We start from the raw sequence: 65,457 nt of genomic DNA on the forward strand, positions 1-65,457 counted from the left end.
GCCAGTGTGTTTGTTTTCAAAAAGCATATCCAAACGCAGAGAACGATCTTAAAACTGTTTAACCATCTTATCTGTAGAATCTTGATATTTGTAATGTTCCTGCTTGATATTGTTTAAGTAACACCTATATGAAATAATAACATTAGGAGGGTACAAATGACATATGTCCCTATCACGAATTTAATTTGATGTGGGACTACTTTGTGAAGCGGAGGGGTGCACTGAGGATTGCCTATTTCTGCTGGTGTTTTTTGTGCACTTCAGGTCTCTTCTTCACAAAGAATCATTGTAGTCTTCAGAGTTATATTAAACATACCTTACGTATTTGTTATTAGTTTTTAGTTTTAGTTTTTTTTTTATTTTTGTTTTCAATTCAGTTTGATTTCAGTTAGTGGGTTTGCCTGTTTTATTTCAGTTTACATTGTTTGAAAATATTGTATAGGATGAACTATCTCCCACTCTCTCTCCATGTTCCTCTCCCCTCTCTTCCTCATCTCTCTATCTGTCTGTCTGTCTTTGTGTTTCTATTGTAATACTTTTCTGAATTTCTTAAATGTAAAGTCCCTGAAATACCTGCCAAAAAACAACAAAAATTAATACTCAATAAAAAACTAACATTTTTATATTCTATAGGCTTTCTGTATTTGTTTGATTAGCCTACCAGCTCTACTTCATAAAAAAAGTGAAGTTTTTTTTCATTATTATTATTTTGCACTGGCCTGCACACCCTAAAAATATTAAAATGTAAAGTACTTTAAGTAATTTATTAACAGCTATATATTCCTAACGACTGTGCATTTTGAATAAAGATCATTTCCAACTGTTCCGGTTGTGATGTGTGCTGCAATTGGGTCCTACCACCGCTCGTTACATATATATATAGCCCATATAGACAGCCCACATGGGCTTCTCATGTGGTACCCATGTTACTAAAACCATATGGGCCCCAAATAGTGTTATCCATTTCCAGCCCATGCCCACTTAGACTGCATAGACCCATTATGGGGTGCATGTAGTCAACCCACATGGGCGTCCCAAGTGTGGCCCATATTACTAAAACCATTTGGGTCTCACATAGTGTTGTCCAATTCCAGCCCATGCCCACTTAGCCCGCATACACCCATTATGGGGCCCATATAGCCCATGTTACTAAAAACTATATGGGTCCCAGATTGTGTTCCCACTTAAAAACCCATGCCCTCTTAGCCCACATATTTCACTTATGGGCCCCACATAGTTAGCCCACATGAGCTTGCCATGTGAGGCCCATGTTACTGACCCCATATGGGACCTACAGAATTTGCCCAGTTGAAGCCTATGCCCACTCGATACCCACATAGCCCACATTTAACCCATATGGGGCCCACATGGACATGTTGGCTGGGAGTGTGACTTGGTGACGGATGGTCTCTGCGAATCACTCATCCTATTCTGGCTCAGAGATTTGGTTGCATATGGTTGTAACCCTGAGTTCATAACCTTAACCCCCATCACCTGTTTAGCTTTTAGCCTTGTCCTGTCAAGAGAGATCAGGCTGTTCTGAAGATTTAAGAGTTCTTATCTTGGTCCATAACAGTGGAGAGCTGAAGCATTTCTCTTCTCTCACAGACACATTGTTCTACCACCATTATGCATCAGGGTTGGTCTTTAATCATACATGCCAACAAGAAGTTAAAGTGTCTGACTAAATGAAAGAAACTATTGCAGTTGTTATTCCTGCTGCAGGGCAGAGATGTGTTGTGTTGTTTAATGTTTGTGTGAACCCTCAAGCCAGTGTCTGACTATTTTAAGACAGCATAATTTTCCAAATATTAGTGGCACTTTTTGATTTGATGCAAAACAAGCCTCTCTTTCTTTATTTGGGCTAAATGGTTGGCCAAAAACTTGTTATTGTAGTTGCTGCAGGAGAAGAAAGTTTTGGCCTCCTACCCCCATTTCACCTACAATGCTCCTCCAAGTGTGCATTAGTTATTTATAGCAGCAGTGAGGAAGCCTTTGAAGGATAGCTCTCACCGATCTATGATGGTATGTGTTTTAGAAATGCGTCCATCCACATGGCACTCGCAGTCTGTGTGTGTGTGTGTGCAGCAGCTGGTGAAAACCAAGCAGTTAACTTGGCAGCTTCAGGCAAAAAATAACAGAGTTGCATTGATACACTGCACATCGTATCATAGCAGTGACTAAATAACATCTCAACACATTACAGCTCCAAAAATCATCACAGTGTATGTATACCATAGTAATAATGTTTGTATTATGTTTTTTGGATAAAAGCTACACGTGAACAGACCACCAGAGTATATCAGTGACATTTTTATGACAGGTGAAGAAGAAATTGAAGTTATTAGCCTGTCAATGATCACAGTAGATTTGATAACTGAATTAAAAAGAGGCATTTTGACAAGACGCTCCTTTGCTGCACATTAGTTTAATCAAATTACAGTCACAAAAAACAAATTGAATGCTTATACATTTCATGGTATCTGCTTTTGTAGAAACTCTTATTAAACATGTTAATATTTATTGCCAGTATTTGATTGTTAAAAGCAAATGTTCAGTGGGAAAACTTACTAAGTCTCTTGAAAATATAACAGCATTTGAGAAGTCTGTCACGGTAAACTATATGGCTCTTAAATGTGTATATGTGTAAATGTATATACAAACTGGAGTCTCACATATTCTCACATATTCAAATGGCCGTAAGACAAACAAGTGTAATATGTTTTTGCTTTTCTTTTTACATCTTTTCCATTCACCTCACAGTCTTAGTTTAAATAAATTACTTGTAAACAACAAATTCTCAATTAATCTGCATCTTCATCACTCATAAATACAGAAATTAACTCATGTCAAAACTACTGAGCATGTGCAAAAAATTAAAAGTCAACATTTGACAAAATGCAAAGGCAGATTTGTGAACTTTTTAAAGTTGCATCCATCACAAGCAAAGGGCAAAACCTAGTATATGTCTGGATCGCCTATGATCAAATCCTGATTTTATAACCACATCGTCTGACTAAATCACTAAACAAATAAATTGAAGGCAAATACTGAGCTGTGATTTCAGTTGAATGTACTGTAAAATGATCACTTACATGGGAAAGTTGGAAGAGACAGACAATATTTTCTTATCTTATTTTTTCAGGCTTTTGCCTTTATTACAGTCAAATCAAGAGAGAGATGGGAAAATGGGGATAACATGCAGCAAAGGCCATAGGCTGGACTCAAACCCACTGGCGCATCGCGTGGTGGCTGACGTCACTGAGCTGCTACAGAGAAGCACGTGAGTGTGTTCACACCATTTATGCAGTGGTCTGCTACTGCAGCTCTATCTCTCTACATAGTATGCAGAGTATGCAGATTACTTGAATGTTGGATGTCATTTCATTATAAATTAATTTCTGATTTAATTTTGACAGAAAACCATTAAAATGCCACTGTATCCACATAAAACTGCTAAAATGGTTAAAAAAATGTTTTCATGTCTGTCATATTCAGATGCAGACTGGACATTGAAACTATAGTGGAAGGTGTCAGTTTTAAGAAATGTTGCTGTTATGATGTCAGTATGACATCAATAGGTCTTTTCTCTGTCTATTTTTGCTAGGAGATGCATTATAGAGCTTCTCTCTCTGCTTGGTGTGTCTTATGTTTAGTTATTCCTCTGCCTCCTTTGGTAATAATGATACATGTAATGAAAGTAGTTTGAGTGTTGTAATGGAGGCAAGGCTCAGTTTATTGGAAGCGCTCCTCCGCTTACCTGCAGTTCCCAAGCAGCAAACCAGAGCAGCTCGGTAGACTGCCCATAGCAGAAGGTGTAGCCCTAAGCCCCTGGTTGGTATCCATAAACAATCCAGGTATGAACCAGGTTTATACCCAGTCTCTAAATCTAGAGACTATGAGCCAAGTTGGCATTACTGCAGCTGTTCACACCCCCCTAATAGAACATGTTTGCACCAGAAACTACAACTCAGTGATGAGGCACTCAGCTGACCAGTGGTGGAAAAATGATCAGTCAATCAGTGATTAGTCAGTCAGTTAATCAGTGACATTCCAGACTAAGGGGTTGACCCTGCTGTTGCCATCCAGCCAAAAACATACCATGAGCATTCCAAGCTTACGGAAAAGTCCCTCTGTGCGCCCAAATCTTGCATTGCAAATTGATCACAGCTGTAATCTTTTTTGTTTGAACTCGGTAATTTTGTCCCAACTCAGTAGTTTTGTCCCTAACAGTTTTCCATACTCATGCAAATAATTTTACAGGCTAAAGCATGTTGTTCCTGAGTCTTGGATAGAAACACAGAAGGTTCCTTAGATCTTCAAGTCATCCAGTCTACTCTTGTTGTTGCTGTGCTTGCTTGACTGACTGTTTCTGCGCTGATTTTCAATGGGCATCTCAAAGACAGGACTGGAGGTTAACCTCTCCTTCACAACATCTCCCTCTGATTTACCTTTCCTCTCCACAGCCATATTGTCTCTGTTTTGCTTATAAACCACTTTGCTGTTGTAGGGGCTGTAAGCAGAGTTTGGCTCTGTCATACCATACTTTGAGTCTGTAAGGAAAGGCTCAGGAACTGCAGGATGACCAGCAAAGTAGTTGTAGCTCGGCACAAAGGGCATAACTGCCTCAGTTAAGTGCTTGGGGGCCTGACTTGCAGCCTGTGATCGTCTGTAGCGGAGCCCCTGGTGGCACTTTGTGAAACCTAAATGGTACATTTCCACCAGGTTGAGCAGCAATGAGATGCAGGCTACCACCAGCATGAAGAGGATGAAGACTGTCTTCTCAGTGGGTCGGGAGATGTAGCAGTTAACCATGTTTGGGCAAGGCCAGCGGTCACAGGTGTACATTGGCTTGAGCTCAAAGCCATATAGGAAGTACTGAGCTACAATAAAGGCGACTTCAAACAGGGTCTTGAAAATAATGTTTAAGACATAGGTTCGCAGCAGTGCGCCCTGCAAACGTACGTGGCCCTGGTTGTCTTTAACTGGAGCCCTCTTGGTCTTGTTGCCAAGTAACTGCTGCTGCTTTTCATTCTGGATGGTGAGGTCCTTCTCTTTTTGCTTCTCCTTTTCCTCCATGCGGACCAGATGAAGAATGTGGCCCAAATAAATAAGAGTTGGTGTAGAGACAAAGATAATTTGCATCACCCAGAAGCGGATGTGAGAAATGGGGAAGGTTTTGTCATAGCAGACGTTCTGACAACCAGGCTGCTTAGTATCACAGGTGAACCCGGACTGCTCGTCACCCCACACCTTCTCAGCTGCAGTTCCCAGCACCAGGATGCGAAAGATGAAGAGCACTGTCAGCCAGACTTTGCCCACAACAGTAGAGTGCTCCTGGGCACTCTCCAGCAGCTTCCCCAACAAGTTCCAGTCCCCCATACTGGCTCACAGATGCAGACTCAGTTTTATAAACAAAACCAGGAGATACGTCTGTAAGGACAAGGAAATATGTACAGGATTATTGAAAGTTTCATCACTCTCAATATGTTCCAAAACTGTACAACAGTGGAAAATAAAGTTTTTTTTTGCTGAAATCAGCTGCCTGCTGCTAACAAAGCAGAAAATGGTGGGAAAGAATCAAAACAATAAAGCTGTTGGCTGTAAAACCAAAACAGTGAGCTGAAAGAAGCTAAAAAAAAGCTCCATAGTGCCGAGGGGAACTGTAGAGCTGGATCGTAATTTTATGTTGGTTTGTTTCCTTGCACATTATCATTTGACCTATTGTTATTTTAAAAAAAAAATTGATTACAATGGCTCTAAACAACAAGTTTAGAAGCAAGGGGTCACAGCAGGATCTAAATAAGCCTGATACCCAATATGGTATCTTGTGCATTTTTATACAACAGTTAGTTCTGACCAAGTAATTTGATTGGACGAGAGGCATTCCATGAGTGCTGATATACAGTGTAACAGCACTGGGACTTTTAACAGCATGTATCTCTTCACTTTACAGGTGTTCTATTAACCGTTAATTAGCGTTACATTAACAGTATCTATCTTAGATTGTAACAAACTTTGCAAAGATGAATATATTTCCTGAATTAACATTTGAATTAAATGATGTATGGTTGTCAGAAGAAGATAAAGGGAAGGAGCCAGGATACTTCAGCGCACATCTAAGGTAATGTGTAGACAATGTAGCAAGCAAGTGTGCACTGTGTAGATCAAGAAAATGTTTTGTGTTGCTTAGCAACATCAGGAAGACTGTGATTTGGTATAGGGGACGAGGCCTCGTACCCTAGACCAAATCACAGTCTTCCTGATATTCAGTACAACATCACTCCCTCTCGTGTGATATTGCTTAAATGTAGTATATATAACATAGGTCTAGTTATTTTTAGACATTTCAATGTGGAAAAGTTACATATTATAACTTTAAATGTGGGAAACATGACGTAAATTTGACCTAATTCATAAACTTTAAACTGACAGTCTATGCATTTACATTGCAATCACATTCAATCCATATAATCAAAGTAAGTCAAAACAGTACAGATGTAGTGCAATTTACTTTCAAGTCAATTTTATTTATACAACGCCAAATCAAAACAGAAGTTATCTCAGGACACCTTCCATTTGCAGCAGGTCTAGACCTAACTCTTTATAATATTATTTACACAGCCTCAACCATTTCCACTGTATTTCTTTTTGCACTCACATTCACTGTTTGTATTCTTAGATCTTGTATTCTATTCAGTGTGCAGTAATAAAACAGGCCAGGACACAGCTGACTGTGTGTGAGAGAAAGCCCTGGAGCAGGCTGGGGAAAGGCTTAACCTCAGCTTAAATCTTGTGACACTGTACCCAACAGTGCTCCCCAACTCTAGAATTAGGTTGCTAGTTTAAATTTCAGGGAACTATTCGTTATAAGGTAGCAAAAATTTACTTTTAAAATAACTGTACTTGTCCCTTAGAAATGGTCCCAATAATTCCAATATGTGATCAGAAGTAGAAAGATCTGGGCCTGTATTTCATTCATAAATTTACTATTAGGTAAAGCCTACTATATTACCTATTTTGCATATAACCAAGTATCTTCATTAAGAAAGACATACCTGATAATGTTCATCTCCTACAGCAGTGCAGATCCAGAGTCACTTGGTGATTGAGCCACTTCAGCTCACCCAGAGACCATGTTCTCCTGAACCACAGAGGAAAATGCAGTGCTAAGTTAAACTTCCCTAAGACAGTTTTCACTGGAGGCTGTGATCCCGCCTGCTGCCCTCCCACTCTGACCTGATCAATGCCCAGTGTTCAACAAGCTGTCACACCTTAATCCCTGCCCGGTCTTAGTAAGAGCACAGTTCGAAAACATTCTTGCCTGAAGAAAAGTATAAAACCCTTTGTTTAACAACTGTTTCTATTGGACTGAGTAGCCAGGGAGAGCGCAGGTTGGTCTTCCATGTTAGTGTGCGCTAAATATAATTCACAGCAAAGGGAGTGGCTTTGTTACCACTCACATGGTGATCTGATCCTTGACAGCATTAGACACTGTAGAGTCTTCCCTCAGTGCTGCAGTCAGGGTAACTGCTTGATAAATGAGTGACATCCATTATATGTGGTGATAATACAGAGAAAGATGTACAGACCTAAACCTGTTATTTAGACTCTGTGTCATTTAGTTAAAATCTTCATTTACATGTTGCCCTGGTGCAGACTACATAGCAATAGTGGAGAGGAATTAAATATATTTACTCAGCTGTGTGTCCATACAATTTGGAGGTATTTGTTTTGTATTTCCAATTTCTGCTGCTTTATACGTAAACTCCACTACATATCAGATAGATCATATTATATATGTTACACCACTATATATATTTTTTTTTCATTAAAATTTTCATACAAAACATATGATAAACAAAAACAATGTGTTGCATAGCTAGAGATTGCCAATATCGTCAGTATGTATAAATAGGATAAAACTTGGTCCACCCTGATCAGTGACAACATTTAAATGCTGTTTACACATAAATGCATCAAATAACAATAATCCCAATGCATAATACATATGATAATCCATAACTATCCCAACTGTATTAAAAGTTTATAATTAGTTCTACCTTGACAACATTAAAATGTTGCTTCAATGTACACACAGTATTAATGTATTCTATAAACTTGAGAAATGTTAACACTGATTGAGACCATTTTTCATAATTGGTACTTTTACATTATTTCAAGTAAATTTTTCTTACTTACGTGCTTTTAATTAAATACGATTTTGAATGCAGGACTTTATTTGAGTATTACACATTGTTGTTGCCAACAAACAACTCAATAAGTAATAAATAATTTACAAAACAGTATCTATGACGACCTTCAACAAAGAAACTTTTCAAACCTTTAAAAAAAATGTGTAGGAAGGACTAACATGCTCCAAAATAAAATTGAACTTTGGACAAACACAGCCACCACCAACACTAATTACAGACAGAAATAACAGATTGGAGAAATTTAGTTTGGTACAGTACAATATGGTACTGGTACAATATGCCTGTCGTCAAACTGAGCTCTATAGATGGTGTGTGTTGACGTGTTCCATAAAAAGAGAAATGCCCTCTTGCTTGACCACGGCAGGTCCAGCTGTCCCCTGGGTCAACCATTGTCACCCATACACTGACCCCTTACATGGTGAGGCTATTGATAACCTCAAAACTTTGCACTGAGGCCTTCAGAGGTAGAACTTAATCAGCCAGAGATGTTTCTTCACAGGTGGCAACACAGCTCGGAGGATCTCATGCCTAAAGATGGTGATGGTGCCGCTGAATGAATTTTCATTCACATTTTTTGTTTTTCTCCCAGTCACATTGCTGAGAGAATGTGGCATCGCTGTGACTGCAGCTTAATTTGTTCTTATAGATAACTACTGCTCTCTGGTGATTTATGGTGTCAGGAAATCCTATAAAAATACATTACACCAGAACTATTTTTATTTTATTGCATGTTGGAGTCATATTTTAGAAGGCACAGACATTTCACAAATGTGTAATCCTCTCCTTTTCAATTTTGATTTGGTGAGAAAATCTAGTAAAAAATTAACAATTACACAAACTCTGGTTGACTTGATTCTTTGTATTGACAATATACAAACATCCAGCTTCAAAATGCATGAATTTAAATATCATGTTTAGAAATCAGTAGTAAACTTAAGAAAAAAAGTTTGTAGTTCAAGTTTTTTTTTTGGCTTGAATTATTGCCCTGTTTCTGAGGGATCCATTTAACCACCAAAATGAATAATCTGTATTAAACAAACACTGTATCATTTAACATTTATGAAATGCAACATGTTTTCCATGTATTAGTATAACATCTCACTAATAACAGCTGAAGAAACACCATAAATCCTCCAGTCCATTAGATTCAGTTCATGGTCATTTCTGATCATATTTGATTTAAATAATAGATCATTATGAATTAAAATGCCACAATTATTGCTGCCCATTATGTTTTCAAACCTAGCCTGATGATTTTAAATTTTCTTAATGTAATGTTTTCCTTTCAAGACGAAAAATGTTCATCATAATCAAAAAGTCAAAAAGTCCATGACAATGAAAGCCTATGATGTGGTCAGCTTTATAAATGTTACTTAATTGGCCTTTATTTGGCCAAACATCAAGCTATTATCTTATGTTATATTATATTATCATTGCTGTATAAGTGCAGCTGTTTAAAGTCTTTTGGTTCATGGCAAAAGTTGTGACTTATCAATAGATAATTCATGTCTGGTGAGAATACTTTGACACATCACTCAATATCTGGTGCAAACTGAATGTTTTGTTCAGATTTGAGATTATAACCACTGGATAAATCATCATCATGTCAAACTATGGTGTATAGTGTTTTATAGGTTGTATAGGTTTTATGAACCTTTCGCACAAGTTAAATTAAATGTTTTTGCCTGGGTCACTTAAATATTCCTTTGTGCAGGTATGACATCTATGTGTTTTGTTAGTATGAGCAAAGTTTTTGGATCCAAGCCGCCATAGTTGAGTCTCCAGCATTGTGCAAATGCTTACTGCAGGCTTTCCCAACCAAGAAGACCACCTCTGCAATGTTGAGCAGAATACAAACCCCTGACACAGCCAGCATGAACACAGTGAAGACAGTCTTCTCTGTGGGCCTCGACACGAAGCAGTCCACTGTGTTGGGACAGGGGTACGAGTCACACTTCACCAGCCGGATCATCTTGTAACCAGGGTAGATCATGTAAAACACGTACATAAAGGTGACCTCAAAGACAATACGGAACAACAGGCTAATGACATACGTCCACCAGAGAGCCCCTGTGATTTTCATCTTCTGGGTCTTTATCTGCTCCAGGTCTTTGGGGTTGGTCCGCCCTGACAGTTTGTAGAGCCTCTTGTCAACGTGGCGGCGGTGGGCCACATGCATCGCTACAAGTAGGGCAGGAGTGGAGACCAGGATGAGCTGAAGCGCCCACAGGCGGATGTGAGAGATGGGGAAGAAGTGGTCATAGCAGACGCTGTTGCAGCCAGGCTGCTGGGTATTGCAGGTGAAGCCGGACTTCTCGTCGCCCCACACACTTTCTGCTGCCACCACCAGAACCAGGATGCGGAAAATGAACAGGACAGAGAGCCAGATGCGACCGATGCCTGTGGAGTGTCTGTTCACACCGCTGATTACAGCATAAAATGACGCCCAGTTCATCTTTGGTTCCGGGTCTGATGCACAAAGAAAAAAAAATGTATCATCAAATGCAAAACCTAACGCAACAGAAGACAAAGTAAATCTACAGTAAATGAAGAACAGGTAACAACAAATCTGGGCACATAAGAATAAGTAATAGATGAAATAACATAAACGAATAAATAGAAACACAAATAAAATACAATATAAATACAACAATTTGTGTCTGTGTTTGTATGAAATACAAAAATTAAACCAAACTTCATAGAACATCCCTTGATTATTAAATCTGCCATTAATTTGGACCTTTCAGCAAAATCAGGCTTTGTCTGAATCTCCCACTCTCGTAGAACAGTCCTCAAAGTGCCATTAAAGCTGCCATTGAAAGGCCTAATAAACACAGCTGATTCTGGCAGTGGTTTATGAAATCACTCTCCAATACTTAGTATTACTCATTTTCAAAAAGGAGAAACAAAAGAACACATGAAGAAAAGTACCCGCTTCATTTTGACACTTCATGGTAATTGTCACTCATGAGTCTCATGTTTTGAAGTTTAACTGGTGTAAAATATAACTGGTTTTCTTCTGTGATATAAATTTGAATATATCTAGATTTTGAACTGTTGGTCAGACAAAACAGTCAGGATATCTAGTCAGGATATGACCAGAGAGAGAATAGACCATAGAATAAACTGGAAATATGTTCAAATACTCAGAAGCAAAATGCAACTTCAAACTAAGTGCAAAGCTACATAATACTGTACCTTTATAAGGGGGAATACTTAGTCCCAGCAGCTAAGAAATTAGTACTTAAAAATGCACTTAGGTTAGAGCACTTCCAGTTTTCTACTTCTTTTTCTTTCCACCAAATTAGTAAATTATAACTTTTCCAAGTCAAAAATTGATTTCATGTTTAAAAAGTATCCAAAGTGTTTTATCTCCTCTGCACCGTTGTTGGTTGTCCTGTGTCTTCAACATGTTTGCATTTCCAGTCTAATATAAATGTCAGAGTTGTTACCCGGCTCAGCAGGAGGTGTAAGAGGCATAGGAAGCAACGTAGAGGACAATGCTGACCCGCTGGTTTGGCATGGATATGAATCCAGAGAAGAAGGAAGCCTCTCTGCTCCCCTCTGCAGTTGGCAGGCCACTTAAGAGTGCAACACTGAAGTCTGGCACCATGCATCATGTGATATGCTTTCACCAGTCGCCATGGTGTAGCATGCAAAGTGGGCATCTGCACCCAACATAACTCTCTACTACTGTCAGATTCTTGGCAGGAAAATGTTTGTTCACCAAAAGTGTGTTGATGTTTAAGAGAGAAAGACTCTGGTTCAGACAAAATGAACAATCAAACTCTATTTTGTGACCGGGTATGTGGCTAAATACTGTTTTGATTATCAACATAAAAACAGCAGCATTTTTTGTAGGAAATTTCCAGAAAAACATATTTGTTGGAGGGTCACAGTAAATGTCAAGTTAAAACATGCCAGCGAAGCATAAACTTCCCACAAGTAAGCACAGAATAAACCAGCTGAACACATTGAAAACAAACTATACAACATTTCTTCAGCCACATGATCTGGTAACACAGTGAGGAATACAATCAACTTACCTTCAGCTGCAGTTTGGAATAAAGTACATCCAGAAACATTTACGTTGACATTAGCAGATTTTTTTTTTCAATCAGTGCCTGTGAACAAGAGTATCAGAGCACCATGACTTTGCATTGCTAATGATTTCTCTCACACTAGCCACTGCCCTGCACTGGAGAGGTCATATGCTTCTGTGCGCAATATTTGCATACAATAGCCCCATTTAGCCAGACCAAACAAACAGCTTCAGAATTCAGATCAAACGTTTTAATTTCTGCCCAGCTGAGGAATCTGTGTGGGGACTGCAGTCTGTCCTCTCGTCTTTATTGTGCTGTGTTCTGCAGAGGAAGTGGAGGATGTTTTGACGCAATATGAAGTAAAACATAAAGGTCTAAAACAAAGAATTGACCCATAACATCTGAAGATAAGAGGACAAGGGTTTATTATCATAATAATATGTCTCTGATTTAGTTTTTCTCCTCAGCCTTTACATCCACATTGTTGCTGCCCACCTAGTATTTAACCACTGATTCAACCTGCTCACTCTGCGGATGTAGTCACAAACCAAAACCAACTGGTTTTCTGGGTCTGACTTATCAAACTGATGAAATAACTATCGAGAGATAACAAAATAAATCCAGTCCTTTTTCATTTTCTTCTTTGATTCTTTAGAAAATGATTTGGTTGAGCTTTATTTCATCAGAAAGTCCCATTGAGATCAAGATCCATGTTACAAGAGAGACAATCACGATAAGGGTATAACAGTAGCATGAGAGCCCAGGATATCTCCACAATCCACTGTAGATTGTATAGTGGATTATACAATGTTAGTTTTCTGTTTCTAAGTGAATCCAAATAGAATTTTTATTTTTAAGCTATAGCCAAATTCCTAAATATTCATAATACTCTACTGCATCTATTAGATAGCTAACATGAGTATGGCTCCTAATAGGAATATCATTTTTTTAATTTTTTTTATTTTTGTGAGTCTAGAACACGCTTGAGGTTAATAAAAAATGTCTGGAGCTTGTCAAAGAGTGTTACCTGCTTAAGATCGGGTTTGCAATAGAGTCGATGGCATATAAGGTGATGTCACATCAACATAAAAAAGGACATTGCAGTGTTAAGTTGAAAAATAAATATGTAAAGTAAATAGCAGGGGACCTAATATTGATCCTTGTGGGACATCTTCATTAACTATCAGTGAAGTTGATTTGTACAACATATTATGATTGGCAGCATCAAATGGCTTGAACAAATCTAAGAGTGAAGCACAATGTTGCATTTTTCACCTGAGCAAGGATTTCTGATGAAATGATCAGATAACAGTCCCTGGTTGCAAATACCTGTGAACCTTTCATATACGCACAAACTGACACTTGTAATGGTGGATTCAAATAAAGCACTCACAACCGAGTGTGTGCTTGCAGGGTAACTGTCACCCCCTATTTCAATTCAGTCTGAAGGATGACATCTGGAGGCCAGTAACAGTCATTACACGATATTAATGATTGACTGCAGAAGTGACAGATCAGCAATGTATAACATTTCAAATAGGCCTCTCATGAGAGAAACAGTTCTGTAGATAGATCAAGATGGTAATAGTCATAATGTTTATCATCAGACAAGTATCATAATGTCATCAAGTCATTTTTCATACAAACATATTTTGGTATTTATTTTTTATTCCTAACGTGACAAACTACTATGAGTCATATCATGTATGTAAATACAATTTTTCCCACCACAGTTGTGTGCTGTAATTAGGATACTTCAGTACTAGTGTACGCTGTTTGTACAGCACAGTCAAGTCACGTCATGGTGCTTGAATGCAGGACCACACCCAGTCACAAACAGGTGTGTCCTGTCTCACATACAGTTCTCACGACACATTCAGGAGTCCACATATAATGTGATCATGCAGGTATGTGTGTGTGTGTGTGTGTGTGTGTGTGTGTGTGTGTAAGTGTGTAAGTGTGTGTGTGTGTGTGTCATGAGCTGCTTTGATTATAAAGCAATAAAAATATAATGCTAGCTGAACCTATTCTCTAGAAGCTCTAGGGAAGCTATAAGCTGCCTAGTGCAACAGAGCCTGATCCGTTGGCCACTCAAGCAGTTGAGCCTTGCTCAAAAGATCCTCAATGGTGATAATGTCATGACAATTCTTAAATTTATCGAGTCTTCTGGTCATAAATTAAATGTATTAAATCTTAGGCCTGTTGTTCCCAGTCTCTCACATGTGTCATCCCTTAAAAGAAAAAATACCCACACATTAACAAAAAGTAAAAGAAACTTCAAGGATGCAAACTGAGTAAATTTATTTCATGTGTAAAAAGTGACAGTGAAAATAAAAATGTGAAATAAAAGTGAATGTTTTGGTCAAAAAACCACTGTCAGCACATCTTACCATCAACAGACCATATAATTCTAAAGAAATAAATAGACTATCAGACTATTAAAAAGTCCAAAACAGGACCAAAGAGGTGAGGAACACAAGGTGCTCCACATGAACCTGTGGTACAAAATGACAATGCTGAGACTGAATGACCAAAGTTGTTGACTGAATTTTTTTCATTGTGTCAGTTTTCACATATGAAATTAATTTACTGTCTTTGCATCTTTAAAGCCTCATTTGCTTTTTTTTTTTTTTAAATCAGCGTGTAGTTGTTCTATTACCGATTATTACCGATTTGTTTTGTCTCAAGTGACCAGAGACCTGTACTACGAAGCAGGATTTGATCTTATCAAGGTAACTTCAGGTTGAACTCTGGGTTTTCAGTACTACAACGGTGGTTCACTTGTTACTAGTGTAAATCACCATGGTAACTGAACTCCTAACCTGCTCCAGCGCAGGTTAACTTCAGACGATCAGATCAAAACCTGTCAACAGCCAAACTACTGACCAATCAAATCACTGGAAAAACAGAGCCATCGTTCCTTCAGGGTCCTGACAGGGACAAAAGAGTTTACAATAAAGTGATCAATAATAACGAGCAGTAGATCAGTGGAATAGTTTTCCTGTTTTCCATTTGTCCACTCTGGTTTTAAAACACAGCTTCTAAAAAATGCACGGGAGAGTTTATTATAAATAAAAAATAAATAGCCTATGTAATAACTATTTTTAGCTTAATTTTAATTGAACAAATATTCTTTACTCCGACAGGATTCCTCACAGTGATGAATGTTTTACTCTTTTCTTCATCACTGCAGCTCAGAATAACACGAGGAGAGTCCATGACCACAACTGGAAATAAAAACTAAACCTCTGATTTCTTTGATTAGAACAATTAGCCACACACTGTTAATTATTTCCATGATTGTAAATGAACATTTCAGTCAGACTGACTCATCAGACATCAACTACTTCTCTTTCCTTCTGCTCCTCTTTTGTTTCTCTCCTCTCTGCAGCAGAAACAGTCTGACATTAACTTTAACTGTCTTCTCTGCATCACATGTTCATAACAGTTTGTTCATCATCAAACAAAAGAGCCAAAATACTCAATCTTAATGTTAATTAATGCACTTATATACAATATATTTTAGTCTGACTTTGATAGCAATTATATTTAGACATGGAAATATTTCATATATACTGTATATTTTATATAACTCCGCCTCTTTCACATGAACGCGCTCGTAAACGGATAGGTAAACCCAGGATTAACTGAGCCCGTTGATAACCTGCTTCGTAGTACAGGTTATCAGGACGGTGAATGTTAGGTTCAGTCAAGCCAGATAACTAAACGTTATCCTGGGTATATTGAACTAGCTTCGTAGTGCAGGCCTCAGATTTCCAACAGCACTTGAAAGCATTATGTTACAACAAACTGTGCTGCAGCCCCTTTAAGAACCTCCTGGGTGTGGAAAGGGGGGAGTTTTTTTGTGAGACTGTAGTCAGTTGGGTACGTCCATTTCAGCTTTGTGTTACGCTCTTGGCAAAAATGTGTAGCTAGAAGATGTGTATAATATCTCTATTAGAAAAAAAAAGATTTTCAAATATGTATTCAGCGCTTTAATAACGTGCTGTTAACGTTAGAAAACTAACAATTGACCCTAAAACCGAGGTAAAGGACAGAAGGAGGTTCTTTGAAAGTGTGACACGTTTCGGAATGGAACGTGTCCAAAGGGATTCTGGCCGCTCTTCTAATCACGACACCGCAACAAGGAAAAAGTGGAAAAGAGAGCAGGACCTGGTCTAATTCGAGTTTAAACGGCACATCAGACGAGTTCAAGGGAAGTGAGGTCCAAACTGTGCTTCTCCACTGCTTACTTCACTTCATATTTGACCAGCGGCTGCCGCAGGCTCCCACGGACCCCATGGTTTCTGCTCCTCTGAACAGATGTGTGTGTGGAAGCGCCTCAACTGAGCAGCAATGACTAGACGAGCGTAGGCTGCGTGGCTCGCTAAAACAGTCTCAGAGTTTCTATTGTCTACAACCCACCAGTCCACAAGATGGGGCATCCTCCTCTGGAGTTTAGTGACTGCTATCTGGACAGTCCGGAGTTCAGAGAGACTCTCAAGTGTTATGAAATAGAGCTGGAGAGGACAAGCAAATTTCTCAAAGAGTTGATAAAAGATGGCAACAGTGTCATCAATGCAATCAACGGTAAGCATTCACACATCTTCTTTGTGTAGTTTTGTCAGGAGTTACTGCTTGTTTTACACACTGAATGTAAATACAGTGGGGTGATGAGGGGAGAGCATCAGTGGGGCCTTTTTAGAGGGCCTACAGGATCATTGTGGGTGGGTGGGTGGTAGAGGCTCAATCAGGGAGGTGCTAGTGCTCCCCTGGGATAAGACCATAAGAGCCTCCTTTGAAAGGTTGTGGATCTGATGCAGACGTGCAGGATGACTGGTTTGTTTCCAAACAACACAACAGCTGTCTCCTTTTGCAGGTGTTGCTTGTCCACTTTTCCTGTGTGTGCGATGTTGCCTGTCATCTCTCTGCTGCTGGTTGTAGTGTGGGACCAGCCCCACTGATAGTATGGACCAGAGCCAGTGACAGCATACAGTACTGTAGATGTGTGTATTTGGGTCAGTGTGGCACCAATGAGGGGAACACTGTTTGTTTTGTATGGCCAAGATACTGTCCATTCTGCTGTCCAAATCCCCAAAGACGAGCTTTTCACCTCGAAAACAGGAACTCTCATTGTAGGTGCTGTAGTCATGCTGCAGTGGTCCTATATTCATTCCAGAAAAATAGCCAGAGGTCACGAGTGCTTTTTGTTGGGGTAAACTGCACTAACACATATTCACGAATGTCACATCTTTATCTAGTGCATGATCATCAGGACACGCTGCTCATTTACTTATGAGTTTGCAAAAAAAAACCAGAGAAAACAGAAAAAATAAAATAAAATGAAAAAAAACACATTTAAATGTGTAAATGTAAAAATGTAAAATATGAGACAAAATTTCCAAGTGAAGATCCTGAGGCAAAATGTCTACAGTATTTATCTAACATAGTGTGTATTGTAAAGCCAGACCTAGCAGAGATAATATATTGCCCTGGCCACACACTCGCTGCTGCTGTGTTGCTGAATCCTGCTGTGGATGTTGTTCATGCTGCAGACTTTCCTGCCAGAAAAAAAAGCACAGTAATAATAATCCTGGACAGCTGTTTGGTACATGAGAACTGAGTTGGATGTAAAGAACGATAAAGATTTGTATATTGTATATAGTTAAATGTAGTTGTGACTAAGGCCTTTGGAGCTCCTTTCAGATATTTTCTCTCTTTTAAATCTCTCTTTTTTTAACATTTAGGCTATTCTGTGGCAGTGCAGAAGTTTTCTCAGACCCTCAGCATGTTCCAGTTTGACTTCATCGGTGACTCCCTGACAGATGATGAGATTAACATTGGTAAGATAATGCAGACATGCTGCTAAACACACACTTCATATTCACAGACTATTAAGTTATGGTGATGAACTGACTTATAGAACTTATTCCAGTAGGCTTGTCTGTTTATGATTACTATATGGAAAATGGCCGCCTGAGAACAGTGTGGAGTTGTCAGAAATACCTTGAATTTGTTATTATAAAGTTAGACGTGTTTTACATCAGAATTAGCTGTTACAAACAGACTTCCCCACTTGACCTCAGGGAGAGCAACATTTTTGGCAGCCAAGTGGTAATTCCTCACGACTTACAAGGAATTGGGGGGGTGGAGGGGCGGTTTGGTAAAAACAGAAACTTCTGCCTTAAAGCTTATTGACAAATGTCTATAAAAAATAGTTGGAAATATTACCATCATTAACTGACTCAAGTCTACGTTAATGCATATTTGTCAGTGCTGAAACAAGTGCGTTGTGGTGCTTTTTTAATTGTTTGAAATACATTTCCTGTGTCAGACACTTAAGATAAGAATGTGCTAAGTCTTAATTCCAGTCCTCAACATCTTTATTGTATTCACCCCCAGCTGAGTCCTTCCAGGAGTTTGCTGGTCTCTTACAGGAAGTGGAGCACGACAGGATGATGCTGGTGGGTTATCAGTTTCCTCCATGCCACTCTGCATCCTATTTGAACCCTTATTACATATTTAAGCCATATGAACATCTCCTTCACTACACATTAGACCAAATGGAAGGAAATTTTTGACATGTCCTGTTACAACAGCTAAATTAACTTTGTGTTTGTTACAATACAGAAGCAACACCCTTCCTTGAATAGTAGATATTCCTTTTGTATATGTTAATTGAAATATATTATCACAAAACACATCCATGCACCTAGATACTGTGCTGTAAATGTGTATACTTGTTAAGAGGATTACTGGTAATTATTTTGCTATCAGTTCCCGTCTTGGTTTTCATGTTCCTTTTTGTTAATGGTTCCGTGTTTCCTTTGTATTTTCAAGCTGTTTTACCACTTCTGCTACTAGTATTTTGCATGCACTGTTATACTGTAATTATGCTGAATAACTCATTCTCTAGTTTACTAGTGTTGTAATTGCATTATTTTTGTTATTATATTGTTATTACATGCAAGGTTTCCTAAATGTTTCCTCTTTTTTTAAGCCTCATGTACTCGAGCTACAATCTCATCTTCTTTGTTCATCCACTACTCTTACATGTCATCAATCATGGTATCACATTAGTAGCAGTACTTCCTGTTCAGATTTTCTGGCTACAAATCTAGTTTTACAACTGGAGGTCATTTGGTATTATAATTGTGCTTGTGGGAGTGGTTATGAAAAATGCATTTTTATGCTTTAAGATGTTTATTTCCAAATCCTTTTCAACACGTTTGTGCCCCTAATATAACAAAATGTATCCATAAACAGACTGGGTTCAAGAGTATGTTCTATGCATGGCAATTGAAGTTTGTGTTTCATGTTTACCTGTCCAGGTTCAGAACGCCTCCGACCTTCTTATCAAGCCGTTGGAGAAGTTCAGAAAAGAGCAAATAGGAGTAACAAAAGTGAGTGTTTTCACTGAATCCTCTGCTTAATACTACTTAACAAGAATAGAAGTTGTTCTGTTCACCTTCAGTGGAGCACAACACTGTTATACTGTTATATGACATGCAACATACTGTTATCTTGCATGCAACATTTTCCTGAGCTATTTGCACAGACTGAACAGGATGTTATAAGCTACTTCCCTAAATCTATTTATGAATATATGTGTAAAACAGCCACCTGTTTAAGCAGAATAATATGCAAGTATCTTCATCCTCTTTTAGCACTGAATGTGTAAAGACAAGCAGTTTTGTAGTTAAGAACAGCTCATATTTAAAGTCATCAGGAAAGTTGGTGTGGTCCCACCTTGATTATTCAGCATTACACCTGGGCATCTTTCTGACTATGCTCTGGTGATCAGAATTTTTTCCCCTTCAGTGTATGAAGTAACTAGCTGCTTGTCGCAAACACAGTGCTTGTGTGAAACACAGTGTACATGAATCATGCAGGTCCTAGATGTCTTGTAAAACACATTGCTCTATAGTAAACTCATGTAAAATGTCTTTTGATTGTTCCAGGAACTACGTGTAACAAAACACTTTGTACCTTAATCACACGTTGTCAGTCATTCAGTGTTTTGGCCAATTTAACATATAATATATATATATATATATATATCTATATATATATTAATTTCAACAGAATAATGTACTGGTTAAGAAAGACAAGGTTTTCAACAGGAAAAAGGTATTATGTTGTTATTATGTTATGTTAAGTACATGTGAGTGAAAAATATCCCAAAAAGAAAAGTGTTTAAATGAAGTGAACAGCAGTGAAAGAGTAATACAAGAGCCAGACCAGTGGTTCCCAGTCTCTTTTGTCTGATGTCACCCCACAGTCCTGTCACATCAAACACCACCCATCACCTTCCTAAGGTGCTCATTTGAATTTTAAACTGGACATTATTTAACTATTTACAATTATTTTTTATTATTATTTAATTATTGTTTAAGTTTGCATTTGTAATAGTATCACATAGAGTGGTAAAAGCTAAAGGCTTCAACCATTTATCCATTACTTCATCCATTACAAAGCTGTTTTATAATTTTTCAACACTTTTAGTTGTTAATTTAAACCATTTACCCAATACTTTATGATAAATGCCTCAACTGATTCAATATTTTTTATCTAATTGTTTAGACTCAATTGCTAACCCATTTCCAGTTTCTCATGTGTTACAGCTGACTCAATAAATGCATATATATTGTTTAAACTAAATCACAGTTTCTTTTTTTCAAATTATTTGACATACTCTACATTTCCTCCAAATAACCCTGTCAACTACAAAGGTACCCCATGGGTACAAGTACCAGTGGTTTGGAAATACCAAGCTAGATCATTAACCCTGCCACACCGATATATCAGCTGATAGCCCAGATACAGTTGTGTAAAGTGAAAAGAAGTAAATACCTCCCATGCTACAAACATGCAGCAGAGTCTTTCTGTCCTTGATTTAGGAATTTTCACCAACTATTTCTGTAGCTCACTTCAAGTTGAAGGAATTCTGGTCGAAAATGTTTTGTTATACAAAAAAAAATTGTACTATAACTAAAAGTCTTGATAGCAACAGTTCTCAAGAGGAACTCTCCTATAAGCTGTATGTTTTTCAGTCTATGATATATTTAAAAAATGTTCATTTTTATTCTATGAGAATCTATTCTATTTTCCCAGTTAACATATCTGTCTTGCAGGAAAAGAGAAAGAAGTTCGAGAAAGAGAGTGAAAAATATTACTCCCAGTTAGACAAACACCTGAATCTTTCTGCCAAGAAGAAAGAGAGTCATCTCCAAGAGGTTGGGTGAAGTACAGCCAGTATTTTGCATCAATCGTGTAGTGAAATGTAGAACTGAGAACCACGGTTTGAAATTTTTTTTTTCCCACTACAGGCTGATGAACTCTTAGACAAAGAGCAAGTGAACTTCTATGAGTCATCAGTGGAGTATGTGTACCAGATCCATCAGGTGCAGGACAGGAAGAAGTTTGATGTAGTGGAGCCTGTAAGTACCGCCTGTGGTCTCCTACTCTGTCTTTGCTACGACACGCACCTGACAAGAGGACAAGGAAATAGACAGTACATAAAAAAATGCAGATAGAAAACAGAATCCCATTCAACCATTCTTTATGATAATGGTTCCTGTGTCCTGACAGCTCTTAACAGCAATCTTAAGTATGTATTTCATTCTTTGATTGGACAGGTGCTGGCATTTCTTCACAGTATTTTAACGCTCAACAACCTGACAGTGGAGATGACTCAGGACTTCATGCCTTATAAGCAGGAACTGCAGCTCAGCTTGCAGAATGTAAGTGGTGTTACTGGCAACAAATTATGCCAGTAGTAAGGTTTAATATCCTGTAATAGGAAGTCTGCAAGCTTCTAAAGTGCTGTCTTTTTTGTCTGGTTTTGCCTGCAGACAAGAAACCACTATGAGAGCACTCGTGAGGAGATGGAGGAACTGATGAAAAGAATGAAACACCCATCCCAGATCAGTAAAATGCACAATATTCTGCCAACAGAGGGTTATTTGTACTGTCAGGAGAAGTGTGAGTGTTCTACAAGTTTTACACTGAAGGTTTTTGCTTGAATTCCCTATGACCAGACACATCCTGTTTTTTTTTATTTCTCCCCACAGGGGCTTTGGGTGTGTCATGGGTCAAATATTATTGCAAGTATCACAAGGAGGGGAGACTGCTGGTCATGGTACCTTGTGAACAGAGGCCTACAACTAAACAGGTGCTGATTGAATAGAAATTTTATTATTACTACATATCCACTACATAGCCACAGACAAACATCTGTGTACCTTTAATATACAGAGCCTATTTATATCCTGGGATGCTGACTCTATAATTGTCATCTCCGTCACACATACCGACCAACTTTCTCTCTTTCCCTGCAGGGCCCAACGCAGCTGACGCTGAAGTCCTGCATCCGCCGGAAGACGGACTCCATAGACAAGCGCTTTTGCTTTGACGTGGAAACTAACGAGAGGTTAGTGCAAACAAATCTGAGGAACTGTGAGGTGAGGCAACACTAAAGCCCTGTGGGATAAACAGGTTCAGGCAGAGAGGTGAACAGGTGGTTTACAAGGACAGAGTGTGAGGGCTAAATGGACTGTAGCCCAAACAATCCCCAAGCAGCATGCACACACTGGAAACAGATGGCAGATGCCGTGATTTCAGGGGAAGGAACACAACAAGCTCATATTTATATAGGCAAGCCGTTCAGTACCAAATTAATTTTAATAGACACTTTCTGTCGTAATCAAGCAGATACTTGGAGTGTCAGCAGGGTGTTTTTAAAGGTTTAAAAGCTGCTTGAATTATGCATTAAGCACTTGAATGTGTCTGAATGTTGAGTGACTAATTTGTGCCAATGTGACCTGAACAACAAAATAATGATGATGACGGCTGTTTGATAAACTCAGGGTGGCAGTGCTGTCTAGAACATAGTGCAGAAGATAATGTTGTTGGTTCAAGATGTTTTTAGATAAGCGTTCACCCACCTGATTGTCCCTGATATGCTCCCTGTGCTAGGGCTTGACCCTGACCTATGACCTTAGAAGAAGTAAATGAACAGTCATTTCTCTTACTTACATATTATTCCCTGATCATTTGTTTGCTAAAGTCTGCACACTCTAACAGAGATCTGTGGCTCTGATTGATATCAGGGTTATGTATTTTACTGTCAAAGATGACAGAAAAGTTTTTTTATCGTGTGTTGATCATTACAGTTGGAAGAGAGAGCTTTAAACTGGTAGCACAGTTTTTTTAGTTAACAATTAATTCAGTAGCCTACAAGCTGAAAGGTTTGGCACCAGATTTTGTTGCTTCTCCAGCAGACAGATTGCAACAATAGATTTTCATCATCTCTTCATGCTTGTCTTATTTATCTCCATTTCCTACTTCCATCATCACCACATAGGATTGAGTCAGTTTCTTCAAAGACACTTGAGTCCTTCTTCTTGTGGTGTTCTTGTTATGTTATATTGAAAAATATGTGTGTGATCCATTACTTGCACAAGATTAAAAAAGTATTCACAGCAGATGTAAAATGTAGTAGTGCATCCTGTGACTGAAAAAAGAATTATTGTAATGTTTGCCTCTTTAATGACATTTTGTTTGTGTTTCCACAGAAACACACCTGTTACTTTCCAGGCTCTTTCAGAGGGGGACAGGAAGTTGTGGATGGAGGCCATGGATGGAAAAGAGCCTGTGAGTTTATTTCTCATTTCATGTAGAATTATTCTTCTATTCAGGATCATTTTTGTGAAAATGGCTTTTCCGTGAAAATACATGAGGGACTGTGTGACACACAGAACTCCCAACACGAGTTCACATGTCAGAGTCCATCTAAACCTGTTTTTTTTTTTTTTTTTTTAACTAAAATCTCCCTAAATTTTGGCAAATAGCTCAGCTAGTTATCTTTTAGGTGAGAAGCTACAATTGTTGTCAAGATCCATGTCATTTGCAGCTTCCTAATTGGGTTGCACCTAATTAAATGTGTTTTATCTTCACAAAACAAATCCGTTGAACCCTAGAGAAAGAAAATTGGAACAAATGAGAGAAAAAAATGTATTTGCTAAGTTGTGTGTTGTTTTTTAATGGTATTTTTTTTTATCATTTACAAAATCCACCATGTAAGATAAGTGACAGCTCACATTTGATAAGTGACAGCTCACATTTGACATCTGTTAGGCGCTGCAGGATTATTCCTCATCCATTACAGATGTGTGAGCGATGGTTGGAAGCTTGCTTGGTACATTAATCTATCAGTGTTTGGCTAAATGCTGGCACGTTGTTAGTCTTAACACCATTTTAAAGCAGTGCTGAATTCACAGTTGGTGTTTGAGTTTTGGCTCTTAAAATCATTTTAGCTCTTAATGGAAACCTCCTTGTAAAAAACCAAAAACCTAAAATTTTCTGTTACCATGATCTGTGTCTGCACTGAGTGGTTTTTGAGGCAATGGAATACTGAAGTGCTTTAGTAGCAAAATTTTAGACCTTGTTAATTCTGCTTTTGGTTGTAGCTCTAAACACTATTTCGCTTTCAGTTGTTCTGTCTGTGCAGTTGTTGTCAGATCTCCTTAATATCAGACAATTTGATGGTGGATGTCGCATGAATTGAGGACAAAACACATAAACCATCACTGTCAGAGGATGTGAAAACAACAGAAGGCACACTTTTCAGTGCCCTCTTCTTGTGCAACTTCCTCAGTGACTTCTGTATATTGTGAAAATTTCATAATAGCTTTTCCATCAACTTCACCCAAATATTCTCAAAGATCCTCTGCGCTGTACTACGTCCTCCTGCAAACGATCAACTCTGTGTGGTGTTCTTTTATAATAAGATAGATGTCGACTTTATTGCACCTTGAATGCCCTTTAGCCTTTGGAATAGCTGAAATATAAGGTGCTGAACTCTGTCTACCCTTCAGTGTCTCCATATGGACACTTCATATTGCCCTGTATTTAGGTCTTATAGTGCTGTATGATATCTGTAACTTTTGGATCTTTCTGAACATACTGCCTATGGTTTCATACTTCCTCACACTCTAAGATCTTATTGTCGGTCACTAGAGCGCACAACCTTGCTCTGGAAGTATGATGGTTTTAGTATTTTAGACAAAACAATGTTCCTATTATCATGCATGCTTAGAGTAGACAATAGAGCAGAAATGATTCATTGATTAGTCCATCAAGAAAAGTAATCGACAACTGTTTTGATAGATTGTTTATTATAGATAGATCAAATCATTTTCCAAGCAGAAATATTAAATATTCACTTGTTCAAGCTTCATTTCATTCCATTTGCTGCAGATGACATAACCTTAGGCTGAAGCCAATTGTAATAGTCAATTTAAGTGTTTTCTAGCAATTTATTGACAAAACAACTTATCAATTAATCAAGAAATTTATCTGCACCTTATTCAATTATGAAAATAACTGTTACTTGCAGCCCTTGCACATAGCCCTTGAGATTTTGTACAAATACAAACATCCCCAGGAGCTCTAGAAGCAAAACCATCCTGAAACCAGGCAGCCAGCTGATCCATTACAGTCCATAAGTCTGTTTTGGCAAATTTGTTGCATCTCTAAAACAACAAGTGTTAGAAGTGCATGAGCCCATGAGCCAAAATGATGACAAATGTAATCCTACACTTTCAGGTCACTTCATTTTCCACTAAAATGTTTTGACATTGTTTTCATAAAAAAAAAAAAAAATCATTCAAGACTGGACAAAAACTCTGTTTTTGACTGTGAGTATTCCTTTCTCTAAAGGTACTTTCATTATTATTGCATCCATAGATCAGATTTATCCGTCCTCAGCTACCACGTGTTTCTGACATGACAGTTCATTTGGTAGTTGTAATTTTCTTCTCAGCTCTAAATCAGTGACAGGATGTGACAGTGATACTTCACATTTCAACTGTCTGTTACAATAAACACTCATCCTGCTGAAGCTGCTCTGTAGCTGGCCCTGACCTCTGATGTTCATTAGCGCGGAGGCCAATAAGCTATTTTGGGGAAGATCCACTACATCTGACAGTGACTGACTGGTCTCTGAGTGAGTGGGATGCTCTGCGTGTGTTACTGGTGACTATGCTTGCGGTCATGTACAGATTTTAAAAGGGCTTTGCTAAATTGATCCCAAGAGTAAACCAAATTCTTTTCAATGTTTTTTGTTGTTGTTGATGCAGGAATCTTTCCTGTTTTCAACCACTTTTTTCCCTATTTTCATTATTTTTTATTTTTCTGTAAATTAAATCTGCTCAAACTGTAACTGTAAAATGGTGCTTATATTCCCTTCAGCTATCATGGAAGTTTTTTCTGTGTCCTGGAAGTTGGTTTCAGTGGAACAGTTTTGTGCTCTTGACTCGTCATCAAGTTTTTTTTTTTTTTCTTTTTTGTCTGTCATTTTCAGATCTAAGAAAGTCATGTTCATCAATTGGGCTGTGGTAGACTTTTCCACATGCTCCTCACTTTCCTTTTATATTCTTTTCATTTCAGATCTATCATTCCCCAATTCACAAGCAAGCTGAAAGTAAGTCAATCATCATTATTCTGTAGGTCTGAAGATGTGATGTTTACAAAGACAGACACAATGATGTCTTACTTTACATCCTCTGTCGCTGAAAACATCAGTTATCATGTTTTACCAATCATAAGTATTGTCTTAAAATGACTGTTTATGGTTAAATCTGCTCATTTTTTGTCTTGATTTACTCCACAGTGGAACTGAATGAAATTGGATTCAAGTTTGTGCGAAAGTGCATCAACTTTGTTGAAACAAAAGGTAAAGGGTCCTATTAAAGGTTTATCCCAGCTGCCTAGAGTTCAGTTAGTTTGCCTGCATGCCCTTAAGGGGGCGTAGTTGAGTCACAGGTTAGTCATTTTGGTGCCACTCCTGCAGACTGACGTCAGAGAAAAAATATACTTTACAGTTGTAGTTGTATGAAACAATAGTCTATTTCAGATTGTACAGAATTTTAATCATCACATATTTATCTCTTGCTTTTTCTGTTAAGGTCTTTTAAGGTTTTTTTCAAGATTGATATTTGACTATAATTTCTTCTCTCGATGTCTGCTATCACTGCTTGCTAAAACTCAATATCTCAACCCTATCTTGAACGCAGATGTAACGTTATAATTCTACAGTCACAGTATATTTCTCCACTAGCGTGATTCGTCCTACAAGAATGGAATTAATTACTCAAGACATGAGCATGTAATTTGTCTGATGATCCAAGCATGGGGCATTGTTCAGTCTCAAACTAAATAGTTAAATGAAGCGTTCATAATCCAGAAAGAACATCTGTATTTTAATTCTGGCTCACGCAGACTCTGAAGAAGCATGTGGTACATTTCCACTGCTCGGTGTCCAGATTACACTCCCCTTTCTCTTACCTCCCCCTCTCCTCTTTCCAGGAGTGACACAAGAAGGAGTGTATAGAACAGTTGGCAGCAACATCCAAGTGCAAAAGCTTTTAAATGCCTTCTTTGGTAAGGAAATAAGCCTGTGATTATGTGCTACATCCATCCATTCACTTTGTTTTCCTCAGTGGGATTCATCTACCTGAATCTACAACATAACAGGTTCTGCAGCTTTAGTTAAGCTCGGCTGTTAAGACAGACAGGGAAATATCAGCAGGTGGCTGCAGGTTAGGTTCTGCTTTAAAGTGTTTATTAACAATATTTCTATAATAAGAATGCATGAAATGACTATGCTTAGTGTGAAAGAGAATTACCACCTGACTCTGCTGCTGTGTAACTCATTTTGATTTTCAGGCCCACAACTTTAATGTTGTGATTCACTCTCATTGCATCAATTTTGACTGCAGGCAGCTGCTTGTAGAGAAAAAGTTCTGTACACCAACCAGCACCAATATAGTGAACATAGTGGAGCAATTACCAGCTATAGAGCAGCTAAAGAGTCAATGAAGACCAAAAACAGAGCTAAAAAGAGAGTGAGCATTGGCCTTAAATTCATCCCTTGGACACAAACACTACTCCAAACGAATCCTAATTCTGCTCCATATCTGCTGGATGTGTGAACAGGCAACAGGTTGTTAATAATTTTGCAATATTGACCCAAGTGGCAAAACATCACAGCCTGTGATGTTTTGCCATTTTTAAACAGGTTTAATTTAAACCAGGTTTAAATTATATTTTTTAAATATGTTAAGATCTATAGGAATTTTCCTCTATAGGAATTCACAGCAGACAAATTGACCTTTCACTGTACTAAAGCACAGATTTTAATAATAACATCAGTGACGCCTTTGTTCTGTTTAAGTGCCCCAGTAAGTCATGACAGTGTGACAATGACCTGGAATATTTTCTGCTTGTTTCTTCTGATTTGCTCTTCATAGACCCCTCACACCCAGGAGACGTCGACCTCCACAGCAGTGACTGGGACATTAAAACCATCACAAGTGCATTGAAGTTTTACTTAAGGTGTGTGTGTGTGTGTGTGTGTGTGTGTGTGTGTGTGTGTGTGAGAATAGGCACGCGTATGTACAGCTTTTCCTTTTCACAATAGTTGTAATCATCAAAGCCAAATGTCTATTCTTTACTCTATCTTTGAGATACAGTTAAATTGAATTACAATATAATATAATTATGATGAAAAAATAATTACATACATTTCGGTTGATCGTAAGTCTGAAGTAACAGATTCAGCCTTGACAGTCTAGGTGCTTTCTAGTGTAATTGTGTAACAAGTGAGTGCAGCTTTTTGTTTTTTTCATGCATGATGGGGTGAGTCATATTGCCCTGTGGTCTTGCACTTGTGTTTACGAGCATCTTTATTTATCTGCAGGAGTCTGTCTGAACCTCTGATGACCTACAATCTGCACAGGGACCTCATGTGTGCTGCAAGTAAGACATGTTTTGGAAACGATCCTGCGCTCAGACAGAGGGAAGTTGTGTCATTATGTTATATTATTTGTTAAATTAGATCCACCATTGAAATATATTACTTATGATCTGTGCTTCAAACTTGTCTTCATCTGTTACTTTGTGTGAATGAAGGTTGGGCTGTAGTTTATGAATGTGCTATGCATCTTGGGTAAATTTACTTTAACATCAATAAGTACTGCCTTGAAAAGACTTGGATACAAGGAATAGAAGAGGCATTCGTACATCAATGCTGTGCAGGTTGAGCAGGTCCTCAGGCCACTACATCACTCTGGACACTAAAGGAAATCTAAGCCTGCTGTTTGTTTTTGTCTGTTACACTACATCATTGTAAAAGAAGTCAGTGAGTTTAATAGCGTCAGGATGTTAAAGGATGCTTTAGACAACCAGTGACTTCAGTTTCCTGGAAATGCCATTCATTAACTGAATGGAGCCTGAGTTTGTTATGGAGACTTTCTTTTATTAGCCTCATGCTATTGTAGTGGATAGCTGTGCCCCGCTCCATACTGTTTTTTTAATAATAATTATTTAAAAAAACTTTTTAAATAATTATAATAATTGTATCTTTATAATTGTATTTTTTCTTTGTATCACAGAGTCAGATAATCTGGACTTTCGACTAAGTGAAATTCATTCACTTACCTACAAGCTACCAGAGAAAAATCGTGAGATGCTGGAGATGCTAATTAAACACTTGGTTAGGTGAGTGCCAGTGGACTTTGTAGTGATTCACTGTTTTTACTGATCCAGGAGGCCCAGTTGATGTGTCACTGACTGTGCCAGCAGTTTAGTTACATTTTAACCAAACTCATCCTCATCCTTGTTGACAGTGTGTGCAGTCGCAGTGACGAAAACCTCATGACTCCTTCAAACATGGCCGTTATCTTTGGACCCACGCTGATGAGAGCAAAGGAGGAGACTGTGGCGGCCATGTTGGATATCAAGTTCCAAAACATTGTTGTTGAGATTCTGATTGAGGACTACAAAAAGGTACAATTACAGAGTGGAATCATTTTGTCCCACTTAAAGGAATAGTTGATGTTTAGGAAATCATTTTTGGCATTTCAGTTTATTTCATGCTCTTTGTTTTGCATATCATTTATGTAACAAAGTTATAGGATGTATGTAACTGAAATACTAGCTACTTAACCGAAGTGCCATTACACTTTTTTTGTGATTTCAGATCTTCAGTAATATGCCAGAGGACAGCACCGCCCCGCCTATCCCTCCTCCACGGATCACCCCGAGAAAGCGGCAGCCCATCACCATTTCCAAACGGCCACCTCGTGTTTATCAAGCGCTCAGTCACGACCACTTCCAGAAAGCAGAGAGTAATTATTAGTCTTTGCTGGGCCTGATTGTCCTCATGCTCCTCATTAACCCGTCCTGTCTGTGCTGAATGTACAGAAGTTCTTCTAGACAGATCTGTAACACAACACACCTGCAGGGTCATTTCGTAGCACTGTCTGAACTACTAATAAAACAAGTGTTACATATTCCTAAACATGGAATTATGTATTTCCCTTCCAAATCAAGATCTATTAATTTTATTCTTTATTGCCTTAGCCTTAATCATTGATAGGAAGTAATGGCTCAGTGGTTTTATTACCAGATTACACTGTATTGTTATATGTGAACTTTAGTAAATTTTTCCAGCACTTTGAATATGTTTTAATCTTGCACATTGACTGAGGTTTTAAGTTACTTGTACTAAGATAGGAAGAACACATCATATTCTTTGTCTGTTCTCATTTAGTCCGTTCTAAGTAGTCACAACCTTGCATTAATTGTTCTGTCGTTTCTTTGTAACAGATGGACCGGACAACAGCTCAATAATGGACGTGGATGTCTCATTGAACCCTGTTCCCCTGCAGCGGATGAAATCTGTAAGCTGTGCTCCACTGGTTGCAAAAGAACCTCCTCCAAGACAAGCACTGATGCCCAAACCAGCAACCCGTCAGGACAGACCCTCAGACTCTAATGTTGGGAAGATGGACGACACAAGGCAAAAGGCTGATTCCTCTTCAGTGGCAAACGGGGAATCTGGAGTCTATGTGAGCAGAGTACCATCCTTTCAGAGCAGAAGACCGCCTCCGAAGGGCACATCAGCCAACAAAGAAGGTACGAGCAACCCTCTGTGTCTATGTAAATGAATATTTCTTAAATCATACTTGTTTATCTGTAAATGACTTTGCCCATGTCTACAGAAAAGAACTCTTCAAGCTTTACAGGGTTTAGACAAGTTAAGACAAAGGGGTGTATTGTTATATGAAAAGCAAAGTTGTGATGTATTGGTCAATACATCTTCATCTGCTCATTCTGCCTTTGTCAAGACATCTTGCCACCCAAAATCTTGTCCACTGATTTGTATTTGATCATCTAATTTGATTACTGAAGTAATCAGTTGTGTTGCTCTTTATGACATGGATTAAAACATGTCCAGCTGATGCATCTTTGCTTTACAAATTTTCCTCTCCAGATTATGAGTCATTATTATTTCATTTTTAAAGAAATAAAAGTTTGTTTTTATTTCTGTTTTGTTTTTAGCTTCATTTCATTTCACATAAACAGTGTTCCTAAGATTTTGGTCATCAATGGAAAATGAAAAAGAGAGATGGTATAGAGATGAGTGCTATTTGTCTTTGCTGAATTGTAAGGTTTCTTGATAAATTCCCAGACAGTATTTTATTGATGTAGACTGTATCAGTCCAATATATCACTCTATGGATTTTCAGTTATTATAACTTAATGTGCAGCATTTTCAGCTTGTTGTTTTGGTGCCACAGCTCACAAAGTGGCTGCTGTGGTTGACTCTCACTACTCTCATTAACCTTGCAGCAGCCTTCAAGCATACGGCAGATGGAGAGAGTTAGGGACTAGCTGTTGAACAGAGTAGTGAGGTTTTAGTTTAGTTCCTATACAACTCTTAGCCCCCCCATAACCTCAGATGTTGGATTTACGTAATTACACCTGCACATTCCCTAATTCCTGCACAGTCCCATGCACTGTTACATGAAGCTTCAGCATTGTTTTTATTTTTCAGGAGATTCTGATGGTCTGACCAGAACGAGGTCCACAGAGAAACCTGCCATTTGCAGACCCCCAGTCAGGCCTCCTGAGCCCCCCTCCAGATACCCCACTCCACAAAAGCCCCAAAATGCAGCCAGCAGTGAGTGCACGCCCACATCCTAGTAAGTGTTTTTCAGTGATACAAAAGTCTGAAGCCTTTTTTTTTTAAAGATACTTTTGGGTATGCAAATGCTGAAGGGGTCAAGAGGTCCAATAAATGTTCCACTGTTGAAAAGTAGAGTACCACACAAGTGTAACACCCAAAAATCAGCAGGTAACAAATAAATGTAGAAAGTGGATATAAAAAATGCAGTCGCCAAATGAATAGGTGCTGACTCCTGGATCACAAAGGATTTAAAGAAGAATCACAAATTCATGATGAATCAGATGTTTATGTTAGTTTTCCTCTTATTCTGCAGTGTTGCCTCTAAAACAAAGTTTTTTGAGAATGCCTCGAGGCAAGTTGGCAGGTACGTAATTTTCTTTGTCTTTGCTCCAGTTTGTCCTTCTCGTTAGTTCAGGAAACTTATCAGATACATTAAGTTTGTATACAATAGATGAAAGTTAGTAAAATCACAACAGAGCATATGATTAGAAAGGTGTTATAAGTTATAGCTGTGAACAAAGGAACATTTTTAATTGGTCAATAATTGTTATGATAAAAAGTGAACTACTCAACATTATATGTCTCTGTGAGCTGGAAACAAACACATCTGCTCTTTAATGATTCACTCTCATGATCCACTTTCAAGGCCTTGCTGCCCTCCCTGCACAGGCAGTGAGGCAGGCATATTAGGAATGTCTGAGTGGGAAGAGTTTGTGGGAGTTTTATGAGAGAAAGTGTAACTCTCTTTATTATAATCTCTTTTGTCTGTACAATTTACAGTAATGTGTCCAAAAAGGGGAAGGTGTGACCTCTGCTGACGTATAAAGCTCACGTGTGTCCTTCGGAAAGAAGAAGCACAGTTTGACTGTAGTGATCGTTGTCCCACAGTTGGACCTTCTATTAGCAGCACAGTTTTCTAACACTGTACAATACAGACATTATGCAAATACAGTATTCAATAGATAAATCTAGATCTGACATGTATTTGGTAGATTATTACAGGTGGTTGTGAATTCAATTTTTTAAATTTACATCATAGCTCAGTCTGACATTCCTTCAAACTCATATGCTACAGATGGATTTTATTAGACCCATCTGACACTGTGAGATGCAATGAACTTGCAAGATTGCTGTTATAACTCAGGGACGCTTTAAGACAGATCATGGGGGGGTCTGTTGGTTAAGCTGAAGCTGGACTGTAAATCGTAAATGGATTTGGCATTTTTTATTTTTATTTTCTTTTCTCTTCTAATTTAGTCCACCGACTTCTCCAGTACCATCATCAGGGACAAACGTAAAAAAAGAGGTGAGAGTTACTGTGATTTTAAATTTATTCAGTATTTTCAGGCTCTTGAGTGTGTCTTAATGAACTGTTTAATGAACTGGAATAAAATTTGCATTTTGTATTTAAACTCGTATACTTGAGACAGATTGTCTTTGGCTTGTTTCCTCAGAATTGAAGTTAAGGAGACCTAGACCACATCATGTGACCTCTACGTGTGCTGTTTGCAGCACACTAAGAGTGGGGAGTCACCACTAATGAACTCAGTTGATGCTGATGTTAAGTGAAAGACTAAAGAAATGGTTCTCAATAGAACTGAATTTAATGATAAGAATCATGTCGTCAACACAGGAGCATGAGCTTGTGAGATAACTGGCTCGGTGTTTATTATTCCAAAGTTGGGATGGAGTAAAATCTTTTTTTTCTTTCCACACCAATCAACACTTTTGTCAAATGATATTATAATATTTAGTCATTTTAAAGTTCAATGGTTTGAATGACTCTGGGCAATGGACATGTGCGAACTAACTTGGTTATGACTTATCTACATTTTAACACTTGTTTTCAGGAGTGTGAAATAGATGTCCCAAAGATCAATCAGTTTCATCATTATTAGTCTGAAAATGTGACATATTAGTCTAAATATTAACTTTTAAATGTTGTAGCCATGTAAAGCCATTGAGACAAAAACTATTGTCTGCTATTTTAGTGGATCTGCTGAAAGAAAAGCAACTGCTAAAGATTGTATTTCAGTATTTAAACAAACCAGCATAAAAAAAAAGTTTCAATAAAAAAATTTCAATTTGTTTCAAGGAACTGGATAAAATAAATTCATGTTAAGCTACATCTTACAGTGCACTAATTATGTCTGTGAAAGCTATTTCAGTTGGTCTTGAATAATTCAGTTGAGACATAACTCACCACCACAACATAAGACACTTTTTAAAAGGCATTAAAAAGTATTTGCTATAAAATGTGACTCTATTAAAGTCAGTGTAGTTTGAATTTACACTGAATTTAAAGCTTGTTAGTTCAATAGGGAATTTTAAAAAACAGATTCCCTCACTTCTTACCTCTTTTGTAGGTCAGGTTGTATAGGAGAGTCCTTGAAGTTTACCTAAATTTATTGCACCTCAAATTAAATGTTGGGTTTAAAAAAGAGGTCAAAACTGTTTGTTACAATATGTGAATATAACACTCCAGATTCTCCTGATTTTTATTATTATTTTTTATTTTGTTCTTCTTGAAATGGTAATTATGTTGGTTTTACACGTATTTTTGCATAACCCAACTTGAAGATTCTGGTTTCTTTCTGGTTTTCAAAAAGGAAAAATAAACACAATGCGTTTTTAACTTGACTCAAAAATGAGGTGTGTTTGATCTGTCAATTCTGTGTTACTCTATGGTGTTTCTGTCTTATCTCTCTTCAGTCAGTGTGCTGATGTTTGAAGTCAGTCTTATGACTTCTGTCTCACATTTATACTAAGTGAATGTTTTTGTTCTGTCTGTTTCTCTAAAACATTAATCACTCGTTAATGTGGTGTTAACAGGTCTCTAATTAAAAGTGTCACTTCACTTGTCAAAGTGTAAAGTTGCTAAAATTCAAACTTATATTTTGTACAAAGTGCAAGAGGAGTTGCAACATGTAAGAGACTTTTTGCAGGGTGTATCATCTTACTACTGCTTAATCTGAGGAACATTTAATATAATACAATAAGGTTGAAAGACTGAGGACTCCAGATAAAATGCTGTCATGTTTCTGGCTGATGACTTTACATGATATCCATGGTGAATCAGTGGAGGTAGGTCAATTAAAAGGAAAATAAAAAGCATAGAAATTTAATTAGGTTTCAGTAGCACTCTCTGTGACAGCTAGCACTGTTGTGATAAAGTAATTGGCTTCATTGTTATTCATTTGCCACATGTTTTGTATGCAGATATAAGCTGTTGTTGGCAAGGTGACGTATGTGCAGAACTGGATGCCAAGTAAGCATTATGCAAAATTAAAAAGTAATTTTCTAGATTGATGGGTGCTGCTGACTTTTTGTATATTTGTTGTATTAGTTAAAAACATGCCACCGGAGGCCTGACAGTCAACCCTGTGGAATAAAAGGTCTGCTCAGAATGAAGGGTTAACCACAATATGTTGGCTGAAAATTTTGATTGGAAACAGTGTAAAAATTTTTATGCCAGTAGCATGGTTGAAAATAATATTTAAAGATTGTTCACCTTCCCCCATGCAGTGAATTTGTTGTGGTGTTCAATACTTGAACAACTCTAATAGAGCCCTCTGACTATGACTGTGATCTTGTCCTGCCTTTGAGGAGCATAATTGGTCATGTAGCTCAATGTGGTTTGACCTTCATTCACTCTCATCCAAATATACTGTTTCAATAGGAAACACAATTTAAGAAGCAAAAGTATTCTCAAAAGTTACCTCATGAATACTGGGTGGTGTAATGGCTCCATTCAGTATACAGAGCTTCATATATTGAGCTCCATATCTTGTGAAATTACATCTCTTTGTACCTGTCCTATGACATTGTCCTTTCAATACTCAAGTAATATTTCATGAATGTCTTCCATTTTTGTATGTGTGTGTAGGTGCAGTTTTGCATGAGCTTCTTATGGACTAGTGAGGAAAAAAGAATTTGCCATCGAGTTGGGTGTCTTATTTTCTCAACAAAATACAATTAACGCAACTTTATAATCACAAGTTCTACAAATCCATCTTTCTATGTTCTCCCAAGTCTTTCTAATTATCTTACAATACCAAATACCTGTGTAGGATGTAGATTTTCATTAATTGTTGGGAATGAGAGGAAAACGTGCCAGGCCTTCACCATTACTTTTTGAGTTTATGCAGTTGTAATTCATCTGCACTAATATAGCAACCAATGTATGTCATATTCCTTGTTTGCACTTTCAATTGTAATAGATTTTCCTAATTATTTATAATTTTGTCTATTACCATTAATTCTGTTTTTTCTACATTCATTTTATAACCTAATAGCCTCAACAATTCAGAATAATAATATTTGTATAAGGAAATATACAATACTACACTGTTGCCCATAAAGTTGGAATAATTTAGTTTTCAGTTTAATTGTTGTTTCATTGTGGTTTCATTTTCATTGTGATATGTGTGGAAGAGATTGACTACTAAAGTTTTGAGAAGATATACGCTTTATCTGTCAAGAATAAATCACATTGTCACAATCATTTAATGGAAAGAGGTAAAAAAATATTTTATTCCAACTTTATGAGCAACAGTGTATATACAATAATATCCTGCTACCTTTGATGAAGTCATGAACCTTCAGCACTTTACACAGATAAGATCATTCAAGTTGGTCAGGGTTTTTCCTGCATCAACTGTCAACAGTTTTGAATACTTATACTTCTTTGCATACTGTATTAATGATAGACATGTTCTATTATTCATTTTTAAATCTATTTTGTATAAATTGTAGTGTATTTATGGCTTTAGTTATGATTTATTTTAACCACAGTTGATTCAACTAATATGTCTAAAATAAGAAGGTCTATCACTCTCTCTAACTTGCTTCAGTGTTTGTGAGAGAGTGCGATTTCTTTGGGCAGAACAGTTTCTATAAGAAGGGGGTTTATGTTTGACCAAAATGTTGCATAAAATTCTAGTGGAAGGTCACCTATTCCTGGAGTTTTTTTTTTTTGAAGGAAAATCATTAATAGCAACTTTAATTTCTGTACATGTAAGGTCCATTTTGCATTTTTGTTGCTCCCCTGATAAGTATTTCAAATAAAGTACCACTACATTCCAATGTCCACTGCCAGCCTGAGCCATTCCTCCTCTCCTCTGCCTTTCTCATTCCACCAACTTGTATCTCAATTTCCTCAGCAGTGGTGGATAGTTGGCCCACATCACAGGACCTGTGAAAATTCCCTCACCGATTTCATACCGATTCATAATGACCTTGAGCCTCAGTAAATTAATATGCGGCCGAATGCAAGACTTTCACATAGGGGAGCACACACAAGAACAAAAGAATGTGTGTTCTTACTGAAGCATGCACCATGTTTACTGGATGTCCAAGCTGTATTTAGTGCTAATGTATTCCCCACGGCTTTGGGAATGCAGCACCTGATACTTGGTACCTGGTACTTGTAGTTTTTCTCCTTTCCATTAATGTACATTTGTTGTACATTTCTCAATGTATTACTCCAGCATGACAAAGACAGCTTGTTGACAAACTAGGAAAGTGTAAGTGGACTTAAGGCTTAAGGCTTAAATGTTATTACGTATTCCCAAGTTTAATTTGCCCTCATGCCTTGCTATCATGTGTGCTTCTTCATTTAGTGTTCAGTTACTTGATCTGTCAAACAAACATCCCCATCTTCAGAGTCAGAATTATTTTAATTGTTTTCAAAAGATGATGCAGCTTTACACCTTTGAAAAACACACAGCAGGTCACAAAAGGTATAAATCATACAAGAGATGCCTTTAAAAGACAAGTGTCCGGACACTAAAACAGACATTAAACAAATCAATACAGTTACTGTTTCATGTACAAAGAACCACGTTAATCTGCAGTACACTGGGCACATACCGGCCATTGTCCATTGAAATCATACAAACACTGTAATCTACTGTGATTAAATCGCTTTAGTTTTAAGAATTTACAGGGGCATCGACAGTATATGGCTCATTGAGATGTGTGTCCAGTGGCACTGATAACGCCTTCAAATTTCCCCCTGTGTAATATATGATAAAGCTAAACAGCATTAAAAAAAACTAATTACAACATCATTTCAAACCAACATTAATTTCAGGGCTAAAGAGTAGCAAAATGTTAACTGTGACAGTCTTAAAATATAGTGCATTCAGGAAACGTAAGAAGTCTTGATAGATATCTGAATTTTAGAATTTAATCAAAACTCACACAAAACTTAAAATATTGATATTCTCAATAATTTCACATTTTTTTCACATGAAGAATCTGGGTTCCAGTCATGTTTTTATCAGACTTCTGTGTAGTTTCAATTTTATACTGAACTGCTGCTTCTCAAATGACAGACAACACATTTATTCAAGTCTCAGGGCTATAATTGGTTGTGGTAGTGGAGTCAGGTCTCATGGACCAAAGTGTATGTATCCATAGCTACTGGATTTCCTTTTCTCCCCCATTCCTTTTCACACAGCAGATATTGTAGGAAAAGACAAAAGGAGGACATGAAGACATCAACTTGTTCAGATGAAGTAAAGTACTCTACACGCTTAACTTTATGAATGAATCTGTTACAAAAAACTGTGAAACTGTCAGTCAACTTATCACTGTACAATATATAGTTATCATGCCCTCTGATAGATGTACCGTGCATTGAACAATGATGACACTATCAGTATATAACAAACAGGAAACATGGATGTCCATGCATTGCTTTCTGTAAAGCTAAAAGTTACACACACATTTATACAAATACATGATGCATGCATCTACAAGCTTGTAAAAGAAATTGCTTGTAGTATTAAATTTACAGAGTTAGAAAACATTGTTGAAAATGTTTGAACAATGTAGAATAAGCCACAGAAGTTAGTTGTTTTGGATTGTAATAAAGATAGAACAGCTGGTTTGAGAGAAGTTATAATCTGCTACTATTCTAGTTCTTTTACTGAAAGAAACAATTTCAGTCTAAATTACACTCTGTCAAGTGTAGTTGTATGTCTGTGTATGGTTTATGCAAAAACTGATAATTGTATTCAACTCAATAAATTACTGTAAAGTAATAATTTTCATCAGTTTCGCTCAAGCGATCAATTTGTCAATAATGTCAAAGCATTCCACTGATTTTCTTTCTTGGTTTTATCTCTGAGGTTTGGCAGGGCCTTCCTGGACTCCCAGGTTTAAATTGGCTGTGAGTTTATTGAGTTTATTATTTCTTGTCCTGTTGGCACGTTACTGCCCTAATCTTTTAATCAAGCTCTCATTCAATATTTGTCTGTATTTGGTGCCATCCTTTCTTCCTAGTGTGCCTATAAGTCTCCCAGTCCCTGCTGCTGTCAACACCATGATGTCTGGCAAGGTTGGAGGGCGGCAGACCAGTTTAGAGCTGTAGACTAAGTGCATTGTGTTATAGCTGGTGACTTTATTTTACTTTTATCAATAAATCTCTTGGTAAAAATAAAATAAAGGCTTGTAATTTGCCATGTGTCTTTGCTTCACTTTTACATGCTTTATGGTAAATAAATAATTTGATGGGAGGTTCAATACTCTCTACAGCCACTATATCTAAACAGATACAAGGATACAAGAATATAGTTTATTGTCAATAACTAATTCATGTTGCCTTTGGCTTGGATTGTAAAGTCATCTTACTATTTAATTATCATAGATAAATTGATTCTGAAGCTGTGCTGTGGAGGAATACAGTATCAAAACAACATAATTTTCTCCAACTTCACTTATGCCAACCACCTGCGTTAACAAGTTTCCCAACTACTTATTTATGAGTTAATGCTTTAAAATTAGTAACATTGAGAAAACATCTCGAACACATTTGCTGGCAACTTGACGGGACAATATTTGAAGTGCAGAGTGACAATAAGCACAAAGTGTCTTCTGGAGATATTTGCATTGTGCTGCATTGGCTCAGTCAAGCAAAAGCAATGCCCTGTGTGAAGACAACACGTGTGAGTGATGAAGGACTTCAAAGCAATGTGTGTACGTTTAACAGTAACTCAGCCTGTTTCTTTTACGACCGTGACTTAGCTGAATTTTTACACTATGCAGTGAAGAATTGTACTACTCATCATTTGTGATTTCAGAAGTAGACAAGAGCAAATAGTGAAAAACTCTTTATGCTTAAAATACACAATGTGAGGTTTTGGTTGTGTGGCTACTACCAAACACAACACCTGACCTGAGCTGTCATCTTGTCCACTGTCTTTCAAAAAGACATGGTTTTAACATCGAGGGTTTGAATCATCAAGAATTTAGATTTAAGGAGAATACTGAATGAACAAAGTCTAGTGTATACAGATTTTTTATTGCCAAATAGTTGAATATGGAAAAACAAATACATTTCTGCTAACTGTGACTGCAGAAACGCTAAATAATGACTAACCAAAGAAGCGGTAAATACAACTGGGAGAGAATTTTCTACAACTCCAGCTGTTGAGAAGCATGGTGTGATTAATTATTATATATATAAGTTGGATTTTCATATCAAAAACTAGTACTCTATTCAATTTGTAATCTTTGTTTATAACTGAGACCTCACATGTCCACAAAGCTTTATTCTTAACTACACATTAACTGCAAGAATATCCCTTTTTCTTAGCAAATCTAATGTTTTATGTTTATTCCTCACAAAGTATCAAGACAACATCAATGTTTTACATTTGCCTTAGCTGACTATCATATCTATACTGTTTGCTATAGTAATGACCATGGTCTTTTCTCCATAGTTTTATCCCACATTTAATGTCACACCAGTATTTCAGGATTTTTTTTGTATCTGTTACAAAGTTTAATAAAAAAACAAAAGAAAACAAATCTAAAACCTACACATCTTATTTAAGCACTTAAATGCCTTCCAAGTTGAATTTACCACTCTCGTTTTCACAAGCAGGAACTTGCTCTTGAAGGCAGTCATTATAAAAACAGATTTCAGTAAGTGTCTGTTTATTTCTGTGATCCAATTCTCATTTACTCTTTGGGCCATCACATGTTCTCTTGTTATTTCATATGTATGTGTACCTCATCAAGTGTATGTATAATGAAGGTCACATGCAAACTTGATGTTTTTAACCCTGCTACTTTCAGATGTCTGCAATCTTTATTTACAGAATGCAAAGTAGCATCTCCGCTCAATCTGAAAACACTCGCAGCTCTTCAGATAAAAGCTTTAACAGTTCTGAGCAAATATCTCAATTATGTCTAAAAGGAAAAAAAACTTGAAAATAAATAATGAATACATGACAGGGCTATTTGATTGAACATGTACGGAAACAGTGCAAAGCCTTTGTTACAGTTTATGGAGGCAGCAAAGCTGAGTCAGTTTTTGATATAAAAAACCCCTTCTACTTGTGAAACAAGATAGGTTTTGCCAAACCTGCCAGGATCTTTGGTACATGTACTGAGATTATTTCCCCAATCATCTCCGGAAAGCTGACCTTTGTGGGAAGCGACTGAGCCTGAACAAAAAGGTCAAATGTAAACTGATGGAGCTTCTTCACCATCTAAAACAGAAGAGACAACATCATTTGAATTAAGTTTACTACAAGCAAAGAGTTTTGACAATAACTCAGGAAACATGAGTCATGAAAACATAAGATATACTCATGGCACTGTTAGGATTAGGACCTTGTGGTCCTTTTCTTTCCCTGTTTTCCTTGTGTTCTCTGCTGTGTTCCCTTCCCTCTTGTGTTTGTTCGTCCCGAGTTTGCGTCTGTATGTGTGTGTGCGTGCGTGCGCGCGTGCGTGCGTGCGTGTGTGTGAGTGTTCAGCTGAGTATTGCTTCCTGGATCATGCTCCCATCTCCCATTCAACTCTTCACTCGTTGCCAGATCGTTCCAACTCATCGTGCAGACACTACGGCCTCTTTTTGCCTCTTTTGAAACAATTTTGCTCTGTCTTGTTGAACTTTTCGGTAACCCTGAGATTCCTGTGCCTTAGGTCTATTCCTCTGCCACCTGCCACACTCAGCCCCCATCTCGTCTTGTCTGTTTGAATTTCTGTTAACCTGCTCAACCTGTCGGTTTGTCACACCTGCCTGACCTGCTCCACTACTCCCAACAAGATTTTAAATAAAAGAGCTTTTTTTCATCACTCCACTCTTTTCTGCTTTGTTGGTCCAGATCCTTACTATAAACCTTACAGGCATGGCCTAAAATGTTTGGATTGTAGCGCTCTGAATCACAGTAAACTCATCGATTAGACTTCTTTCTACCCTGAAGAACAGTTGTTAGATTTTTAAGGCAATGCTTCAGATTCTGCTTGTACTAGCATGGGTTTTTCCATGGGCTATTAAAAACACAGCATCCACTTAGATTTAAGTGCATGTGTGGCACAAAGGATAGTTATTTAATATTATTTATTTATTTAATTGCCCACTCATTAATGTGTGTTGTTTATATGTATTTATGTTTTATATTTTTACAGACACCCCCCGTTAAAATTTTAAACATTCGTATTCCAGGCACGAGACTACTTGTGAGGCTATATAAGCTGTGGGCGTTGGGTTGTACATGTTATAAATATTGTGTGCTTTCTGTTTTGTGTATTGTTATGTGTTTTCGATAATCTTGCTTATATGTTAATTGTGTAACTGTTGGTGTTAGCTTAATGTTTCTAACAGAAGCGAGTGCGGAGTTGAAGTTTGCCCTCCTCCGCTGGTAGATGTGTGTGTGTGTGTGAAAGTAAATGTTACAGTGTTTTGTGGTTTACATTTTGTTTATTTTGTCAGTAGATCCAATAGTTTTTGTTAATTTGTTATTTTCTAACTGGGCAGTTAGTTAACGGCGTACAACAGCTACAACGCGAGCCGCAGCTGATCAACAGGACAGTGCAGTTTACCTTTGCTAGGCAACCAGAAAGCGCTCAGGCTGCGGTGCTGCAGAAATAGGAAGAGGGAGATTTTCTTATAGATACATTAAATATGCTTGTTTTGTGATTTAATATATAAAGAGAAACAAGATAATTGTTTACATAGGGAAAGATTATAATTATAAATAGTAAAATGATATAGAATTAACATTGTAAATATCTGGTGAATAGTTTTATTGCATTTTTGAAATGGAGTAATTTTGATATTGTGATTATTGTGATGATTGTATTGATGTAGTTGGCAGTTAACGTTTTTAAGTAAAGCAACTGAAGACCAGCTCACCTACAGTGCCTTTGTTATTTGTCCTCACAGACACTCATTTTTTTTAAAGTGTGTCACCCCTGGAGTATGCAACTTCATGGGCGTAACACATGCATCACCAAGAAATGCTTTAGGCAAATTGGTAGAATAACAACTGTTGATTTATAGTTTTCACTGAAATGCAGCCACGTGTTGTGACATGGAGAAGGAATACACATGTGACATTATTCAGCTGAAATCATGGGAAGCTGTGTGTCTCACCATCTGGAGCGAGTCCAGGAGTCGGGTGAGTTGGTTGAACCTCTGAGAACAATTGGTCGTCATTCGATAGTTAATGAGTCGATCAAGTTCGTTGATGTAGGTGAGACGCAACTCATCAAAGTACTTCTGACTCTTCAGACCCTCAACTGGAACTGGTGAAAAGAGAAAAACAGTTTTGACTACATGTTTGGTGGTTCAGTTTTTTTTTTTTGACAGCTCCACTTTTGATGTCATGATGCTCAGTACACAGGACAGTACTCACTAATGCTAAAGAGGAGCAAGGCCTTCATGCAGAGAAACTCTTCCTGAGTGATCTGCAGCAGCACAAATTCCTGTGAAAGATGTCTCATCCGTATGCAGTGCTCATACATGGTGGAAATGTGCATCCGATGTCTGCAGACGTAAAAAGGTCAGGAGATGTGAATGAATGAGTTCAATCACAAGAAGCAAGGATAAATTGCTTTAAACATTGGACATTTATTCTGTAATGAATGACTGCAAAAGAGGAAAGAATTTCAGAGGTTACATCCATTTCTATAAATGCTGTAATGGAGACAGTATATGAATCTGAAATATCAGATTTCTGCTGTGGGATCTTTGACATCTGGTGCAAGATGTGGAAAACATGCAGCTCTGATCCATTACTAGAATCCCCGTCATTTATTACTGGTTTAAAGTTCAGGTGATTGGATAGTTCATGTTCAACTTGCCTGAATGATTATATCAACATGCATGGGAGAACAACAGTGGGAGATCAAACTTTGGCATCTCTTCCAACACCTCTGCCTTTTTTATGCTACACTTTGTAACATAATTTCATGCTGTGAACATGAAGGTGAAATAAGGCATATTTAAGAATCAGATAGTTACTGTTACTGTAGCTTAGTACAGAAAGACTGAAAGCAGACCACAGGAAAGAGCCTAAAATTGAAAGACAAAGAGCTGTGAAACAGAGCTAATGTTCAGAGCTGAATGTTCTCCATCTCTCTGGGAATGGATGCAGGTATGTAGATTTCAGGTATGTGATTGTATAAATATATAAAATCCACAGGCCAGCATATAATCGAATTATTAAATTATAGAGTGACTGTGTAAACTAAATGACGATGATGATGATGGTGATGATGAAGATGATGACAGAGTAATGTCATCAGGATAATCTCGGCATCCACTTGGAAATTTTGCCGAAATGGAAGGACCCTTAAATTAGAATATAATATTGAGTTTATCCTAAACTAACTAAAATGTTCGCCATTGTCTTCTCTTCTTTCTACTCTTAATGTATAATGTGTGTTTCAGCCACTTTGTCTGTTAAACTTAACTAAGCATTAACTAATGGATAAAAGAATCTCACTGACTTGCAACTCTATCTAAGTACGTAGGAAACACTGTCTGACTGTTTAGAAGGATTTAACCTTCCGTAAACAGCAAGTAAATGTGGCCATTGTGCTTGGTCCATGATGCTGTATAAAATATTGATGCACCTGCTTGGCTGTACACATTCATACACTGTTTCCACTGTGTATTGTTTTTTTTGTGTTTTTTTGTCAAAAACTTTGCTGTTATTTTGCATAATGATTGTGGAGTCACATGCAGGGACACTAAAACAGCAAAAAGACAAAGAAAACAACCCACTAATGGTCCTCTCTCATTTATTAAGTGACACAGTTTGGGTTTAGTCGATCAAACAGCAGCTATAGAGCTGTCTAACAGTTCTACATGAAATTAAATAGAAATAGCTTAATGTAGGCTACTTTTGCTATCTTGTATGTTGGGCTTCTACAATTAAGTATCCACTTATGTCATCAATATGAGATGCTTTTTACTTTTCAAGCCCTTACTAAATTCTCATGTTCCCTGACACTTGGATAGTTTGAACATCTACTTTTTTAAGCTTTATTTATTCAGTGTGGGTAATCTATGCACATTCCACCTGCCTCACACTGACACAGTTACACAATCATTTCTGGGACCTGCCTAGGTCGACCACAGTCATATCTGTTGATCACGGAGCAGCTTCAGTGCAGCAGTTTGGGTTTTGTTGCTCATTCACTTCCTGCAAAAATCAAGATCGAGTCAGCTATCTCCCAGTTATAAGATTGTTTCATTAACCTGTAGGCAGCTATATTCATAAATATCAATTCTTACTGGGGACTTCTGCAAATTCAACAGGGATACTTCTCTCTACAAGTTATTAACAAAAGCTGAATAACACACGGTAGTATAGGGCAGCTGTGACTGTGATACTGTAATTATGGTATATGTTTAAATTTCTTTTGATCACTTTTCTCTGACTGTGACACCTGTTCTTGCTTTGAAGACTTGTGTCTGGATTATTAGGTCAAACTATTTTTCTGCATTAAAACCAAATGTGGTATGCAACATGAGCAGATGTTGCCCGAATCCTAATACAAGATTTCCGGCCTTTTAAAACTGGTCATGATCACAATACATTCATTTTGTCAGTTATTATAAAAATGAAACACAATTTATTCTAAAATTTATAAAATCAGGGTTACGGTTTTTTCCTTATCTATAAATTATAATATACTGACTTAGGAAAGATTCATTTGTATTTATGTATACAAATGTTTGGTTGCAGTAGATGAACACAAGCATCGCATACATACTGTAAACATTTGATGATACTAAGTAAGTTGGTGTAACCATTAATATACCTTAGACCTCATATGAATAGGCTTCAAATACCAGGTCCATGTGAATTTGAATGCTGAAAACTAATGTTCCTTACTTTAATCCTACAGTAACAAAAGAACACCTAAGGAGGAAATCGGATGAACACTGTCCTAAAAATCCTGCAACCATCTGTACTTTACTTTTATGAAATTCTAGAGATGTCTTTGTGCATAAGCAGGAAAGCAAATCACAGAAAGATGGCGAGAGAAGGGGATGAAGACAGAGAGAGAATACTGTCTTTATTATGTATGATAGCACCAGCTTACTCACTGGGGTGATCTTTAAACATAATGAGAAGCACAGCATGTTGGGTCACCCCCTGATAAAAGCCTTTTAGAGAACATTGCATGTAATTGAATTCAAGAATTCATAGCTGTACATACTCATTGAACACAAGATCCGGGGCGAAGTAAAGCATCCTGCCATTGACGTTCTTATATGACCTCCATCCCAGGGCAAACACCATCACCCCCATCCATGAATGTTGAATGACAGTCATTTGGTCGTCCACATGAAGGTTTCTAAAACCTAAGGAGAAAGATTTTATATATATATATATAAATATATATATATATATATCCAGGTCTGTGAGCACAATCTTACCCAATATCTTTCTCATATCTGAGAAAAGTGATGAAAGACCACAAATTATATTGTTTGTCCTCCCTCTGTAACTCTACCATTTGTCTGTCCTGCTTTTGACCATCATTACTTTTGATTCATTTGTCAAAGCACTTTGTAAACTTTGTTTTTAAAAGGTGCTATATAAATAAAGTTCTTCTTATTATTATTATTATTATTATCATTATTATTATTATTATTATTATTATTATTATTATTATTATTATTATTATTATTAAATACAAAAGAGTAGTCACAGGTTTGGTAGTTCAAATGAGATGGAATACAATTCATTATTTCCTGACTTCATACTTTATTTAAAACTGCTGTGATCAGTGTCTTTTACATAATTATCACCTTAATGCAGTTCCCCTCAGCTCATATTTCAGCTAATTAATTTAGTTTTATGGATGCAACTTTACTGTTTTGATTTACTCTTCCAGCTCTCATCAATGCTGATTTACAGCAGGCAGCTGTTTTCAGGCAGTAATAGCTAGTGAACAAAGCAAAACATTTTGCTGCCAAAAAAGAGAAAAGACATTGCCCTCAGGAACTTACATTTATCAGGTGGATTTATCAGGAAATTGCTGATCATATTAAAATCTCAACCAGTGTCCTACCTGGCAATCCTTTCGCCCATTTGACCACTTTGACCAATTGTCTTTCTCCTAGCTCATTGAGGCTGGTGAGCAGGGTGGCCGCTGAGTCTGGTTGGCCATAGTCATGTCCCGCATTCACCACCTCTGGCTCAATGGCCTCCAGGATGTCGAGAAAGACCAGCTGGGAGTTCAAGTTCAGGCCTGATTTAGGAGAGATACTCTGGATGACCTCTGCAGCGTCCTGCACAGGATGATCCTCTTCAGGGTTTTTCTGTTGACCAATCTTCTTTAGTTTACGTGCTACAAACAAAAGAGACTCAAACCTGAGAATCAGTTCAGTTGTTAAAAGGTTACAACTTCAGCTGTGACAATGAATAAATATGCTATTTCGTAGCAAAGAAAGTTACAAATCAAACTGATCTTCAATTTCCAATCCACCTGACTGGAATTACAAGGCAAGAAAGGGATAAAAGTTGTAGTCAGACCATATTTTTTGCACATTGTTTAATCCCCTCAGTTCAGGTTTGACACATCTGATTGAATCTGATTGTAGAATCCAGCTGCTCTTGCTCTAAAGACTTGATGGATGATGGATTTTCTGTCTTTGATTTTGAGGTCTTTACTGCACACTTTACCTGTTACAGCTAAATGTGGGACCCAGAATGAATTGATGGAGGTTCATTCCTCAGGGTTTCCCTTTCAAAAATGGTCACAGTTATTCAGCTGATTTGATTCAAAATCAATCACTTAAATCCTCAGGTCATCATTGTTAAACAAGACAATGTGTCTGTATACACACTGTGGGTTATTGTTTTGTCCTCTGAGCATTAGAGGAAAATTGTCCAACCAAAACTTCTCTGTTGAAAATTAGTTCTACATTCTAAATCATCATTTAGAAATGTCTCCTACTGCAACTGTGGGTTTTAAATAAGCCTTTTAAGGGAAATACCAATTTTATCCAACAATACTCAATACTGATCTGCTAATAGCTTTGAAGATACTGAATGAAATCCTATTTGGAAGAACATCTCGGACCAGATGAGCCTCATCTTGTGGAGAGGCCTGTGGTCATCATGTGTGAGTCCTTGCAATACAGATGTAGAGTAGAGTCCTAAATAGATATCGTGTAACTACATAACTCAGTAAATCCTGCAGATTTTCATTATGTATATGATTCACAAAACATACAGAGATTAAAGACATTGAAATCTCAAAATAATACTGAATCTATATATAAAAACCTTACTCCCTCTTTTTAAGCAATGACAAAGCTACAATTACTTTCCTCAAAAATGCTGAAAACCCTGAGGCAGCTGCTCCATATGGCAACCTGCACCTATAAACTACAGTAAATTGGAGCTGGGTCTTTGATTTGGTGGCATGGACCGTGTACACTGAGCATAGGAATAATTATGTTCTGCCAAATACAATAGTTCTTTAACAGTCAGGTTTAGGATGGCTAACCATTTACTACACTCACTGACTGTTTTCTGTCCACATGTAACAGAACAGTGTCACTTCAACTCAGCCTGTTATTTCAGAATGACAGCTGTGCTGGAGTGTGAGTGACAGACACATACAAATGGTGAGTATGTGCTGAGTGCATTCAAGAACAGTTGTTGTCAAAGTGGGATGCTCAACAAAATCATAAAAAAAACATAATTTCATTATCCAATTCTTTGAAAATTAATGTATTTATCTTTAGGCAGTGAAAAAAACTATTAATTAAAATATGAGGCAACATATTTTTGAATCCCTTTTATCGGTGATGACTGACAGTAAAAAATCACTGTTAATTGCCATGCTATTGCCTTTTGTGTGGAGAACGTCTCATTAAAACTGTGGCCTGGCTTTTCAGTTCAGTCTGATAAATATTGAATTGCCAGTTATAGATACGACTTAAGTCTTTCTCAGAAGTAGCAAATTGCAGATTATATAAGAAGGATCATTTGCAAGTCTCACATTTCCATTCATGATCCAATAACAAACATTTGGAAGAAAAATGGTTAATTAAAAATTCCTCCCTGGGATTCTTGACTGTGACACAGACAGGCATCTGATCTTTGCAGAGTACAGTGTAAATATGTTGGGTTGAGCTAACCTTAAGATCCCCATGCTTGAGCTGGGGCCAATATACACAAGAGGAGATATCCAAATGATGGATTCAAGCACAGTCTTTGTTACACTCACATTAAGTCCAGAGGAACAATTAATTAGACGAGACACTCTCAACTTTGTGTATACAAACTCAGTGTATAGGTCAACCCGCACACTGGGCTGTATCTTACTTTGTTTCCAGTTAAAACTGACCTCCAGTGAATAAACTGTAGATTAATCCATTACAAGCCAATTTTCCCTCAAATCAAACTGCACATGTGAAATTTATTGGCCATTTTTTTCTCACTGTAGTCACATTTTTTGGTCCACCTTCCACCTTCCGTGCCAAGATCATAACTGCACAAAAAACACAACGTGGATGTGGATGTCATTATGACAGAAGCTCACTGATGTAAATTGTATTTCTGGGCAGGTGTGTGTGTGTGTGTGTGTGAGTGTGTGTGTGTGTGTGTGTGTGTGTGTGTGTGTGTGTGTGTGTGTTTGTGTGTGTGTTAGTGAGCACTGCATTTGACAGTCTGACAAAAGGAGGAAGAAGTGAGAGGAAATGGATAAACCTTCCAGTCCCTAATAGCTCAACACTCAAATGTGACATTTTCCAATAAGAATAACATAATTTTGAAATAAACTTATATGAGCTGTAAACAATAACATAATAACTACAGTGGGTAACATTTTACATTAGAGCTCCATATAGTAATGTAATAATGGGGTAATACCTTCATAATAATAGATAATCATGGGACGATACTGTTGTAATGAAAGACTGACATATGAAAGATTTCTTTTTACTATTGAGGTTAAGTTTGTGTTAGAATAATAATAATAATAATAATAATAATAAGGGTATTAATATGACACACATAATAATGGCAATCATGATGATAAACACCTGGAATTGTAACTGTAATATCCTGATTAATAATGGAGATGTCAAAATCTTATATATGATCATTTCAGTGAAATATCCATAATTCTTCATTTTTGGTGCATAAGCATAGCCAAAATCAAAACTATGACAAGATAAAATCTGAAAACAACTCATATTTGCTAAAACATTAGGGAGATTAATTGACTTAATTTAACTCCTAACACTGTCGACTTAGAGAAAAAGATGAGGAGTTTTTCACAGCTATAAGGGGAATGGTACTGAAGAGCAGGTTTGGAGGAAGCAATGAGATGGTCAATAGTTGAACAGGGTTCCAGGGTTACAGGAATTCTGAATTATAGCATAGCATCAGCTCCTCCAGTTGTTGATGAATTGTACGCTCAGCTTGACGGCGTTGTCTTTTCATGTTACGGGTGTGCTCATTTACCAAAGAGCATACCTGATTAAGCCAGACATGACAGATTAAAAGTCTCCTACGAGAGGATTAGGGAATTAAAACAGGTTCATTTGAGCTCAGCTGACACATTTACTGGAAGTTACTGAATTTATAAAACATGATTGATGAAAATTGAGCTGAATCAAAGTTGAGGTGTCAAAAGCAAGGCCCATACAGTCTGAAAAGAACAGACTGTTATTATTATTACTCATAGTAATTATGAGAGCTAACGTATGGCCTTTGTTTATGTATATGGCCAAAGACGTAAAATTAAAAGCACTAATCAGTCACTTCCGCTGACTAAAGGTACATTTCTTGCTACTACCTCTGTAATCTCATAGTATTACCCCAGTATTATTCTGGAGGACCTCTGTACTGAGTCATTACTGCTACACAAGCATTTAAGCATTTAAGACAGTGATGCCCCTCAATCTTGAACAGATGCAAGATTCAGAGATTTCAATGCATTTCTTCAGACTGTCCAAACTATTAGGAGTGAAACAAATAACAGTGATCTAATGATTTAATTGATGTAACTGCCAATATACTGTATTTGTCATTTTATAATAAATTAAGCATAGACCTCTCTTTTTCTCTCAGTATTTCATGACTTTACCTTGAAGTACTTTGAGTAAAAATCTTCTGGGATGATAAAACCAAATGTATAAATTTTTTGCCTCCACTGCTACAAATTATTGTCATAAATTTTCCTGTGAAATGCCGCGAGTGAATTACATGTCCATGATGAGAACATAAGTGAAAGGATCTTTTTAGCCACAACTAGAAAAGGTGTGCCTTTTTACTGACAATCACAGCATTAGATCACATTTTCTCTCCATGGGTTTGTCAGTGACTGGTGGTGAAATTACCAGCATGTCTGCTACTTTAATTCACATGTCTCATGTCAGCTTTGTGCTTCCCATACAATTTTCACCGTTAACAGAATGAGAAAATGGAAGAGAGTGAAAATTGAACACAAGACTAAAATTAGTCCACTACATGTCAATCTTTACAGCCTAATATGACGAACAGGTCTGGGTGACAGTAAGAAGAAGTGAATGGAAGAGGTCTAAATTGCATGGTAGCTCAGTCAGGGGCTTGATTATCAGTAACATCCCCTATTGTGATGATGCTGCAATTGGAGAGAGTCAGCTAAGATGTGCAGTGAAGAGAGAATAAAGTACTTGGTCTTGGAAAACCATTAATACTTTCACTTTCAGGACTACACTTTCTCTGTTGTATGCTTTGTCCATACAGTATGTAATATACTGTGTTTATTATAGTCTACATTGCACAAATGTATATATCTTAATGTATATTCATAGTGTAGTGCATATGTCTGAAGGGAAATACAACTGATGATAGAAAAAAATAGCTTGTGATTAGTAATGCTATAATAAACTGCAGGAATAAAATAAATGATAATTGTTTCTTTAAACGATTTTAGTACATGAATCCACCCTACCTCCGAGAGTCATTCCAGCTTCAAAGCACTTTTTCAGCCGACAAGACGGACAATTCTTTCTTCTTAGCTTATCAATAGTACAGTCATTTTTGCTTGCACACAGGTATTTCTGTTTGCCTGCATGGACAGAGAAACCACAGATACCACAGTGACTGAAATGTAAAACACTGTATATATCATTCCGAATTAAAGAAAAGAAAACAGATTTAGTTTCTGAATATTTGTATCAAATTGTAAAAGAAATAATAATAATATGTTAAACAAACAGTGAGGATACATGGGGAGGGGGCAAACTCCCAGTCCAAGTTAGACCGTTTAGCTTTTTACCTTCCGCAGCTCTTTTGAAGAAAACCTTGCAGCTGCCACAGGTGAGTGCACCATAATGGCAGCCGGATGCCTCGTCTGAACAGATCAGGCACATCCTCTGTGGTGGGAAGAAGAACTCCATGGGGAACAGGTGCTCTCTGCCAGCCTCAAGCCTGCAGTCAAACACATGAAACCGGACATTTACAGACCATGAACAGCTATTGAACATGCGGTGTGATCAAACAAATTGCTTCTACTGATTACTGACATTTGATTGTTTGTCATAATAGTACTGCATATTCATATATTTTTACTACTAATACTGTTTTAATAATTCACTGGTTTTGTTTTAGTGTCTTGTTTTTTGTAACTTTAATATCTTGTGAAACTAATAGTCATTTGGGATAAAAATTAACCTTGAACTTAACAAGTCCATAATTACTTTTTACTCATTACATTCTGTCCAAAATGGAACCACAAAGCAGTTAATATTCACTCCCCAGAACCATGCTGCAGCCTCTCACTGTGTGAGTTAAGGAGGGCAGAGGCTGTGATGACTTAGGATGGTGTGGGAAAGATTTGAACGCCAACACCACAGCCAAGCAGGGGGTGGGGGGAGCCATGAAGGGCGTCCAGCCTCAGCCTTGAACACTGAGAGAATGGAATAGGCAGAGACATAACGTTGCCTCTGTGACGTGCAACTCAGATAGCAAGGTTTGGTGTAAAAGTGATGAAAATGAAGCTTAAATGAAGACCCTCTGCTGTGTCCTGATTGATTTTAAGTGACAGAGGAAAAAATGATTTATATAAACTGGGAAATTGAAATTACAAGACAAAATCTAAATGAATCACAATATAGATCTAGTCCTTAAGTTGTTCAGTATGTATGAAAGGTCTCTCTTTTTCAATTTTAATTCCTGCATGACAGTAAACTATGAAACCTGTAATTATCATTCTTTAGAATGACGCCTAGTCAATGCTGTGATTGAAATAATGTGGTAGGTTAAACAGGGAGAGTTGAGGTGATGAATGGTGACACTGAATTCTTATGTGGTCTGGATCCATCAGCAATAAATGTGAAAAAAACCCTCTGAGGGCACAGATCAACAAAGGCAACTGCTAACAATACACAGTGCAACTACTACAGGTTAAAACAGATTGATTATATTTAACTGTAGGGTGATACTGTATGTCACAATTCTATAACCCACCTGACTAAAACATTACTTCCATAATAGTGTATAACCTCTAATATGTTTTTAATAACTTACTGCTCCAGCTTCTTAGTAGTTTTAAATACAGTGTAGCTCACAGAACTGTTTCTACTTTGAAAAAATTTACTTGTAGAACAAGGTGATAAAATGTGTTTTTTAAATACAGTGTGGCAGGTTGTGACCTTTAAAACCAAAAGATTATAGTGTCCTCTTCCACTTTTAGAAAAAAGCAAAAGATCAATCAGTATTATTCATATTTTGTAAAGACCTAAGCAGTTGTCCCATTAAACAATTGCAAGATTCAAAATTGTGCAGTGTATACATCATTTGAACAATATCAATATTTAATCAGGTGGACTCATCAAAATCAACATAACTTTTTCAAAAGATCAGAGAAGAACAAAAAAACAAACTATAAACATGGTCTAATTAACCCAGACATAATGACTAGAAAATCTGACTTTAAACATCAGTTGTTGTTTGTTCCATTGTACAACAATTTGTCAACTGCATCATTTTGTGTGGAGTAACAACACACACACAACAGTCCTGTGAGTATGTATGTCTATGTATGAATGTCTGGGAGTATGTACGGATGAAAGATACTGGTGTAGTTGTAAGAGTAGAGCTTCACAGATGGATCATATCTGATATAGTTTTTATGTTATTACTCTTTTTAAATGCCATGTTTTTTATTATCTGTTATATTATTATATTATTATATGATATTATTATTATATTTCCTGTCCGGGTTTGAGAATATGAATATTAATTCTTACTTTACTTGTATGGTTGAAAGACCTCTTAACATATGGCCTTAAATCCTACCTATTTTTTCATCTTTGATGAGATGCACTTTGGTGTAGTACCTGATTTGTTTACACTGTGATCATTGTAATGTTAACCCACACATTTGGAGTGCAAGAGACACTCGATATATTGTATACTTGTACATATTCTATTTTATTTATTTTAATTATTATTATTATTTATTATTATTATTATTTATTATTATTGTATCACAAATATATACATCATAAAATCAAATGAAATACTTTGCAGAAACACAGATATTCACTGACCATATACAGGTAAATGCCTCCCATTACAATTACATCAGACTGTTACTGGAACAGTTTGGTCAAAACATAAGCGCAATTTTCTAATTTACAAAAACAGAATGATCTTTTGTATGAGTCTAATGTTTTCTAACTATAAAGATAAGTAAAAGCTATTATCCGTGCGCAATACTGTTTGATTGATGCAGCAAAAGATTAGGATTAATGTTACTATATATACTATTCTTCTGTTATGATGAATGGGCCAATCCCATGATTTGCTTCAGATTGTTATTTACTTGCCTCATTTCACTCTGTCATTTGCTAAACTAATGCACATTCATAAAAAAATTGAAGTTGAAGTAAAAATGTGAACTTGGAAACTGTGCTTACTCTAGCCATGTAGTTCAACTAACATCTGTTTTCACTCTTTTGTGAGGTAACAGTATGCAGTTCCTCATTGGTCAGGGGAATACAGGTCGGGTGAGCAGGACGTATTTTGGCCCATGTAAGGAATTGTGGACAGGTCCAATGTATTGTAAGCATAAATATCATCACTGTACTTATTAGCCACTACTGTAGATTTCTCGCTGCAGTTTTCACTGTTTATTATATGTAAGTGCTTTGCTCACCGCCCATTGTGGATCTTCACTTCATTCCAAGTCCAAATCTGAGCTATACAAAATCCTGCTCTTTGACCTTTTAACATCTGTTGTCTCTTTGTGTGACAATTCTAATAAAATGCTTAAGTAAAGCCAGAATTATTTGGTCAAACAATTCCAGACCCTCTAAGTTTGAAATCATGATTATTACATTTGCAGAGTGCCGGAAACTGTACACAAAAAAACAGGTGATTAAAAAACAGAACTCATAATAAACCATCACATCATTAAAAACTATTTTTAACATTAAAATGTTTAATGATGGTCCTCATGACCAGAATTACAATTTTAACTACCATTTGTTGCAAAAACATGTAAAACATATTCATGTTTTCTCAGATGGCACCGTACGCTATACTCTTGATATTCCGCACATTCAGAGCAGGTGAAACTGCAGCAGACATTTCTGTCCACAGCACTATTTTTTTTTTTTCAAATAATTATGAGGAACAAAGTCTTATGAGGGCAAACCCAGCAGCAGAAACAAGAAGTGCTCATTCAGGCCAGAAGAGATATTTTAACTATTTGGTGACAGATAAAGTTCAGCAGACAGACCGTTGAAGCAATACCCCTCCTAATCATCATCATCATCATCAAAAAAAAAAGAGAGAAACTCATAGTAGCTACAGTCTTAAGTTGATATTCCCTGTTTCAACTGATTTTTCTGATTAGGCCTCCAACAATGGCACTTCAGTACAGAACTGCCTTGATGCATGTTCCTCTTCTGCATTTCCCCCAAAAGTGTTAGTGTTCCATTTATTCCCATCAAAGTCTCTGTCCTTGTAGCAGCGTAATTCTATAACAATCATGCACCACGGAGGGTACAGTAATGAACCATGTCTAAATCAGTTAAAAGACACTTTAAATAGAAAAAAACAAAAAAACAAAGCAGCTGTTTGATAATGTGAATACACATTACAGAGAATAACTCAGAGTAACTTTTGAGATAATTTCGCCGAGTAAAACTCAGATCTGGAGCAAGCATCACATCAAAGATCTGATCTGGGTTTTATTCAGTAACGTTCAGATAATTCAGTAAACTAGCCTCTTGGAACAGACGCAAGGACCTGAGGTGATAAGCAAGAGCAGACCTAAAGCTCACTGTACTCCAAGGTCTTTATGCTTGTGTACTTGCGGACATCCTGCTGAGCTAGTAGTCTAAACTGCATAACCTGTCTGAAACCAGTTTGGTCTGACTTAGGACCCCTGTCACAGATCAATCGTCTTTCTCCCACTGTATTTCATATCGCCATCTACAGTCAAAGAATTTGATCATGGCTAATTATGTAAAAATAAAATATAAAAAAGATTTGGCATGGTATGTTTAAAACTTTGTGTCTTTACTATTCAGAGCAAATTAAGTTAGATTCCTGCTCAGTAGGTCAGGAAGACCATGCAGCCATACCTCCTCTCAGCGGGATGAGAAGATGGACAGCTCCTTGTGGGGTTTTACATCTGCTTGTCCTCACTTTTAAGAACCTCTCTGATTTATGCTTCCTCTGCCTTACTGTACCTGGTTTAATGATTCACTGCACAGATACTCTTGTTTTGAAAGGACTGCGCTCAAACAGCCAAAGATGCTGGTGTAAAACAATGCTCTCAATCATTCACCACCAGCCCAAAGAAATCACACAGTTGGAGAAAAGACATGCTAACGTCAGCCGTGTGACACTTCTGTGTCAGTGTCAGTCAACATGTCCACTCTGTGTCCTTTGTATTCCATCAGTTCAGACTTAAGAGCTAAAAATGAGTGTGGAACTTTTGGAGAAAATCATACTATTATTAACTAACATATACAATTGTCACAAAACTATAAAACTTGCCTACACTTACAAAAAAAAAACATTGCTTGCTTTGCTGTAGTTTCATTCCATGTGCATTCTGTGTAGTCATGTCTATTTATGAACTGAATCCCACAAATTCAGTGATTATATTCTCTTACAAGGAAACTTTATTTATACTCAAAGAAAAGCCATAAATCACCTTTCAGTGAGGCAGTTTTTCCCTGCAGAGCTGTTCAAGAATAGAGTTACTCTCTCCATTCACGTTCGAATGATAATCAGGTGTCAGAAATCAATATTAGTTGTTTGATGAGGGAGACCAGAAAAGCAATATAGAAGCTGTTTTATGATATGACAAAAAAAGAACATGGGATTTTATGTACAAATGAACAAATCTTATTTTTTGATTTTTTGATTTTTTCTTTTTACAGTGTTGACACTCATTAAGAATATTTCTAATGGGAAAAGTCCTTAAATTAAATAAAAGTGTCAGTGGAAAATATCATTTAATAAGGGATGAGAGACTTTTTCATTTTCTAACAGTTTAAATAGAAAAACCTAAAATCAGCTATGGTTGCAGGTCTATCCGATGAATGAAATGACAAGTATGTGAACCAGACAAATATATTCCTACTTCTTTTTAAAATGCATTATTACACCAGTTTGATGAGCAAAATTTCCCTCATGCTGTCATTGAAAGCAGCCAAAATCCTAAAATACACTTTTATCTCCGTAGTAGTTTAAATCTGTTCAGGTTAAAGATTTCTTCTAAAATACATCTATTCCTGTGATGAAAGAAACTGTTTTGTTGCTGGCCAGATGATTGTCAAGCTACACTTTGAGCTATTTGATGAGGTGGATTCTCCACAGACAGCACACACTCTCCTCACTCATGACTGGGGTTAGTTTAAGGTCAAATTGTAGATTTTCATTTCATTGGGCTCAGACAGTCATTGGTCATTTCTGGTGGATTATCTTCAGGAATCAGAGCTTACTAAACATTATTAATAATATATATAATAATAATAATAGTAATAATAATAATAATAATAATAATAATAGTTATTATTATTATTATTATTATTATTATTATTATTATTATTATTATTATTGTCATTATTATTTACCTAGTGTCGTTATAGGTGACATCCAGCCATTCTCCGACTTCAGTCTTCAGGTAGCTGGAGTTGGGATAGGGCGGCCTCAGCATCCTGCCTGGGTACCACTGCTCAGAGCGCATGACGCTCCTCTCATATGGATTACATATGAACGCAGTGTTGGCTCCTGTGCTGTGCGCGTTCATGCAGTGCCTCGAACCCCAAAACTGAGAGTTGTACTTCTCATTAAAGGTGTAATCACTGGTCCACAACGCCCCGGCAGGTTCACCGTCCTCAGATTTGACTTTGACGTTGTATTGTTCTGGCTGATAACCAACGAACTTGTTCTCCATGGCTTCCACAGAGTCTCTCGCCTCTTCATCGGGGGGTTTGAAGACTCGACACGGCCGTGTCGCCGTCTGGCCGAAGTGTGCCAAGCTGACTGGCGCGGACCGCACGTAAGGGCAAGAGGCAGTACGCGCTGAAGTTATGTCATCAGCCTCGCACAGTGTGAAGTTTTGCTCATCCACAGATGTCCGAGTGGACGTGAAGTGGTGCAAAGGCGCAGCAGTGTCAGAACTTTTGAACACTTTCACCAGTTGCTCCTGCCCGGGCAGGGGCCGGTCATCTCTGTCGGGGCACCTGTACTCGGTGGCGGCAGCCTGGGCTCCAGCATAGTTGATAGGCATGGCTCCAACTCCGAATACATTATCTCTGTGGTCACTTGCAGCACACGGGGGGAGAGCAGCGTCCATATCGCTCGTGTCGTTCGACTCCATGGCCAGACCCAGCGACACGGACACAGCTTTACAGAGCTCCCTGGCTGTTTCTGAGATTGTGGCGCAAGCAGAAAAAGACGGGCTATCGCCCACACGGCACCCAGCGTTTACCAACTCCTGGGGAACAGCACAGCAGTGTTTTTCCATGGCACAGACTTGCGGAATTATGTGTCCGGATCCGTAAATGTTTGCGTCTGCATTGTCGGAGTCTTTCAGTCTGCCAACACCAGGTCCTGTTGAGTTTTTGATGAAATAAACTCGACTTTCTTCAGTTTTTAGGGACATACTGGGAGCGCTCACAAAGCCGCCTGTTTTTATTTTCTCCCCCTCTGGACAAATTCTGCTACAAGATAACTGTCGGCTAGTTTGGCTCATTTCCCAGAAAGTGTTCACTTGGCCAGGAAAGCGAACTTTGCACGGCAGAAGTCTCGACAGGTCCCAGTGGTTGTTACTGCTCAGCCAACACTCCCGATGTGCAAATCGTTTTGGTAAAGGTCCTGGGAGAGCCACAGGAGTCATAAACTCCTCCTAAACAGAGATCTTCATAGTCAGAGGCGCTCAAGTTCACTTTGATAAAATCCTGAATTCAGGATGTGACTGTCTGTCAAACACTCACTGTAATAAAAGCTGGGCGTTACTTTGGCAATTTTAAAAAGATTATAAAAGATTATATGAAGGAAGATGGGAATTCACATTTACCACACCAAAGCCCTCATTTATGCTTATTTTATGTCCAGCTGTGTGTGTGCGTGCGTGCGTGCGTGCGTGCGTGTGTGTGTGTGTGATTTATTTGCTTTATTGGGATGATTTCTTCGGGCTTCCCTACTTCACGTTACATTTCATTCATAATAATGATAAAAAACAACAATGATGATAATAATATTAATGACAAAAATAATAATAATAATAATAATAATAATAATAATATTTTTTTACAGGATTAATAGAAAATCGATCGTAGAGGTTAACCCTTATTTGTTTTCCTGATGCCTTTATGCCTCCATGTTGGTAAATAAATCCTTTGTACACATTAACTAGATGGACCTCTCAATAACACCTTACCAAAATTACTGGTTCAAAAGGACATATTTTTTTATTTCGTGGTTTTCATCAGAGAATGAGGAGGTTAAATTTCAAACAGGCAAACAGGTACACTATGTAATAATGAGTAACACATAGAAATGTTTGACAGAGCCAACCTTCAGCCCTGTTTGTTGACCTCCTGTCATACTCCATCCACCCACCAGAGGTCCCCAGACTGATCCACCTGCTCACCTGTTTTCACATTTCCAATCACTGGAACTTTCCCACCTACCAACTCACCTGTTCCTCATTTCCCTCATCTACCCTCAGATATTTATACCAGCCCATTTTCCCCAGTCAGTTTCCAGGATGTAATGCACAAGCAGCTTAGAAATCCTATTGCACCATGAAAACAAGACCACGATGTAAACAGTAATGTCTCTAAAATGCCAGAGGCAGGGATGTGTTGGTTGTCAGGTTTCCCACCCACCCAGAGTAAAATGAGTTCACTCACACTACTGAGAGGTACCACTGATGAATGTGTCTAAATAGAGTTGCATGTTTAACAGGTAAAACAGCATGAAATGATGCATAGAGGCAAATGACAAAGCAGGATTCATAACCTTGTCAGCATGGTGTGACTGCCCTCCTTCCTGAATATGAGAATGCCTAATTCAGGTTGAGAGATAGCAGGAAGGTTTATGTATATGTTTAGCTAACAAGCTCTATCCTACTACAATAACATTTACCTTACTATTCCTACATAGGCTAAAAAAGAATGTGAACACAATAGAAACCAAACTGTTATAAGCTTGACTCTTGGTCCATTAGGAGTATTTGTCGCCCTGCAGCTCTTGGCAGCCACAGACATCAGTCCACCCCAATGAAATGAGTCATGTTTGTTGATTTATGGTACTCTAAACACAAGGACAAGCCAAGGCACTGACACTTGTTCCACTTCTCTTAAGCGCAGTCTGTACTGTCAAATTCTTTTTTCAAATGATCATTGCATCACACGACTGATGAAGCTTCAAGCGTAACTGATGCTCTTGTAGGGTCTTTTCCAAAGTTGGTTAAATTGTTAGTTAGAGGACAAGTTGAAACCCAGCTATGTGAAATGACCAAAGTACTGTAAATTTTCACTGTCAAATAATTTATGCATCTGTTTGGACAATATTTGAACATCATCATCATCATCATCATGAACAGTATGTAGCCTTCTGATAGACCCACTGTGCACACAGGTACAAACATGGGCATTTACCAGTCAAAGAAGATCAAAATGCTACTGAGCTGCATGGTGGGAAATGTAGGATCCAGCAGTTCTGGGCTTGACCCATTCAAGGGAACAAAAGTCAGGACTCTTTTTTTGTGAAACTAGTCATTCACTAGCCATGATGTTTAGCTCAGTAACGCGTCCTGATTTGTGGAGACTGACATAATATATATGTGTATATATATTTATATGTATATGTACATATGTATGTACAGTGGGGAGAACAAGTATTTGATACACTGCCGATTTTGCAGGTTTTCCCACTTACAAAGCATGTAGAGGTCTGTAATTTTTATCATAGGTACACTTCAACTGTGAGAGATGGAATCTAAAACAAAAATCCAGAAAATCACATTGTATGATTTTTAAATAATTAATTTGCATTTTATTGCATAACATACGTATTTGATCACCTACCAACCATTCTGGCTTTCACAGACCTGTTAATTCTTCTTTAAGAAGCCCTCCTGTTCTCCACTCATTACCTGTATTAACTGCACCTGTTTGAACTTGTTACCTGTATAAAAGACACCTGTCCACACACTCAATCAAACAGACTACAACCTCTCCACAATGGCCAAGACCAGAGAGCTGTGTAAGGACATCAGGGATCAAATTGTAGACCTGCACAAGGCTGGGATGGGCTACAGGACCATAGGCAAGCAGCTTGGTGAGAGGGCAACAACTGTTGGCGCAATTATTAGAAAATGGAAGAAGTTCAAGATGACGGTCAGTCTCCCTCGGTCTGGGGCTCCATGCAAGATCTCACCTCGTGGGGCATTAATGATCATGAGGAAGGTGAGGGATCAGCCCAGAACTACACGGCAGGACCTGGTCAATGACCTGAAGAGAGCTGGGACCACAGTCTCAAAGAAAACCATTAGTAACACACAACGCCATCATGGATTAAAATCCTGCAGCACATGCAAGGTCCCCCTGCTCAAGCCAGCGCATGTCCAGGCCCGTCTGAAGTTTGCCAATGACCATCTGGATGATCCAGAGGAGGAATGGGAGAAGGTCATGTGGTCTGATGAGACAAAAATAGAGCTTTTTGGTCTAAACTCCACTCGCCATGTTTGGAGGAAGAAGAAGGATGAGTACAACCCCAAGAACACCATCCCAACCGTGAAGCATGGAGGTGGAAACATCATTCTTTGGGGATGCTTTTCTGCAAAGGGGACAGGACAACTGCACCGTATTGAGGGGAGGATGGATGGGGCCATGTATCGCAAGATCTTGGCCAACAACCTCCTTCCCTCAGTAAGAGCATTGAAGATGGGTCGTAGCTGGGTCTTCCAGCATGACAACAACCCGAAACACACAGCCAGGGCAACTAAGGAGTGGCTCCGTAAGAAGCATCTCAAGGTCCTGGAGTGGCCTAGCCAGTCTCCAGACCTGAACCCAATAGAAAATCTTTGGAGGGAGCTGAAAGTCCGTATTGCCCAGCGACAGCCCCGAAACCTGAAGGATCTGGAGAAGATCTGTATGGAGGAGTGGGCCAAAATCCCTGCTGCAGTGTGTGCAGACCTGGTCAAGAACTACACGAAACGTCTGATCTCTGTAATTGCAAACAAAGGTTTCTGTACCAAATATTAAGTTCTGTTTTTCTGATGTATCAAATACTTATGTCATGCAATAAAATGCAAATTAATTACTTAAAAATCATACAATGTGATTTTCTGGATTTTTGTTTTAGATTCCGTCACTCACAGTTGACGAGTACCTATGATAAAAATTACAGACCTCTACATGCTTTGTAAGTGGGAAAACCTGCAAAATCGGCAGTGTATCAAATACTTGTTCTCCCCACTTGTATGTATTTGATGATGTTGAGCTCCCATGCTGGTGTTTAGTCCATACAAGTGATACCTGTTATATAACGGCTGGCAGGCTGTTGATGCTGGTAATCGTCTGGATGTTGATGGATATGGTAATACAGTGAACTAATCGTCACCTGAGCCCCCTCATTCATCCCTCAGTAAAGGCCAAGATGACTCAAGGCCTTCACAGTATGTATTTATCCAGCAGCACTACCTCTAACATCATGCCTTGAATGCCCGCTATGCACATAAAATATATTTAGATTTACCAAAGCGCTGATCTAAGCATATCGCACTTGGCAATTAGTATAACAGTTTTGCTCTAACAAATAATGTTTTTAACATTGACATTGTTGTTCTGTCACCCTCTAACTGTCTTGGTACACAGTACATTTATTATTTAACAAATTAACACAGTTGGTTTCTTGGGTGAGGTGAGGTGTTGAGTTTTAAATTACAATTTTAACAAAGTGTTCATGTGCCCTAAAGAGGAATTTGTGTGTGTTGCTGTGTCAGTACATAAAATAAAATAGGTTAATCAAATGATCCAACACCAAATAATAGCGACATCTTACATTGAATGAATATCCAGTACCTAATAAGTTATAATTCATCTATGTTTGAAAGGATATACCATTAAATGGTGAACTGTGTTCATACACAACTCTTTAACATTACTTTTGGAAATGCTGTGTGGATTTTGTTTTTTAATATATGTATAAAACTGTGCACCGTGCACCTATTGTATTGTTCCTACATTTTGAAATGGGGTTGTGATAAGAATTGTAAAACAGTGCTGGATTAACTCCAGCATTAATCGTAGCTTCCAGCGTTAACAGAGTAAACAGCATGTTACAGGTTCTGTTGCTCATTTCAGGGACAGAAGAGAAATCTCATGCCAAAGTTTTTATGTTCCATTTATGTTCCATTTAATTCCAACAACCTAGTCTTACCATCAAAGTGAATGAATGTTGCATCTTACACATTTGGAAAATGTAAACTAACAGCTTTAGAAAATTCACAGAAAATACTACTTTTTGTGAATACTAAGACCCTGTGTTTTCTACTGTATATCATAAATAACTTACCTGTGACTTGAAGTGCATTATAAGTGAGCCAGACTAAAGACTGCGCTGTGTCCTTGGTGCTGTGAATTAGGTTTGACACTACTCCTGATAGTGGATCTGGGGGTTGTTTTTCTCATAAGGTTGAGTGCTGATCTTAACTTCTCTTAAAGTGTGGCCTTCACAGAGTTTTTTTTATCTTCCTTATCTGACCATTTCACCCAGTGCCAGCTGGGAGAAGATGACTCAGTTTGGGAAGCAGCCTTCTGTCACTTTGACACAATGGCCGTTCTTTCTACATGAGCAGGGCCTTAGTGCTGGTGCTGTGTGTCTCTTGAAATATGCTGGCACTTGTCCTGCAGCTCTCCCTTAAAATGTTCAAGGCTTCTGATCACTGATGAAACCCTTCAAATGGCGTCAACATCAGGACTCCATGTCTGGTTACAACACTTGGGCAAAGTAGCAAAAGTAGTCTTTTGCCATGCCTTTAGCCTCTTACAAAATGCTTTGAAAACCACAGTGGGACCTACAGTTAAAGTGTGTTGCTCATTTAAATTGTCATCTGGTCAGGGGAAAGTGGGCCAAAACACCACCAAGTACAAGCACTGCACCTTCAGTGGGTCTGACACGCAAAGGGCCAAAAGGATGATTCCCTTGGCCACTGATTTGAGCCTATTCTTGAGGATGCATGACTGACTAACATGAACTGCATCCTACGGGCAACTCTAGTTTATTTGTAACATCAAACATGGAGGCAATTTAAGGCGATTTATAGGGTTATATATGGTGAAATGTGACACTCTCCCAAGTCGTCTGGCCATCACCACAACATCACTTTCACAATCTTGTGAGACAAAAATCCACCCTTG

The 65,457-nt window shown here is 37.7% G+C and overlaps 4 protein-coding genes across 12 annotated transcripts; 1 reads left to right on the plus strand and 3 right to left on the minus strand.

Moving 5' to 3' along the window:
* Nucleotides 1-4,311: 4,311 nt before the first annotated feature.
* Nucleotides 4,312-5,382, minus strand: LOC111222225 (gap junction alpha-3 protein-like). Its single transcript, XM_022745868.1, has one exon. The coding sequence runs from the start codon at nt 5,380-5,382 to the stop codon at nt 4,312-4,314; it is 1,071 nt and encodes a 356-aa protein (XP_022601589.1).
* Nucleotides 5,383-8,368: 2,986 nt separating this feature from the next.
* LOC111222211 (gap junction beta-1 protein-like) lies at nt 8,369-12,360 on the minus strand. 3 transcript variants are annotated; one of them, XM_022745841.1, is made up of 2 exons: nt 12,263-12,360; nt 8,369-10,685 (listed from the first exon to the last, which is right to left on the minus strand). In XM_022745841.1, the coding sequence occupies exon 2, from the start codon at nt 10,669-10,671 to the stop codon at nt 9,952-9,954; it is 720 nt and encodes a 239-aa protein (XP_022601562.1). In that variant the 5' UTR covers nt 10,672-10,685; nt 12,263-12,360; the 3' UTR covers nt 8,369-9,951. The 3 variants fall into 3 exon arrangements, with proteins under 3 accessions (XP_022601562.1, XP_022601561.1, XP_022601563.1); XM_022745840.1 differs by lacking the exon at nt 12,263-12,360 and adding an exon at nt 11,669-11,745; XM_022745842.1 differs by lacking the exon at nt 12,263-12,360 and adding an exon at nt 11,600-11,608.
* Nucleotides 12,361-16,177: 3,817 nt separating this feature from the next.
* On the plus strand, nt 16,178-34,934 carry ophn1 (oligophrenin 1). 3 transcript variants are annotated; one of them, XM_022745810.1, is made up of 24 exons: nt 16,178-16,849; nt 18,007-18,102; nt 18,662-18,723; nt 19,591-19,662; nt 21,394-21,495; nt 21,589-21,699; nt 21,898-22,002; nt 22,114-22,243; nt 22,333-22,433; nt 22,600-22,691; nt 23,836-23,914; nt 26,711-26,744; nt 26,934-26,996; nt 27,629-27,703; nt 28,573-28,657; nt 29,022-29,080; nt 29,716-29,821; nt 29,950-30,109; nt 30,303-30,450; nt 30,932-31,240; nt 32,163-32,310; nt 32,608-32,658; nt 33,552-33,600; nt 33,749-34,934. In XM_022745810.1, exons 1-24 carry the CDS (start codon nt 16,696-16,698, stop codon nt 33,752-33,754), a joined length of 2,397 nt encoding a protein of 798 aa, XP_022601531.1. In that variant the 5' UTR covers nt 16,178-16,695; the 3' UTR covers nt 33,755-34,934. The 3 variants fall into 3 exon arrangements, with proteins under 3 accessions (XP_022601531.1, XP_022601532.1, XP_022601534.1); XM_022745811.1 differs by having other exon boundaries at nt 22,114-22,189; XM_022745813.1 differs by lacking the exon at nt 27,629-27,703.
* A 3,032-nt stretch (nt 34,935-37,966) lies between these two features.
* Nucleotides 37,967-60,030, minus strand: LOC111222296 (androgen receptor-like). Of its 5 annotated transcripts, none has more exons than XM_022745981.1 (9): nt 58,657-60,030; nt 52,836-52,987; nt 52,509-52,625; nt 47,625-47,903; nt 46,767-46,911; nt 43,949-44,079; nt 43,687-43,838; nt 41,671-41,797; nt 37,967-40,227 (listed from the first exon to the last, which is right to left on the minus strand). In XM_022745981.1, the coding sequence occupies exons 1-9, from the start codon at nt 59,922-59,924 to the stop codon at nt 40,082-40,084; spliced, it is 2,517 nt and encodes an 838-aa protein (XP_022601702.1). In that variant the 5' UTR covers nt 59,925-60,030; the 3' UTR covers nt 37,967-40,081. The 5 variants fall into 5 exon arrangements, with proteins under 5 accessions (XP_022601702.1, XP_022601704.1, XP_022601703.1 ...); XM_022745983.1 differs by having other exon boundaries at nt 40,121-40,227; nt 41,732-41,797; XM_022745985.1 differs by lacking the exon at nt 37,967-40,227 and adding an exon at nt 43,134-43,170 and having other exon boundaries at nt 41,679-41,797.
* Between the last annotated feature and the right edge of the window lie 5,427 nt (nt 60,031-65,457).

This window comes from Seriola dumerili, unplaced genomic scaffold (assembly GCF_002260705.1).
Source record: "Seriola dumerili isolate Sdu_G_001 unplaced genomic scaffold, Sdu_1.0 BDQW01000091.1, whole genome shotgun sequence".
Lineage (NCBI taxonomy): Eukaryota > Metazoa > Chordata > Actinopteri > Carangiformes > Carangidae > Seriola > Seriola dumerili.

Excerpts from the sequence above, each read along its gene's own strand:
- LOC111222211 (XM_022745840.1), bottom strand. The coding sequence starts at position 11,696 with ATGCCTCTTACACCTCCTGCTGAGCCGG. Across the intron at positions 10,686-11,668 it reads TACACCTCCTGCTGAGCCGG|ACCCGGAACCAAAGATGAAC; the intron begins GTAACAACTCTG and ends TTTGTGCATCAG.
- LOC111222296 (XM_022745981.1), bottom strand. The coding sequence starts at position 59,924 with ATGACTCCTGTGGCTCTCCCAGGACCTTTACCAAAACGATTTGCACAT. Across the intron at positions 52,626-52,835 it reads CTTCAAAAGAGCTGCGGAAG|GCAAACAGAAATACCTGTGT; the intron begins GTAAAAAGCTAA and ends CTGTCCATGCAG. Across the intron at positions 46,912-47,624 it reads ATGGGCGAAAGGATTGCCAG|GTTTTAGAAACCTTCATGTG; the intron begins GTAGGACACTGG and ends CTTTCTCCTTAG.
- ophn1 (XM_022745810.1), top strand. The coding sequence starts at position 16,696 with ATGGGGCATCCTCCTCTGGAGTTTAGTGACTGCTATCTGGACAGTCCG. Across the intron at positions 21,700-21,897 it reads AGTTTGATGTAGTGGAGCCT|GTGCTGGCATTTCTTCACAG; the intron begins GTAAGTACCGCC and ends TTGATTGGACAG. Across the intron at positions 29,822-29,949 it reads CTAATTAAACACTTGGTTAG|TGTGTGCAGTCGCAGTGACG; the intron begins GTGAGTGCCAGT and ends CCTTGTTGACAG.
- LOC111222225 (XM_022745868.1), bottom strand. The coding sequence starts at position 5,382 with ATGGGGGACTGGAACTTGTTGGGGAAGCTGCTGGAGAGTGCCCAGGAG.